General features: G+C 39.9%; 3 protein-coding genes across 4 annotated transcripts in view; 1 reads left to right on the forward strand and 2 right to left on the reverse strand.

The window, feature by feature from the left end:
- The window catches only part of MED21 (mediator complex subunit 21), a gene marked incomplete at both ends in the record, with an annotated part of 4783 nt that extends 1362 nt beyond the window's left edge, over positions 1 to 3421 (reverse strand). For both annotated transcript variants that reach the window (XM_084254574.1, XM_084254575.1), the window contains 2 exons: positions 1 to 106; positions 3380 to 3421. The exon at positions 1 to 106 is cut by the window's left edge and continues 9 nt beyond it. In XM_084254574.1, coding sequence (XP_084110700.1) covers positions 1 to 106; positions 3380 to 3421 — 148 coding nt within the window. The remainder of the gene's footprint in view (positions 107 to 3379) is intronic.
- Positions 3422 to 5644: 2223 nt separating this feature from the next.
- Positions 5645 to 35131, forward strand: TM7SF3 (transmembrane 7 superfamily member 3; the record flags this gene model as incomplete). Its single annotated transcript, XM_084254769.1, has 12 exons — positions 5645 to 5918; positions 10929 to 11083; positions 14843 to 14993; positions 16190 to 16310; positions 17001 to 17172; positions 22713 to 22890; positions 25557 to 25643; positions 27063 to 27143; positions 29453 to 29605; positions 32431 to 32528; positions 33062 to 33224; positions 34869 to 35131. Exons 1-12 carry the CDS (start codon positions 5837 to 5839, stop codon positions 35129 to 35131), a joined length of 1704 nt encoding a protein of 567 aa, XP_084110895.1. The 5' UTR covers positions 5645 to 5836.
- A 10635-nt stretch (positions 35132 to 45766) lies between these two features.
- FGFR1OP2 (FGFR1 oncogene partner 2) lies at positions 45767 to 51907 on the reverse strand (the record flags this gene model as incomplete). Its single annotated transcript, XM_084255813.1, has 4 exons — positions 45767 to 45889; positions 48196 to 48338; positions 49454 to 49571; positions 51773 to 51907. 4 exons carry the CDS (start codon positions 51905 to 51907, stop codon positions 45767 to 45769), a joined length of 519 nt encoding a protein of 172 aa, XP_084111939.1.
- Positions 51908 to 63543: the final 11636 nt, after the last annotated feature.

The raw sequence follows: 63543 nt of genomic DNA on the forward strand, positions 1-63543 counted from the left end.
GATTAGCTGGTTGATCTTTGTTAATTGCTGTCTGAATATTATTGAAAGAGGCAGGAGGACCACACTGCTGCAACACTCCAATAGCATTACAAAACTGATCTGCAAGCTTGAGGCCAAAAAAATGTATCAGAGTAAGAAAGGATTTAAGAATTTTAATGGCAAAAATCCAGTAAGTTTCTATAATAATATCTCTGAATAAGAGAATAAACAGAAAAGATTAATTTGGGATAAAATATGTAATTCATTATTAATGATTTAATGTTTTAACAATATAAAAGAAACCCAATAGGTTTGGTATCAGTCCAGTGAAACAATTTAAAATAAATACAAAATTATCTTTTTATTCCCAAGAATGATAAGAGAATATATGCTAGTATTTGCTGAAAGCACAAGTAAGTGGGGGGTGGAGGGCAATACAGGGAAGAGCATTTTTAGTGGTAATATATATCTAAGCATGACTCCAGGTTAAAAAAGGTGTGATTCTTGTAAAAAATACATGTTCCTTTTTTGAGAACAGAGTAGTTACAAGTAGAAAGAAACACTGGGTAAAAACTGAGACTACAGTGTTTAGAAATGGTTGAAGTTGCAGACTCCTGGTGCTCCCAATGCAATGCGGAAGCAGCTGAGAACACTGAGCAGATCAACTCCTCACCATCTCCAGTCTTGAACACACCCATTCTCCCCACCAACTTCTCTAGACAGTCCTGAGGTCTCTAAACCCAATTCCTTCTTTATCAGCGAATACATTTCTCTACCATTATTTGAATGACAGAACTCAAAGTCAACGGTTTCCTTTAACATCTAATTGTACTGAGAATCTTCTAACTAACCAGACTAACTTTAGACTCTCCTTTCATCTTCAAATCCTGTTAATCCTACACATCTTTCCCTTTTCCTCCCATTGTGACTGCAGTTGTCTTAGTTCAACCAATTACCTCACATTACAACAGTTACTAGAAGCTCCTCATGGTTTTCTAGTTCACTATATTATCTTACCCTGCTTAAAAAATATGAGCTCACCCTGACATGGTCTTCAAGATAAATTTCTAACTTTTCAGGCTGTTTCAAAGCTTTCTATAATCTAAGTCAACTCTACTTGTTTTTCTATTATGTCTTTCCATATATCTGACCAGTGATAAATTTCTGACTATACCTTTTTGTTCATTTTGCTACTTGTGATGGAGCAATAGCTAGCTGCACAAATATGTATTCTAATTCTGGTTCTAGCAATTTAAGGGTTTTTTTTTTCCTTTCTCATTTTTTTAAAATTTAATTTTTTTATTTATACAAGCACTGGATATAGTCAGAAAGAATTCACCAGAGCCAGAGTGGGGAACAGAACAGGCAGACTGACGAAATACACTGCTGAGGGGAGCAACAGGTGCGGCAGGAGAGGTCTGTCACACCATGTGGGACCCTTGCGACAGCGGGGATCCAACTTTGCAGCTCAGCGCTCAACCGCTGTGCCACCAGGGGAGGCCCCTTTTAATTTTTTAAAAAAGATTTATTTATGCATACAAAAACTGGGGTACAGGCCAGAGGTGTATGTGTGGGGGGTGAGAGGATTCACCAGAGACTGAGTGGGGAGCAGAATAGGTAGATTGACTAAAATACACTGCTGAAGGGAGTAGTGGGCGATTCAGGAGAGTCTGCTGCACCATGCGGTTGGCTCCCTGGCCCGGGATTGAACTCATGCTGCAGCGGCTGCGGTCAGCTTCATAGGTTGCGTCTTAACCCCTTGCACCACCAGGGAGGCCCTCTTTTCTCATTTTTAACTTGGGAACATTCTCACATTACAGCATTGTTAAGGAATAGAGAACATTTTTTAAAAATACGCAACAGAGTGGCTACGTGCTGTCCAAAAGCCCTCAAGATCCATTTATTTAACAAACATTTATTGAAAACCTACTCTAAGACAACTATTGTATGTAAGCCTTAGAGAGAAATAAAGAACAAGACATAGTTTCTGCCTTTATGGCGTTGTCAATGTTATATTAATAATTTCAAAAATAGTTACAATTCAGATAAAGGCTAAAAAGGTTCCTTTTAGATCACTCCACATTCCAATTTACTTCCGCACCAGTTCATTATAACTCCCTAACCACATACTGCTTCTGCAATCTTTAAATGTCTCTTGGGCATATGACACCTTTCTGGTACTCCTTATGGAGTACATCTCTTCTGTAAACATGACAGTATTTATGCACACAGCAGCCACTCTTACTAGTTAACCTATAGATTTCTCCTCCAAATCAATTATCAAAATGCCTAACTTAAGGCATGCTGTTATGTATGTTAAAGCTACACATATTCGTTTTGTCCTTACTATCCTGGCTACAAGATATGTGTGACTATGCAGCATTTCCCTTAACGAACATTTCTTTCCAGCAGCATATAATAATAAATTTGATTTTTCAAACCCCCAAAGATTATTTCCCTGAGGGAGCTGGCTGTCCACCCAGGCAAGTCACCATTGGGTAAAATTTATCTTGGTGAATTCATCAACATTGAGGGGCTGGCCCTCTCAGGCTGAAAGCCTCATTTTATGCACATGCCGAAATCAGTTTCTTACAAGTAGATTCACTCTCTTCAAGAACACCCAGACTGATTAATAAGTAGGTATGCCAACCGATTAGCCTCTAAAAGGGGGGGGAGGGATGAAAACAACTGGCAAGGGATCAGGTGCTTACATTTTCCTCATTTTCTGTAGCATCTTAACTAGGGCATCAAATTATAAGTAGAATGACAATGAAACTCTAACTACCAACGAAAACTAACTCTTAATAGTAACAAGTATAAGAACCCTTTGGTTGACATATTCTTCCACTTAGCCATCATTGGAAAAATAAATCTATAGGATTAAAGAAAGAGAAGCTCCTTAGAGGACCTGAACCTTCACAGAGAGTGGTCTCTTGGGGAGACATTAAAGACCCACGAGGATGAGAAGATTCACGATCATAACTGATTTATGAGGCGTGGCCAAGAGGCGGAAAGAGATTCTGCAGGAAACCAAGTAGGCTGAAACAATACTTCTCACATCTAAGGACAGGAATCCCATCACCAAGAGGGGAGAGTCACCTCCTGGATGTAAACTCACTGGGGGTGGGGACGTTCCCCTTTTCCCCTTCTCCAACAGAAGAGGGCCCGCAAGCACCACGGACACCATCGCCCCCGCGCAGAGAGGGCACAGGCCCGCGACGCCCAGGGGTGCAAATGGGGAGACCCCGCTTCTCAGGCTGCAGGCCGCGCTCCTCGGCACTTTCCGCCACATCCGGGTTCAGTCCGCTCCCCACTCCCGGGTTCTGTCTCTCAGCCCCCTTTCCGCCCTGTTTTGCCTCAGAGAAAAGGAAGACAGAGTCTGGCGAGAGAAACCGCTCACCGAGTTCACCGCATCCTGCAGCTGCGTGAGCCGATCCGCCATGTTCCTTCAACAAGGGGAGGGACGCCGGGGCAGCTGCTTGTGCGCGATTGGGCAGCGCTGGTGCACATCCCAGCCAATCCTAGGGCCATTTTCCTGGAAGGGGTGGAGCCAGGCGGAGCTCCCGCCCCTCGAGAAGGGGGTGGGCGGGCCTTTCCGAAGCGTCCTTTTGGACTAGCTCCACCTTGGGAACTGTCTCGGGAACCACTTGTTTTGGGGGCTAACGGTAGTGCTTTGAGGTTTTCAGGTGTTAAAGTCTATATAGAGACTGTTGGATTCTGCGGTATTTAAAATCATGCCCCTCCACTTGTATTCGTTTTTATTTTTTTAAAGATTGATTTATTTATGCATACAAGAACTGGGGTACAGGCCAGAGATGCGGGGGTAGGGGAGAGAGAGGATTCACCAGAGACAGAGCGGGGAGCAGAACAGGCCGACTGACCGAAATACACTGCTGAGGGGAGCAGCGAGGGAGACAGGAGAGGTCTGCTGCGCCATGTGGGTCACCTCCCTGGCCGGGAATCGAACTTGCGCTGCAGTGGCTGGGAGCAGCTTCTTAGGTTGCATGTCAACCCCTTGCACCACTAGGGATGCCCATGTATTCGTTTTTAAACTCGGTCTTGAAAACATCTTGTTTTGCTTCCCAGGTAGATGGTGCGGCACAGAAGTCTCAATACCAACTTTAACATCCACAGATTTAAATTAAAATTTAAGTGATGTAACAACGATAAATTGTAGCGATTCCATAGGTGTAAATCAATTGTATTTTTTTCAGAGACTATAGAGATTGATTTCATTCACTTAGTAAATGTCGCGTTAGCACATCTCACAACATAGTCCCTCACTCGGCGGATGTTGGGGGCGGGGAGGAGAGTGAATAAAATCGGAGAAAAAGGAAGAGGGAAAGTTTGAACGAAAAAAAGTCATTTTATTTCAAGCCAAATTTAAACACATATGTTATTATTCCTATATCAAAAAGAACTGCTAAGCAAATAAATCTTTCCTGTTTCCTACTAAAGAGTCTTGGTGCAATAAATAATTATTTACTTGTGCAGTAAATAATCCAATTGTAAATTGTAAATAACAAGTTTGCTTCCCTAATAAGCATACCTAAAGGAGGTGACATTCTAACATTGTAGGACCACTGGCCAGTTTGATTGATGTCCAACTGGCCAGGCTGATGATCTCCCAGGCCAACCTCGGATATCTACAATTTTCCCCCTTTTGTCAAGAACTTTTGTGATCACTGACCGATGTTATCAATGTAAGATGGTTATGTATAAAAGAGACCCTTTGTCTCTATGTGGGTGCTCAGACCTTACAGGACTGCCCAGGTCTGAGACCTCATGCCTGTGTAATAAAGCTTCTCCTGACCTCACCATTCCTGAAGTACTGCTTATTCTTCCCCTGCCAGGGTAAAAGGCTAGAACTAATTCTGCAACATCAGCATCATAAATATTAAAATAGGAAATTCCTGGTGAACAGAATATAGGTGAACAGAAAAAAATCAAACTCTAGAAAAAATTTTTTTAATTCACCAAGCAGCCCAGGACTACTGGGTTCTGTGCCTTCTGCGTTGCTTTGGTTTTGAAGGGGCAACTCCAATTGGACGCTGCTGTGTGCTCTAATTCTGAGTGTGGGCTTGCTGGTGAAGCTGAGAAAGGAGAGATGCAAGGGGAGCTTGGAGACGTTAGGCCGCAACAGACTCTAACCGTGGTTTTCGCAAAGGAGAAACAAAAAAGCGCAAGGGGTTGAGCACCACACTATGAAGCAATAGCAGCCTCTGCAGCAGGAGTTCGACCCCCTGCCACCCAGGGAGCAACCCACGTGGCTCAGCAGACCTCTCCTGTCTTGGCGCGGCTCCCCTCAGCAATGCATTTCAGTCAGTCTGCCTGTTCTGCTCCCCACTCTGTCTCTGGTGAATCCTCTCACCCCCTGCATCTCTGGCTTGTACCCCAGCTCTTGTGTGCATAAATAAATAAAATAATCCTTTTTTAAAAAAGGAAATAAAAAACCGAGAAGTACACGTTGCATCAGTGAACTAGCTAGAACGTCTAGGTGCCTGCGCTAGGGTGGGGCGGCGTAGGGAGGCCGGCCCCTCTGGACACGCCCGTCGCCCCGGCCACGCCCCTCGCTCCGACCACGCCCCTCGCCCCCGGCCACGCCTTCCGCTTACCTGGTCACGCCCCCACGACCCGCGTGCTGACGTCAAGGGGCGTGGCGTGGCGTGGCAGTCCTGACGCGAAAGGGGACCTGCCTTGGGGCTTGTTGAGCCGCTGGCTGGCTGGGGCGCGAGGCGTGCACCTGGTGGGCCATGGCGCGCGGGGCCGGGGCCCCAGGGTAGCGTTCTGGAGGTGGCGGGGTCCCGCGCGCACCCCTCCCGGGCTCTGCAGTCGGGCGTGCGGGATCCCGGCCGCCATGGGGCGGCTCGGGCTCCTCGTCCTAGCGGTGCTGGCGTCGGAGCTGGGCATGGCTGGTGCCGCCGGGAACTCCAGCGAAGGTAAGGTCGGGGGCGGCTTAGTGCCGCGGCCCGGAGCGGCTTTCGCATGTCTTGCAAGGGCAGAATCTACCCTGGGGTCTGTGCACTAGAGTTCAGAAGCTTCTAGAGTGCGTCAGGGTCCTTTCCTGCAGAAGGAAATTCCCATCTCTCCGTCTCCTAATTCAGCCGGGGAAATGGGAAGAGATTAGTAACTCCTGGGCACACCCGTTACGGGCTCCCTTCGGGAGCAGCCATGTTAGTGGGTTTGATTTAACGCCCAGAGCATCCCTTTGCTGCCAAGTGGTGTGTGTGAGCCCCTGCGCAGCGAGGCTCTGGGCAGAACCCGGGGCTTTGGGATTTAGGGCCTTCCAGGCTGCAGCGGATGTTCATACTCCGAAATCCAAATGCATTTCAAATTGTTACTGTTCTGCAGAGCTTGAGAGGAAAAGTGAACGTAGACTAGGACTTGACATCGTAGGTTATGAGCCTGGAGAATGGGTTTGAGCAATAGTTCGTGGTTTGTTACTGTCAAATTGTAAAAAGCATTAATTCTGTAGGCTGACGGTCATGTGTTTTTCCGTGAGCTTAAGCACATTCCTAGTTTTGTTTTACGCTTAAAAGACCAGATGCAGTTCTGAAACATAATATTTTCTGAATAATATGATTGTGCTCCTAAGTGCTTATCTTTGAAAAGCTCTGTGCAAACTGAACCGTAGAATCATTGATTTAAGACCAAAGCTGAAAGGGCAGTTTTATGTTTACAGAAAAAAAAAAAAAAAAAGGTCCTTGTTTATGGCCGGGCGCTTACAGTGGAGTTTGCCTGGTGCGTGCTTTCACAGCAGCGTTATCTAATCCTCTCTCTTATCAGATGGTTAGCTTCCTCATTTCACAGAGGAGGAAACTGAGGGCAAGATCATGCTTATTTCTAATTCTGTGTTTGAGCACTTAATATCTAGAAATTTTTACACAAAAGTCAATTTTTCCTAATAATTTGAGAACGCAACTCAAATTACTAGTTTTCAGATACTGTTTCTTGACTGTGATTGCAGCACTGCTATCTCCTCATTATTCTTTTTGCCTCGCTTTAGCAATCTTGTGCTGTATGGAAATGGCACTATATGTGGGAACTTAACTGCTCGTGATAGTAAAAGCTGACATTCTCAACGTTTGTCAGATTAAATGCATGAAGAAACTAAGAAAACCTTGGCTTAAGACTTGCAGGATCATCCTGCAAAATGGCTGAATTTCTATGGAAGGATTCTGATAACTACAAACGGAAGAAATCGAGCAACTGCTGTAATTTAGGAGGATTTACCCATCTTTAGCTAACTTGCATAATATTGAAGTGGTTTGAAAGCTCAGTGAATCTTGGAGGTTAGCTGACCCAGTTGCGGGAATGTCTGATGTGACCAGCAGGGATAGGAGAGAAATCTCACATGCAAACTGTTTTCCTTTGTCTTGGAGCCCCTGTTCTCTTTCCATCCTTGGCTATTTCAGATTTTTACCCACTAATTCACATGGAATTATATAGTTGAGTCCAGTGTCACTTAGGCCTGCTAAGGTGTGTGCCATTGATAGAGCTTTCAGTAAGAGAGCAGATCAAGAGTGTGTGAAGAAATATGAAACACCTGTTTGCATTTCCTTTCAGCTCTTAGGGTAAGGAAAATGAATAAAAGACACATGAGAAACTAGCCGGTTGTTGGCAGACCTGCCCAAGCAACTGAGCTCTTCTTGTTTTCCTATTCCATCATACAAGCAATGGAGGCCCAATAATAAAAAGGAAGAGTTAGAACAGTGTAAGGTTGCAAGTTTAGGAACTCATTGGGAAGGGGGTGGGCAAGTATAGGGTTGGGCAGCTCTTTTAATGGAATTACTAGAAAGAAAAAGTGACTGTGTGGAAATGGAAGAAGGGCATGCAAATTAGAAAAAGAGACCCCTACTGTGTGTCAGAGCACAAAAAATATTTGTGTCAGAAAAGAGGAGAGAAGAGCAATAGCTTGTGTAAGACCTGGCTCCCTGTTAGCCATTTGCCCTGTAATCTTTTTGTTTTGTTTTGTTTTGTTTTTTTAAGATTTATTTATTTATACAAGAACCGGGGTACAGGCCAGATGTGCGGGAGGGTGAGAGGATTCACCAGAGACAGAGCAGGGAACAGAACAGGCATACTGACGAAATACACTGCTGAGGGGAGCAGTGGGCGAGACAGGAGAGGTCTGCTTCACCATGTGGGATTCTTGCCGGCCGGCCAGCCGGGATTGAACCCGTACTGCAGAGGCTGCGGACAGCTTCACAGTGTGGCGCTCAACCTCCTGCGCCACCAGGGAGGCCCAAATTTTTTTTTTTTTAAGATTTATTTATTTATGTATACAAGAACTGGGGTACAGGCCAGAAGTGTGGGGAGTGAGAGGATTCACCAGAGAGCGTGGGGAACAGAACAGGCGGATTGATGAAGTACACTGCTGAGGGGAGCAGCGGGCCAGTCAGGAGAGGTCTGCTGTGTGCCATGTGGGTAGTTCCCTGGCTGGCCAGTGATCAAACTCGTGCTGCAGAGGCTGCAGACAGCTTCATAGGTTGCGTCTTAACCCCTTGTGCCACCAGGGAAGCCCTGCTCTGTAATCTCTTGATGTTCTTCCTGTTTCCCTCCTACTCCCCAAATCATAAGATCTCATTATGCCTCATAAAATATTTCTAAAGAATCCTTTTCCAAATGACTTAGAGGTGAAGTTAAGTTCCTGCTAACTTCAAGATATATTTTGGATACAAGTCTTCTTTTGCCAGGTCTGTTTTTAGGAGTAGAACTTTGAAATGCAATTTCTGTCAGGCTGGACTGTTAAAAGTTGTCTTTTTAACTTTCAGTATTTTTCCTTCTCATTCTATAGAAGTTTCTTTCCCACCTTGATACATACAGTGAATGTTCTGGGCATTTGTACTTGTTAGTCCTCTTCCTTCCTTCCACTCTTTTATTTGTAGGACTGTACTGAATATCTACCTGACTTCTTATTTTAATAAGAAGGTGAGACTGAAACCCTGGAAATTTCATGGAAGTTACTAGTGATACTTATTGTGTGTCATTGGACAGTTTACAGAGCTTTCCCCAGTTTGTTAGATACTTGGAGTACTTTGCAAACTAGTTCTTGCCACCCTACCAGGAAGGTACTAGGCCTAGAAGAAATCAGTGACTTGCCTGAAGACACAAAGTTCAACCGTCATTTGCTAAACATTCACCCTGAGTTAACTAGGTGACTGGCCCTGCGGTAGGAATGTCAGGGATCAGACCACAACTGGCTTGGTTGTAATCTTCTATGAATACTGTTCTATAAAAACTGTGAAATGGCGATTGGCCAGCCAGGGTATAACATTCACGAAGTATTGTCACACAGAAGTTAGGTTAATAGTAACTAAGAATGGCTCTCATTCATCTTCTTCATCAAGCGTTGTGTTAGGAATTCTTAAACCTGGATATTAGAATAATCTTTAGAATTTTTTTAAAAGGCTTATTGGTGAAGAAACAGCTAGAGCGTGAAATTTAAAAAGAAAAGGTAATTTTGCAGTAGCCCCAAGGAACATTAAATAGTGATGACTATAATGGGATATGTAAAGGCCTCTACCGAGCAAACTATACAATGTTTTTATGATAAATTGAGAAACAATGTGTTTCTATTTCTCTGGTCCTGTCTTTCCTGACTGTCTTTTTAAAGCCCGGAAAAGCTTTGGTTCTTCAAGTATATCTGATTGGTGGTTTATTTTCACTTCCATGTGGGAAGGTTAAGAAAACGGAAGGTTAAGCAAACTTTATGACCAAGAGTTAATGCGTTCATAACTTCCTTGTCTTCCAGGACTTTTTCATTCAAGACCCATGGGATGGGACATTGACAAAAGTTTAGTTTCTAAGATGTACTGCGGGGCAAATCTAAGTGGTAATTGTCTTGGATAACCTTAGAATTTGCTTGTGCCATTTTTGACACGATACCTGGTAGGCAGAGTGAGTAGTCCAATAACACTTAAACATTTACGGAGTAGGAAGAATGAGGGGAAAGGAAACAACTTAAAAACTGAACAGGTAGGGCCTCCCCGGTGGCACAGCGGTTGAGCGCTGGGTTGCGAAGCTGCCCGCAGCCTCTGGGGCATCGGTTCGATCCCCGGCTGCTCCCTGGCCACCGGAGAAGGGTTCCACATGGCGCGCAGACCTCTCCTGCCGCCCGCTGCTCCCCTCAGCAGCGTACTTCGGTCCTTCTGCCTGCTCTGCTTCCCGCTCTGGCTCTGGTGAATTCTCTCACCCTCCCGCGCTTCTGACTGTACCCAGTGCTTGTATAAACAAAAAACAAACAAACAAATAAATAAATAAATAACATGCCTCTATTAAAAAAAAAAAAACAAAACTGAACAGGTAAACTAGAAAAGGCAGGAAACAAACTGTGCGCTTTGGAAAGCGAAGTATGGAAACCCCCTTAATTCCTGGGAAAACAAACTAATATTGCTCTTTGGCAGACTTTGTGGATATTTTTAAGGCTTGATTGGTGGAGGATTGATGGCGCAAAGTAAGGGACAATTCATGAAATGTTTTTAGTGCCATTTATGGAGAACTAGCAATAGTTTTATATATAATGTGGTTTCCAGTTCAAGATAATCTTGATGGTGGGACAGTCTGAAAAATGAAAACGTGTTTTTCTTCAAAATTCCCCACATTTTCCAGCTTCACTACCTGGATTCTATTAGCAATGCCCTAATATTCTCACCTCCATTCAGCTGGAGCTTTATTCCATATAGAATTAAAATGTCTTTCTGCTTACATAAATAGGAATGACACCATTTTCATTTAGAACTATTAAAATTTTCTCCGGATTTTTAGAAATCAAATTGTAACTACCAATAACTTTTTTTCTATCAATTTTACAATAAAAAATATTAAATGAAGATTAGATAATATAACTGGGGTTCTTATGAGGATTGCATTAGTACCTTCATGTATGTGATGTCTACAAGTTGATATTAGAGGATAATGGTTTTAATGAAACATTTCTCCTTTTGTAGGTATTCTTGAGTTTTCTGTGGGAAGATTTAGCTACTTCGAGCTCAGCAGGCCCTTTCCAAAGGAAGCTATTCTGCGTCATATTTCCAGCAATGTGACTTTTCTTATTTTCCAAATACATTCACAGTATCAGAATACAACCATTTCTTTTTCTAAGGTAAGTACAAAAAATTCCATATTTCTGGGTCTTGTATTTAGTATAAACATTGCAATTTGATGTCCCTTTATGCTTGAATTTATATCTTAAAGGAAAATTTTGTCAAGGTAATGGAGAGTAGCTAAGAGACTAGTGTTTTCGAGCCTTTCTTGAGCATGGTGACTTCTGGTTGAAGAGGGGGTGATAGGCTGCTGAGCTGTAGGGGAGAGCAGGGCGTCCTCTGCCTCCTTTTCTTATACTAATAGGTTGTTAATGGTTTTTACCAATTTAATAGCACTCCATCCTTGTTCTGCCATTTAGATGTTCAAGTTTACTAAGACCACTGTGGGATCAGCTTTTTCTTTGGAGTCTTAGGGAAACAAACACTCAGGTCCTCCACCCCTGTGCTGGACTTTAGCAGCACATCATTGCTGGACCTCTTTCCCCACCCTCAGCTTGGGGAGATTTTGCAAATGCTCTCTGGATTAGCTTAAGCTAAGAATCTGCCATTTATCTTAACCTTTTACAAATCTATTTATATGTAGCCTATATGACCCCACCCCCAGGCTAATAAATGTATTTTGCTTTGTATGAAGTAGTGCTTCTTTTATTTGTCCTCAGATGATCTTATAATATTTTGGAATTTGCTGTATATTGTATAGGCATCGGTCATATTATTGTCAGACTAAGCATTTTGTATTTATTTCTGTCTCCTGTCCCTACCATGGTTTTAAAATTCTGTGTGTGTGTGTGTGTGTGTGTGTGTGTCCATATCCATTTCATAGACTAGAAGTGAAAAGTCTGACCTTTTTGTCTAGGCTCTTTGCAGGCAGAGCAAAAAGCAAAGCATGTTTAATCTCACAGCTATCTTCAAAGCAAGAAATATGCCCATTCCTCAGAGGAAGCCAAATATTTTCTGGCACAAAATTAAAAAAGAAACTTCCTTTTTAGGCTTTTACCCAGGAGACATGGGAAAATTGTGCATGGATTTCCTTGTTATTAATATCACAGCAAAGACGACATTCAAAGGAAGCGATAGAATGGAGAAAAAGTCGGGTATATTTATTGCTTTCCTATGCATAAGTCCAGTCATTCTTAAGCTCCTGGTGCCACAGACTTTGGGTCCACTGAAATCTCTGGACTCTATCCATGGATGCAGCTGTACTATTTCATGGGGACTTCTGGGGCCCCTGGACAGGAACTCCTATATTTAATTTTACATCTGGAGAAACGGAACTTGGAGGAAGTGAAGGCAATGTAACTTCCGTGACAAGTGGCCTAGACCATGTCTTAGGTCTAAATTTTCATGCAGAAAGAATCTTAGTTATTAAACGTGGCACTTTGGGTTTTCTGGATCATCGGGACAGTTGATTCTTTTTATTTTTTTTCTCATCCCTTATATCCACTTCTCCCTCTCCCCTCCCCCTTCCTCATAACCTCAGACCCCTCAAGGATGTTAATTGATGTTCACTGGTTTTTTGAAGTGTTCTACATTATTGAATTGTCTGCTATGTAAATGCATTTATCTTTATCATCCCAACTTACTTTGCTGCACATAAATTCTCTTATATTCTTTCCATTTTGTTGAAAATGTCTGCATTTCATCCTTTCTTATGGCTGTGTAATGTTCCATGGTGTGAGCAGACCACATTTTCTTGATCCAGTCCATTGCTGGACATTTAGGCTGTGTTCATGCCTTGGCTATTACAAGTAATGCTGCTGTGGACATTGAGGAACATATGGGGTTTTGTATTGATGATTTCATATTCTTTAGATAGATGCCCCAATATAGGATTGCTGGGTTATACAGTGTTTCCATTTTTAGTTTTTTTAAGGTAATTGCATATTGCTTTCTACAATGACTGCACCAGTTCACATTCAGTGTAATAGGGATCCTTTTTTCTAAATCCACAACACTTCTTGTGGGAGGCATTTTTAATATGGGCCCTTCTCAGGGGTGTGGGATGATATATCTCACTGTGACTTTAATCTGCATCTCTTATTAGAAGCAACGATGAACATATTTTTACACGTCTTTTGGCCTTCTGGTGAATTGTCTGTTCATTTCTGCTGCCTGTTTATTAATCTGATTTTTTTTAATTGTTGAATTGTATGGGTTTTTTTTTTTTTAAGATTTATTTATTTAGCCATACAAGAACTGGGGTACAGGTCAGCGGTGTGGGGGGGTGAGAGGATTCACCAGAGACAGAGTGGAGAGCAGAACAGGCAGATGTACTGAAATACACTGCTAAGGGGAGCAGCAGGTAAGACAGGAGAGGCCTGTTGTGTCATGTGGGTTAGCTCCCTGGCCGAGGATTGAACTTATGCTGCAGTGGCTGCGGATAGCTTCATAGTGCTGTGTCTTAAAACCTTGCGCCACCAACAAGGCCGCAGAATTGTATGTTTTTTAATCTATGTTGGATATTAATCCCTTATCAGTTATATATTGTGTAAATATTTTGTCCCTTTCAATAGAGTGTCATTTTAATCATCTTGCATTTTCTTTTGCTGTGTAGCTTTTTATTTTTTTATTTTTTTTTAAAGTGTTGAGGACTTTTTTTTTTTTTTAAAGATTTATTTATTTATTTATTTATACAAGCACTGGGTACAGTCAGAAGTGCGGGAGGGTGAGTGAGAGAATTCACCAGAGCCAGAGCGGGTTAGCAGAGCAGGCAGAAAGACCAAAGTACACTGCTGAGGGGAGCAGCGGGCGGCAGGAGAGGTCTGCGCACCATGTGGGACCCTCCTCCGGTGGCCGGGGAGCAGCTGGGGATCGAACCGGCGCTGCGGATGCCGCGGGCAGCTTGGCAACCCAGCACTCAACTGCTGCGCCACCGGGAGGCCCTGCTGTGTAGCTTTTTAACTTGAAATAATCCCAACTGTTTATTTTTGTTTTCAGTTCCCTTGCCATAGCGGTCTTGTCACCCAAAATACCTTTATCGCTAATATCATGGAATATATTGCCAATTTTTTTTCTATGTGTTTTATTTTTGCAAGTCTTATATCTATGTCTGTAATCCATATGGAGTTTATTTTTGTGTATGGGATTAGTGAGTGATCCAGCTTCATTCTTCTGTATGTGGCTTTACAATTTTCCCAGCACCCAGATAGAATGTGGGTCATTCTCCCTTATGTTTGTTGAATTGAAACCCATCTCGCCCTTTTTTTTTTTCCCATTTCCTTAGTTTAAAGAAGAAATTCTGAAACTTTAACTTTTTAAGCATTTCATTATTCCAAAATGTTTCCAAGTTTATGGGTTTAGGGATTGGGAGAGCAGAAGAGTATGAGAAAGGATTAGGAAGGGCAGGAAGTGGGGAGCAAGTGCCCGCAGTCTTGTTCATGGTGGTGGCTTCACAGGTCTCTCCATATAGCAAAACTTAGCACATGGCACACTTAACTTGTAGTGTAGAATATGCCAGGTAAGGCTCAGTTTTTAAAAATGATTTCTGAAAATTGAGCTCCTTGGGAGCAGGAACTAAGTGTTGGTCTGGGAGTCTTTATTATTTGACATAGGAAATGTTAATTTGGGGGGATTGAACAGTTTGGGAATCTCTTTGCACCCACCCACTATTCCTGATCAAAGAGCGTATATTTGAAATGTCCGTGTGTCGCGCACGCACCCACACACAGAGAGGTGACAGAAACTCCAGTATCTAAGGGAGGGCTGTGTTTATTCCTTTTTGTTTGGGGAGATCCTTTAGGACATAGCATACAAGGTAAGTTCTGGAATTTAAATATTTTGCTCCCTATTCATGATGACTCTCTTTTTCTTTACTACAGACTCTCCTTCCCAACACTTCCAGCACAGGCACTGACAAAGGACTGGTTTTCATTCTTAGACCAGAGCAGAGTATGTGCACTTGGCATTTGGAGACTCTCGATGCTGAGCCTGTCCACAATTTAGCCATTGCACTGTCCTACTCAAAGAGAGGTAACCTTTCTGTCTTCAACTCCTTGTTACTCTCCATACGTGGGGCTTGTTCATGAAAATTTAGGGAAAGCTATTATCCTATTGACAGTGTTTATTACAAGTATAGTTTATTGCATCAGAAAGGTTTTTACAGCAAGGAAGTCAGGGAATTGTTAGTATGGTAATTGAAAGTCCAGGTAGGAGCTAGGAGAATACATTTTTTGTTTGAAAAACATTGAAGGAGCCCATAGAGAAGCAGTAACAGAAAGGCAAGACACAGACCTTAATGCTTTAGTTGGTTACTCTAGGCAGAGGAGCAGTAAGGTTCAGTCAAGAAGGTATGGAAAAAGAATGGAGTTTGGGGGGAATGGTGAGCAGTGGGGGAGACTGGCGCCGGAGCCCAAGTGCCTGTGCACACTTGGAGGTTTGCACTCTGTTGTGAAGTCGGCTCAGAGGATGCATAGGGAGTTGGTAAGCAGAGATATGAGGCCATAGATTTCATGTCTTAGAAAAATAACTAGAAGCTGTAGGGTGAGTAGATTGGAGAAGGCATTGCTGAGTTGGGACTTGGGGGTGAAATGGGGATGGAGAAGAGGGGCTGGATTGGAACTGTTTTGAAACTGTTTTGACCAGTGTGTCCTGTGTGGGAAGCACAGGTTTCCATTAGGGGTCTTAGATCCCTGAATCCAATAAAAACCTCTCTCTCCTTAGAAAATACGCACACCCAGTATTTAGTATACAGTTTCAGGATGTACCTGGAGTTCCTCCTTGGAGCCCAGCTTATGAACCTCTGTCTCCTCTCACCTTTCTAAATCTAGAGCAGAGCTTGGCAAAGCACAGTCCCTGAGTCAAGCCCACTCACTGCCTGTCTTATACATCGAGTCTTATTAGAATCCAGCCATGCCTGTTCCTTTGTCTGTATTGTCATGTATTGTCCATGGCCTCCTCCCTGCCAGAGACCAGCAGGTCACCAGCCTGAAACATTCCCTAGCTTGCCCTTTATAGGAAGGCTTTGCTGACCCCTCTTCCAGAGCCCTTCACCTCAGGGAACTTGACCACTTTTAACCTCAGTCCATGAGGTAGTATAAAACTAGAAGCTGTATATTTATATTTGTTAAACTTCTGTATGGGAAGGTCTTACATATATTCTGTGTTTCTGCATGCGTTTTGAGTAGGTAAGAATTCTTTGCTGATTAACTTCCATATTTTTCATCCAGATCCTATCCCCGGAGGCTGCAATTTGGAGTTTGATTTAGATATTGATCCCAACATTTACCTGGAATATAATTTCTTTGAAACAACGATTAAATTTGCCCCAGCAAACCTAGGCTATGCGAGGTACGTCCATCTCCCACGCCCTCAACTTACTTTTAAGGCCAGCCTGACTAGCTGTTGTGCAGATTCAATGAACACTCTCGAAAACCTTAGTTCTTATTAGTAAAATTGAGTTCCCTTTTAAAAAAAAAAAAAAAAAGATTTGTCTTATTTATTTATGCATATAAGAGCTGGAGTCTAGGCCAGAGGTGTAGAGGGTGAGAGGATTCACCAGAGACTAAGTGGGGAGCAAAACAGGTATATCCACTGAAATACACTGCTGAGGGCGAGACAGTGAAATACACTGCTGAGGGTGAGCAGCGGGTGAGACAGGAGAGGTCTGCTGCGCCATGTGAGTTAGATCCCTGGCTGGGGATCGAGCTAAGGCCACAGCGGTGATAGTATGATAGCGCTGAGACTTAGCCCCTACGCCACCAGGTAGACCTCCTAATCATAATAGTCTTAGGAAGAAAAGGCATTCGTTCCTACCTTTAGGGAGGCTACCTGAAAGTTACCACAGTTAATGACTTGCCCATGTGCACCCAGCTAGCAATGGCAACACTGGTAGTGGACTTGAGGCCTGACTGACACAAGCACCTGGTTCTTTAACTATAGTGCCTCTCATTGGGTGACTTTTCTTGGCCGTGCATTAAGCTCTTGGTTCCTTTTGGACTTACTCCACCATTGATGCTTAGTTTTGTTGGTTGACTTTAGAGGCGCAGATCCTCCACTGTGTGACGTTGGGATGGGCCCGGACTCTCGGTGGAGGCTACGGTATGATGTCTTCCAATACTTTCTACCCGAGAAAGATCTCACACAGAAGGGCTTGCTACAACATCTGCAGAAGATGGCCACAGTGCCTGAGGTGACTGCCAGTGCTGTCAAGGTAAATCCAATTCTTGTGTGACCAGATTAGAGCCCCTTCTTAAGACCCGAGAAGGGGAGAAGCTCCCAGGAGCTAGTTCTTCACTGTACTCTTGTTCTTCCTGGGACTGTTAGGGGGAAAAGGATGTCCCAAAGCAAATTTCATATAGGCTTTGTGGACTCCACCCCCACCCCAGGTCAAAGCCAAAGACACTGGGAACTCCAAGTCCCATCACCACCAAAGGGAAGGTGGCTGGGACCTGAGGGTGGGGTTAAGCAGCCAGGTGGATACAAAAGGCAGACACGTGGGCTTTGGGGATCCCCCATTTTTGGCTCTCCGCCAGCTTGCAGCATCTGGCCAGCTCTGAGAGTGACTTTGGGTTTCCAGGTCGTCGGATCGGGTAGGACACATTAAAGACTTTATTTCCCTATTTTCTCCCTGAGTTGTACATTTTCCTTATTTCTTTTTCTCTTGTAAATAAACCTTTTATTAACCCTTTTGTGTGTGTCTGTAGTAGAGTATTCATAAGTCCCTTTAAAGCGCGCGGGTGAGGACCCACAGCCAAGAACCCGTTTAATATCGGGGTTGCTCTATAACAGCTCCATCACTTACTCCCTTTCATTTTATTTTCATCTTGGGAGTCTTTTCTAGTGATAACTCAAGATGCTGTTGACCTTTGAGGAAATGTATGTCAGGTTTGTTACATTTTAGTCATAGTCGCTTACGTGATCAGCTGCTCTTGAGGTATGGATGGAAGCAGTGGTCATCTTTTATCTATTTCCATAACTTGTTAGATACAAGTTTTTGCAAAGGTTATGTTTTCGTTTTTAAAGATTTATTTATTTATTTATACAAGCACTGGGTACAGTCAGAAGTGCGGGAGGGTGAGAGAATTCACCAGAGCCAGAGCGGGGAGCAGAGCAGGCAGAAGGACTGAAGTACACTGCTGAGGGGAGCAGCGGGCGGCAGGAGAGGTCTGCACGCCATGTGGGACCCTCCTCCGGTGGCTGGAGAGCAGCTGGGAATCAAACCGGCGCTGCAGAGGCTGCGGGCAGCTTGGCAACCCAGCGCTCAACCGCTGCGCCACTGGGGAGGCCCGCAAAGGTTATGTTTTGAGACAAGATAATGAGAAACTTTTTAAGGATAATCATATTGACATTAATATTTGTACTCTAACTCAAATTTTCTCTGAGCTTTTGAAACTGTAGAAATTCTTACTACTCTGCCTGTGGGCTCTGAGCCAGCAGCATTAGCATTGCCCGGGGCTTTGTCAGAGTTGCAGACTCTTAGGCGCCTCTCCAGACCTTCTGAATCAGAATTGGCATTTTATGAGATCCCCCAGGTGACTCCTATGCATGTTAAATTGTGACTCACTGCTACACATCCTTTTTTTGTGTGTGGAAGTAGGATGTTATCTTGTGTCTCAAAAGGCGCTGACAGCTATCTCATATGAGATGAAACTGTCCTGCAGGCAAGTGGTGGGGGAAAGGGTGGTGTGTCTGGACTGCTCTGACTCTTCTTGGGAGATCTCCAGATTATGTGGAAAGAAGCTGTCAGAGCAGGGTCTCTTGATGCTGCTAGGGGCATGGGCTGCCGCAGAGCAAGACATCTTTGTGTGGTGTCACCTAGCATGGCACTGTGGCGTGTAGCGAGGGACCTTGGACCAGAAAGCTCAGTCTGATTGTTCATAACTTAGGAGGCTGATGGAAATATCTGTTGGTTACTTTTGGGGTAGGAAATTTTCAAGACCATTTTGACACTTGATCTTAGCCAAAAGGCCGGGAAGCGATTCAAGACCATTTTTATTCTCAGGAAGAATGTAAGAACTCCCTTCACAGGGCCTTCTTAGTTTACTGTTCAGCTTTTAGTTAAGTGTCAGAATGTGCCAGCAAGGCAAGACTCAGTGACCAAGGAGGCCAGGCCAAGGCGACCCTCAAGCGGGTTTGAAGGGGCTCGTACTGTCCAACTTTGGGGGAGTTCAGTGATCAGAAAGACTAACGATCAATGACAGTGTTGACTAAGTAGAAACATGACTATCCTGATACTGAAAAAAGAAAGAAAAAGGAAATTTCTCAGTTGTTGCCATTTGGAGAAGATTTTTACACCAAGTTACTTATGAAAATTGATAATTAAGATTGGATTGATTCTGCCTTTTTGTAAAGGAGGTAGTGAGCCAAAATGTTTCTTTTTTTAATTAATTATTTTTAAAATATATATTTTACATCATTCTTCCTTTTTGTACAATATATGCTTCCTCCTCTTGATACCGGAATTGTCAGGTCTAGTCTCCTAGCCAGGAACAGATCCCAGGCTGCAGGGCAGCGCTGAGTCCCAGCCACTAGACCCCCACGGGTTGGTGTCTCACGAAGCCGCAGCAGGAACTTCGCAGACGCTCAGGCAAGCAAGCGAGAAGAGGCAGTTTGTTTATAAAAAGAAAAAGTTTATTGAGGAGAAAAAGAACAGAAATAAAGTGGGACTCCCAGGCCAGGGAACCAGGCCAGGGAACCAGGCCTGGGAGGGGCAAGGAAGCCAAAGTGGAGTCGTGTCTCAGGGAATATATACCTTTTTTCCCTCATTATTCTAAAGCTCCACCAGTCTCTTTGTGATTGGTTGCTCACTTAATTTGCTACTGAGTGGGGGATCTTCACATTCCTAATCCAACAGCTTTCTCTTTCCCCATTTGTTGCATCTTTAAATTTATGGCCCAGTCTTCTGGATGGGCATCCCTGCATTGAAGTTAAACAGCTGCCCTTCTAATGTGTCCATAAATTAAACCACTCTCCATTTCTCCAATCTCTGCCTCCCTTTACCACCTGAAGGAAACCAGGACTAGCATTAACAATGTTGTCCTTGGTCCTGGCATGTTTGTTTTTCCTAGTGGAATGGGTTACTTTCCCTTGGTTGTCCTTATCTCTGAAGCCTCCCTAAATTCTTCAGAGGTCCCCTCCTGCACTGTCCCTAAAACTGCATAATTCCTAGCTTGCCCTGTGTCTCATTCTCAGGTGGAGTCCCTGTAAAATTCCCCCACCAATTCACTGTGCACCATCACCATAGTCCCTTGTGCTGTTCCCTCCCTGTTTTGATCCCTTTCCTTCCTCCTCCCCTGCAGAATGTCTCTGATTTATAGTTGCCTGTTAATTTTGCCAAAACTCTTCTTTGCAAAGGAAAGCAAACTATTAACTCTAGAAAGAACAATAGAAAGTCACCTCTTTTGTTGCTGTCAGTGAAATAATTCAGCTGATTTCTTATTTATTTATTTATTTACTTATTTATTTATACAAGCACTGGGTACAGTCAGAAGTATGGGAGGGTGAGAGAATTCACCAGAGCCAGAGCGGGGAGCAGAGCAGGCAGAAGGACTAAAGTACACTGCTGAGGGGAGCAGCGGGCAGCAGGAGAGGTCTGTGCACCATGCGGGACCCTCCCCAGGTGGCCAGGGAGCATCTGGGGATTGAACCGGCCTTGCAGAGGCTGCGGACAGCTTCCCAACCCAGCGCTCAACCGCTGCGCCACCGGGGAGGCCCAATTCAGTTGATTTCAAGTAACTAAATCATGTGAAAAATAGTTGAGGTCAGGATAGTACCTGGATGCCTAAATAGTACCCTTGGAGTAATTCTTTTTTTTTTTCTTTTCTTTTTTTTTAAGATTTACTTACTTATGTATACAAGAGCTGGGGTGTAGGCCAGAGGGGTGGGGAGGTCAGTGGGGGAGATGAGAGGATTCAGCAGAGACAGTGGGGAGCAGAACAGGCAGATCCACTGAAATACACTGCTGAGGGGAGCAGTGGGTGAGATAGGAGAGGTCTGCTGTGCCATATGGGTCACCTCCTTGGCCAGCCAAAGTGCTGCAGTTGCTGGCGATAGCTTGATAGTGCTATCTTTAACCCCTGCGCCACCAGGGAGGCACCGTCTTGGAGTAATTCTAACTGCAAAAGTAAAACTGCTTTCAGAGTGGAGCTGTTCATGTTCTCCCCATTATACAGGTGATAAGTGAGTGTCTCCAATGGTGTGCAGGCCCATCATGCATGCCTGGGGATGCAGGCTGACCTGGTCATCATCACCTATGGGCTTTCATCTGAATTCAGTCCTCAGGAGTCCCTGTTCACAGGAAATACAGATTTAAATAGCATAATCTGACACGTTGTGAGATATTCTTATATTAAACAATTGCCCTTAGTCTCCTCTGAAGTGGGTGGGAGATCTTGCTGAGAAGGATTGTTCTGGAATACAGAGCTTGGAGATGAAGACCAGGATGGGACATGGTTGGACTTTAAGGGGGAGAAAGGCCATAAAAGACATTTGGAAGAATATGAATATGTGTATTGGGTAATAAGAAATTATTAACTTTCTTGGGTAAGCTAAGGTATCATGGGTAAGCAGAACATTCTACTCAGTGCCCTATGACTCAGTGTTATAGGTAGGCACTCAGCTTTGGCATCCCCAGAGAACTTGCTAGAAAAGCAGAATCTCAACTGCCCTTTGAGCAACAGAATCGGAGTCTGAATTTCACCCAACTCCACCAGTGACTCATATGCACATGAAGTTTGTGAGGCACTGTCTTAGGACACATACATTGCACTGTTCAGAAGGGAAATGTCATGATACCTGTAACTTATTTAAAATTGTTCATCAGGGGAAAAAAAAAAAACAGAGATGGGAGTGAAAAGGAGGAAGGGATAGAAAAGCAAGTATAGTAAAATATTAACTACTGTTAAATCTCAAGGGGTGGAATTTAGTCTACTTGTATTTTTATTTTGACATTTCTGTAAGGTTGACTGTTTGGTAATACAAACCTGGGAGAATAAGAGATAATGTTAGTATTTTATTGAACTTGGCCAATCCTTGGTCCAGAAAACATTTTTGAAGACTAAGTAATATATTTCTAGGTAGTCGAAGAGGCTTGTACTTATTTACTCTTGAAATGCTAATATTTAATTGAATTTTCTGTTAGTAAGAACACATCGATATATTAGGGCTATACAGGGCTTGTTTGTTCTGTTGTATGTATGACCCTTCTGAAAAATAATTTGGAAGAGGGAATTTTTGAAGTTAGGACTATTGCACAATACAACTTCATGTTTTCTTATTTTCTAAATAAGACAGAATGTGCAAGCACTCATGGGATGTTCCCAGTCTTGGTTGGCTAACCGTCCAGCTAGCAGTAACAGCTAATACTTGTTGGCCAGCTACTTTGGGACAGGCATGGTGCTAAGTACCAGAAAAGTAGTGATCCGTATAAATATTGCATCTGCTCTCATCTAGCAGATGAGAAAAGATGTTTCGCTTTGTCCTAACTAGCCTTTACACATTATTTTTAACAATCATTTCAGTTATTAATGTTTAATACTCTAAAAGAACTTTAGAAGCAATTTGTGTAAGAGCTTGTTGCACATACAAGCTGTAGGATGATCTTTTGACAAAGTCAAATGGGTTGGTGTATCTTTGAAGTAAGAATTATAATTTGAGTATTTCAATTTAAGACACATGGAGGTGGGATATGATAGAATAGCTTATTTGTTTCTTAAAATCTAAACACTAATTATCCATTATTTTTGGCTTCAGGTGGCTACCCTAACAGCTAATGACAAGACAAGTGTTTCCTTCTCTTCCCTGCGGGGCCAAGGTGTCATTTATAATGTCATAGTCTGGGACCCACTTCTCAATACATCTGCTGCTTACATTCCTGCACACACATATGCCTGCAGTTTTGTGACATCAGAGGGTAACTGTTCTTCCCTTGGTGAGTACGTGGATTTGAACTTTGAAAAATTCTTCTTTGGCTTTGCAGATCTACATCAACTAATACGAATTTAAGAGTATTAAAATATGCGTTAGTCCAGTCTGAATTCATTCATTCAACCAATGCCTTTGGAGCAGTTCCTGTTCCAGCACTGAGACAGTGAAAACTTACAGAGGAAATACCTGCCCTCCTGGAGCTTAGGTTTTAGTAGGGGAGATGAGACAGACAAGAAAAGCACATGTATCTAACTGACATGTCTTTCCCGGAACAGTTCCTCCTCCTGCTTTCTTTCAGTCTCCCCTTTGTCCTCACTGTCCCCCAAGTTACTGCATGTTTTGTCTCTGGGTTATGTGTCACGTGGACGCTGCCCTAGTCTCTGGTGTTCCTTGCAAAGTGTTTTCTCCTGAAGCTTCTTAATCCCTAGATAGGGGATTCTGTGTGGTTCTTCTATGCAGTGGCATGTCCTGCCCATGGTGACCTGCACATGTCACTTTGTATCGTGTTGGGTCACCTTGCTGTCTCTATGATGGTACTTGATAAAAGTTTACACTTGATCTTCTTTTGAAACAGTTATCATGGAACAGCAAGTTACCACAGGCCTAAACTCAGCAGAAAGTGGCATTTTATTTTTGGTTTCATCACTCTGTTGACTCCTCATTCTTACAAGCATTGATATGTTAGCCTGTATTATACCTTGCACATTCTGGCCTTCTGGCCTATGTTCCTTACTGAAAGGCAGGTTTTCCTGGACTCTGTATCTGAGAGCTGAAGTAACTTATGTATTTAGATGTATAGGTTTATAACTTTGCACATGAAATTATATAGGTTTTTTGTTTTTAGTTCACATATTATTTTGTGTTTATCTCGCATCAGTCGTGATGGTAGTGAATTCAGTGAGTATATTTTACTTTTCAGAATGCTGTATCTCTATATATTTAAGCTTGTGGCAAAACACAGGATTTGGATTCTTTGACTCATGAGGCATATTGTGCTTTATTGTTCATTGTAACACTGTACTTTTCCCCACAGCAATATATAATGGATAAGATATGTAGTAATTTGTTTGATTTATAGTGTAATACATTCTCTTTTACTTTAATATGTGTATGTATATTTAATTTTATCATGGAAAATTTTACTGACCCTCCATATACCAATTATTCAACCTTAATATTGATTCATAGTCATTGTCTTAAACATATACTTTGTTGTCTTTACCTCCTTGCCCTCCTTTTTCACTGTATTCTTTCAAAGCAAATCCCTGACAGTCATTTTGTTCCCAGAAATTCAATGTGTTTATCTTAAAGAGAAGCCCTGTTTTAAAAAACTTAAATAAAGGACCAGGAAAATGAATAATTATAAGAAAGTGAAAATCAAAATCAACAAAAAACTATGAACCAGAGACACTTTTTGGGGGTAGGGGGTGGGAGGGGAGGGATTGGGGTCAAAATGGGGGGGTTGCAATTGTATGGGGAATATAAAAATAAAATTTATTATTAAAAAAAATAAAATACAAAAAAAAAAATGTAACTGGGGCCTCCCTGGTGGTGCAGGGGTTAAAGTCTCAGTGCTATCAAGCTATCACCAGACACTGTGGGACGACTTTGAGCCCCAGCCAGGGAGCTGACCCACATGGGGCGGCAGACCTGTCCTATCTCGCCCGCTGCCCCCCTCAGCAGTGTATTTCAGTAGATCCACCTGTTCTGTTCCCCACTTGGTCTCTGGTGAATCCTCTCACTCTCTATACTTCTGTTCTTCACCTTAGTTCTTCTGTGCATAATAAATAAAATAAATATTAAAAATATATATATAACCATGGTATCATTAACACAGATTTCAATTAAAAATACTAGCATTCCTTACTGGCATCAGATCAAAATATGGTCTTACATTTCCCTGTCATCATCCCAATTGTTTTTCCTTTTCTTTTGGTTTCAGTCAGGCTTCAAATGAGGTTTGTATATATGGTTGTTAGTTGGTGTGTTTCTCCTCAATCTATTTTTTTGTTAAAATTCATTTTTTGTTTTGTTTTTTTTTTAAGATTTATTTATTTATTTATACAAGCACTGGGTACCGTCAGAAGTGCTGGAAGGTGAGAGAATTCACCAGAGCCAGAGCGGGGAATAGAACAGGCAGACTGAAACACACTGCTGAGTGGAGCAGCGGGCTAGACAAGAGAGGTCTGTCGCGCCATGGTGGAACCCTTGCCGGCGGCCGGGGATCGAACAGGTGCTGCAGAGGCTGCGGGCAGCTTCGCAGCCCAGCATTCAACTGCTGCGCCATCAGGGGAGGCCCGTTAAAATTTCTTAATCCATAGTTCCCCCTCCCTTTGCTCTCTTTTTTTTCTTGCAGTCTATTTTGTGAAGAAACAGAAAGGTTTTAGACATACACGCTCTCCTCTTTCCCACTTCCTCTCCCCAGTACCTGTCACAGCATAGCTTCTTATCTCTCTCAGGAAGCACATACCCTCTGTTTTCTGTTTTTGCTATAGCAGCAGCCAACGATATTCCTATTCCTATCGGTCAGGGTGTTTAAAAAATAAATTTGTGATGTCCTTGTGTGGAACAAATCAGTCAGTTCACTTTGCATTTGTCATGTAACTGTATTGTATTAAATATACAGCCTCAAGATGGATGTATTATCCACTGTCTTTTTGTTACTTTTAGGAAGAGTATCTACCAAAGTATTCTTCACTCTTTTTGCCCTCCTTGGTCTGTTCATCTGTTTCTTTGGACACAGATTCTGGAAAACAGGTAATATGTCTGGTGTGGTTGCTGGTCAATCACTTTGTGGTCTTCTTTCTTAAATGCTGCTGGGGAACTTCTTATCTGTAAGGAGTGTGTAAGGAATAAGCAGTTGCTTATTCCATTCTTTTTACAGATTTGTGGCTAGGTTCTTTCAGTAAAGATTCTGCTGAGTCTCTCTGCATTTTAATTTTTTCTTTTCTCTCCATAGGGTAAACTCTGCTTATTAAAAGGGAGTAAAGTTAGGTGGGTGCAGCAGATTCTTGATTGCTACATGTGCTAGTTGACTTAAGGTCACTCAGCTTAGAAATCAGAACATCTGTGTGACTAGCATGTAAATTTTGGTGATGGCGATTGGTGTGCTTTTACATAAACCAGGCTGCAGATGTCTGTACAGGCAGCTTGAAATGTCTGCTTAGTCCTAGGAGTTCCCACGTACAACAGGAACCCACAATCCCACTGTATGGAACTTGGGGAGCAGAGAATAAATTATGCTCTCTAAATTGATTTGATTTGTTTGTGCTGCCTTTTAGATTATTAATGTTTGCAATTACTAAAAATATCCTTTTTAATTCATTAACCAGAAGCATCAAGGAAGAGTGAACTAGTCCTCATCTCGCAAAACCCTGTAAACTTGCTTTAATAAAATGGTGTAGCAGCACCTTTCCTCCTTTCTCTTCATTACTACTCTTTTTTTCTTGGTTAATTGAGAAGGAAATATTGTAAAGAATATTTATTTCCTCAAAATCTAGAATGATTCTACAATAAAGGACTTAATTGCTAAACTGTGGGCAATGGATGAAGACAGTGGTGATTGTTTATCCCAAATAGGAAAGAATGAATTAAAAGAAGATTCTGTAGTCATGTCACATTTTGCTTGGAATATTATATACATAATTTTATATTTTATATATATCTGTGTATGTATTTGTGTATATGTATATATTTTAATCTTAAAGTTCCTTGGATTTTAACAAATGAATACACTAGTGGAAATACAACTCAGTTCAAAACACTTGAATTGCATTGTGGTATCTCTGCAACATTCTCTGTTGCAGAAGCCGTCCTCAATCTTGATACATGTTCAAAAGTCGTTTTACTCTAACAAATTGGAGTTTAGTTTGTAATTTCAGCTCACATGCAATGACAAAAGTACTAGTCTCCTTTTAAGTAGGAAGAATAAATGTATTAGGACGATTTTTGAAGTTAACAGTAACTTTTGTAACAATTGAAATTCACCCCATACAAGAAAATGTAGTCTATCAATCCTTTAATATTGTATTCTTTTAGATAATTCTCTTCTCCGAATGCCCTAATGTGTATAACCTGGGAGCTTAAGCATATAACTATTTAAATTGCATTGTAAAAAAGAATACCTGACTATGGCTTGTGTTTGCTTCCCTCCTGCTCCTGGTGGTTTGCTGCTAGAATTATTTTTTATGGGCTTTATCATCGTGGGAGTCTTCTTTTATATCCTGATTACAAGACTGACCCCTATTGAATATGATGGTAAGTGGAAACAGTGTTGTTTGGGTGTTCAGAAAGGAAGATGCACCTCTCTTTCTGTCCATTTGGGATCATGTAATGTCCTATCATGTGGGCAGAATAACAGGCCACCTATGAACTAAGCATCTTTTCTAAACTGCTTATTCAGACTGTTTGTGTTGTTGGCTGAGCACTAGCCAGATGACCAGACCAAGTGGGTAGAGTATTTAGTTACTTGAATAAGAGATGAAGGCATCTCTCCCACAGTAGTGTCCTCCCTTCCTAAAGGGATTCGCATTGATAGGAATCTTGGTATGTTGACAAAATCATGGCCATTCTAGTACAGTATAGCTTCATGGCCAGATTATTATCAGAATCTGTCTTCTTGAGTTCTCTGAAAACAGAAATAAAAGAGAACCTAATCCTGCATATACCAAGCAAGGATTTACTCAAGCTGGTGCAACTCAGCATATGGGAATCAGCATCAGGGAGGGTCTGCAGGCTGCTCCCAGAGAAAAGGTTGGAGGCTCCATCTAAGCAGTTTGAACCCAGCATCATTAAGGGGCTGGGTCCTTTCTTGACTCTTTTTTCCATGAGGTCATTCCATCTCTAAAGTCTGATCTCATGCCTGTGACCTCTTGCTGTGACATAATGGATCCTATATCATTAGCTTAGAGGATGGTTTACTTAGAGGGTTTATTAGTGGTGAAAACTTGATTTCATCTAGAGTGAGTGTGGGGGGTGGGGTGGGATTCCTTCCTAGAGACAGGGACAGTCACTATCAGCGTGTGGGTACATGACCTGCCTTGAATCTTCAGTGCAGAAGCTGTTGCTTTCTCCTTTATGGCCTTTTCTCCTTGGACGGCCTCAGCCTGAGTTCATGTTCATCATGGAGTTTCTCACAACTTGCAGGGACCCTGTCTCCTGCCTAACACAAGATCATGCCTAGACACGGGTCTTATGGCCGAGCACCCCCGTGGTGGGGATTTTATTATGTCAGTGTTGTTCATGGACTAGAGGTAAGGTTAGCTTAGGGTGCGTCCTCTCTCTGCATATTCGTTGGATTGAGAGTCTGACTGTTAATCAGATAACTCTGAACTAGCTCTCAGGGTCTCTCCTGGTGATGCAAGTTTGCTTTGTAAGCCTTCTGGGTAACAAGTCCTCCTCTGGGTTTTACTTTGCATGGTGAGTTGCTTGGTGCTTAGGGAAATGAGATGCCACTTTAATGATAAACCTGTGTTCCCCTAGGTGATAGATTGAAGATAGGACACTTACACAAATCAAAATGTTAAGATTTTTCTTTACCTTTAAAACAGTTGCTGCTTTGTCACTTTTTTATTTTTTTTTTAAGATTTATTTATTTATGCATACAAGAGCTGAGGTACAGGCCAGAGATGTGGAGGTGGAGGGTGAGAGTGTTCACCAGAGACAGAGCAGGGAGCAGAACAGGCAGACGGACTGAAAGCACTCTTGAGGGGAGCAGCGGGTAAGACAGGAGAGGTCTGCTGCACCATGCAGGTGTCTCCCTGGCTAGGCTAGGATCCAACTTATGCTGCAGAGGCTGCGGATTGCTTCATAGTGCAGTGCTTAACCCCTTGCGCCACCAGGGAGACCCCTGCTTTGTCACTTTTAACAGAATATTGTTACTTCTTCCTCATGCCCAGCTTAGAGGTCATGCCAAGTGTCAGGAAGCAAATAAAATCATCCTCATCCCATGCCTTTTGGATATAGCTAGGCTCACAGATAATCAAATGAGCATCAGACAGATTGATAAGAGAAAAAGCCATAGAGACGTTTAATAATAACTGGGGTGCCTCCTGTAGACACATGATACCCCGGGGGAATGAGTCCCTCTCCATGTGGCTTTAGGTGCCATCTTAAATAGCTTGGCTGAGATTGGGGAGGTTAGGGAAGGGGGGTTCATTCAGGGTGTATACTGGAGAAATCAAATGTACTCCTGCCTTTCCCTTGGCCAAGAGACAAGGATTTGGCCTTTCTGGTCTAGACTTCCAGAGAGCAGTGTTAGAGACAAGCTTCAAAAGCAGCCTCCACTCAACCTCGAGACGCCCTCCCTGAAATTTTCTCTTACCAGATAAGTTTTGGGGTGGCAGACTTTTGCTCCCTTCCTCAAGTCACGCCTTCACTAGTCCCAGGGTGGGTCTCTTGGTCTTCATGAGTCAGACATGGTCCCTCCCTGGAGCGGGCCTCTCCAGCATTTTCCCACCACCCCCATAGCCCATGCCTGGCCAGCAGCGAGGCCTGGCGGGCTGTGCTCACTGTGCTGTCTCTGGCTGCACCTAATGACAGGCCACCTTCTCTTCTCCCTCGTGCAGTTCGTCTGATCCTGACGGCAGTGGCTGGCAGCATTGGTGGGATTTGCCTGGTGGCTGCCTGGTGGCGATTTGGGATCCTCCTGCCCTGCATGCTATGTGTGGGCCTAGTGCTGGGCTCCCTGACGTCCTTGGTGACCTTCTTCACTCCACTGGGTATGGCCACTCCCATGTGTGTGTTGGGTTCGTTGTTTTAAAAAGACCTTGTTTGGGCTCTTTGGGTACAAAGGCTGCCTCGTAGGGATTTGGATGGTGGGGTGGTGCTGTGTCCCTGCCTTCTGTACAGAGTTGTGCACTGAGGATGTGGCCTTGTTGGGCAGGGCTATGCAGATAAGAGTCCCTGTGCCCCAAGATGGTAGACTGTCTCTAGAGGTAGCTTTCTGTTGTTTCTTGTGGTGTGGGGTGGGGGGGTGGGGGGTGGGGTGTGTGTGTGTGTGTGTGTGTGTGTGTGTGTGTGTGTGTACTGAAGGAAGAAAAGTGGATTCAGAATCATTCCAGAACAGGAGTTCTGTGTTCAGGTGGATCTTAAGCAGAAACTCATTACATCCCACAGATAATTCTGTCACTGCTGTGATGGCAACAGAGCTGGGGGACCTCTGCTTCATTCCTGGTCTCTCATGTACTCCTCATTTCTACTCCCAGCCCAGCCTGAACACCTGTGTCCCTCAGTACCTACAGTAGTACCCTCAGCCAGTACACGGGATGGTTCTGGGGATGTTTTAGTAAGCAATTCTGTTTCTTTCTTTTTTTTTTTTTTTAGCAGTTCTGTTTCTGATTAACTTGCTGTGCACTTACGAAGTTAACTTGCTGGTTGTTGCCAGAAATACAAAAAAAAAAAAAAGGAGTATCTGCATTTCAGGGCACTCTTCTGAGGTCTTATAGTGATATCATTAGTTCTTAAACTAGACTGTTAGATTAAATGGATGCAGGTGGTAGATACAGAAGAGCCTATCAGTGCCAGAATGCGCAGGATATAACAGTCACTGATGCTAAAAATTTGAGACCAGAGGATCACCCGTAGCTCACTGACCATGCCCAGACCCGTGGTTCTGACTTCAGCAAAGCTATGGCCAAGCTGGGTCCCACTGGCCCTGGGGTTGCCAAGCTATGTTAAGACTTGTTTAGACTCCTGGTCTTAGTCTGGAAGTGCTAAGTCAGATGTTACTCCTCTCATGTTAATACATAGAGAATAGAAAGATGACAGGTTAGAATTTTTAATAAAGGTGCCTTTGATGAATAGATTGTGCATAAATTATGAAGTGAGACAAAAAATAAAGAGATCTGTGTAATCTGGCTTTCACTAGTACCCTCATTAGCTTAGCACCTCAGACAAAGTACTGAAGCTGTTTCATCATCTGTAAAACTCATAGGGCGGAAGGTAGGAGAAAAAGAGATGAAGAGAAAGCCTTCGTAATTTCCACCTTCTTAAAAGCCTAGACCATTTGTCTAAATGTGACAAACTACTCCTGCTGGTAAGAATAACTTAGTATATTCCCTTTATATGTCCATGTTAACAAAAATTCAACTGAGTTAATGTTAGAGATCAGTTGTATTTTATGAAGCTATTTATGAATTGGGCCACCATCCCATCTAGGAAGTGGAAAGGTCTTTGTAGGTAGAAGGGCAAGAGAGGAAAGGGGGAGTTATTTTTAGCTTGGTTCACCTCCATGTGGGGGATGGAGAAGGGTCTTAAGGCATGTTACTGCCTTTGGGGAATGGAAAAGATGACCTAGTTGGTGCTGACCAGGTGGATTTCCTTGCTGGAGTAGGCTGAAACTACACGGGACTGAAGCTGCAGTTAGGTTAGGTGTTCCTGTTTGGTGGGTTTCACACAAGTGCCTCCATTTTGCATTATCCTATGAATCAGGATAGTCAGGGTGAGTGTCTCCTGAAGGATGGTGGATGCAAATCCTTGTTATTAAGCAGTAAAATAGGAAAAATATTTGACCGGTCTCCAATACAATTAAGTAAGTACTGTTTCACGCTATTATGTGGCTGGCAGAGAGCTTACATCCTAAAAGGGCCAGTCTCCCATGCCTGCACTGTAACTACTATTTCCAATCCTGGGTTCTTTAAAGTTATTTTTTAAAGCCACTGGTGTATTTTTGACAATATCATTAAAACTAGAGAATTTGCTCCATAAATCCCCTGACTGGCAGCTTGTTACAATTCACATTCAGAGAAAATGGGGTCATTCAGAAGATCCTCTGACGACAAACCTCCCACTGAGTCCAGGACTTAGGGGGTCTTAAGATAGAGGACTGAATGATGGTATCAATATTAAATAATTGTCAGGCTTTTGTTCTGCTATTTAAACTCAGTTTCTAAATTGGAGTTCTATTTGTCCTGGGCCACCCCAGAAAATGCCAAACTCAAGTGTCCAGCACCAGCAGAAAGGTTTGGTGTGAGCAGGTAAGAGCATTCTTGTCTTTCGTGGTGCAGGAGGCGGTCCTGTCCTTCCCATGGCCAGTGATGGGCTGAGGTCAACATCTACTAGATGATTCTCGCTGTTTATATTGGTGGGAGTTCAGAGGTTAACTGTGAATGCCATTTACTTGTGTGTTTTTCTTTGCAGTACAAAATCATAGAATTATGGAAATCTAGTGCTAGAAAGGGTAATGTGGAGCTTGCAGGGTTGTGGTTTCATCTCATTTATCGATTAAAAAACTCAACCAAGGGTTACAGACCTAGTGAATAATGGAAGCACCTGGATGAGTCCAGCTTCTTCCAAATTACCCTGGTAATAAATGAAAAGCACTTACTTACTGGATTTCCTTCCCAGCCCCACTAAATTCTATGACACACCGTTCAAAGGGGATCATATTGACAGGTGAAAAAAGTGAAAATTCATTTCTATTTGCCAGTATGTTCCCTGGTTGTTACCTTAAACCTTGGATGTGTGTCTGTGTTCAGATCTCGAGAAAATGAAACTTAGCTTTGTAAATCTGCTGTTTACTCTGGATTTCTTTTTGCTTTTCCAGGAAACCTGAAGATTTTTCACGATGACAGCGTCTTCTGGGTGACCTTCTCTTGTATAGCTGTCCTCATTCCTGTAGTTTTTATGGGCTGCCTGAGAGTAGTAAGTGTTCCTCAGCTTATTTAGATTTATTAATTCCTTTGCCCTGGCTTTTCAGTGGATCACTCATTACAAGTTTTATTCACTAGGGAAGGCTATACGATCATCTGTATCAATAACTGACTCAAGAGAAAATTTGCATTATGTTGATCACTCAGGTGTGACAGCTTTGTCAGTGTCCATGTGCCGGGAAGGCGGGGGCTTGCTTGCCGTGATGCAGCCTCCTAGGGGAGTATTCATTCCAGCCCGTCTAGAAAAATGGTTCTTCGGGTTATTAGACTTTATTGTTGGAGTTCTTTCACAAGGAAGGCACTGGCTACGACCTTATTATAATGCAGACTGTTTTCAGAATTCACTAGGGCCTTCAAAAGTGTTTCTCAGTTTATCTTCTCAGGTAAACATCGTTTACCCCTAAGCCTTGTTCCCCTTCCATGTGCCCAGAGGGGACAGAAGTGATTCCCAGTGATTGAGGCCAGAGTGAGGAGAGTGAGAAATTGTCCACCAGTGATGACGCCTGAACTCTTCACTCTCCACAGCTGAACATACTGGCCTGTGGGCTCATTGGTTCCCATTCTGTGATCTTGGCCTCTGACTGTTACGTGTACACCAGCTTTTCTTACATCACTTTGAATGTGCTCAGGAGAGCTCTCCATGCGGATTTCAGCAAAGCTTTCACAACTGTGCCTTTTCAAACCAATGGTAAGACTCAGAATGAGAGTGGGAGTCGGGCGGGAAGGTTTGACTCCAGGGCTGACAGAAGCACTGCAAAACGGTAGAGGATGTTCTCCATATGGATGCCATTATAGCCCTCTGCTAATGGTTGCTCATGATCGTAGGAATAAAGAATCTACACTCGAATAAGGTAGTTGTGTTATGGGCAAAGGTTCTAAAAAAAATTTGTCACTGGGTCAGAACCTTTCTCACTGGTTCTGGGTCCAGTCACCCATGGCTTCAAATACAAATACAAACAAAAGGGTCTTTGGTGCAGAAAAAGAAAAAAAAAAAATTAACAGTGGAGAGAGAGGGAGAAGGTTGAGTTACCAAATTGATGGTATGAGGTGGAGTTGGCAGCTACAGGAGGCAGCAGGGTGCAGCAGAAGCTGCTGCTGCTGAGGTGGAGAGGGCAGCCCCCCAACTTTGGGGGCTGGGGCAGATTCTGCAGTTGCTCCAAGGGAGCCTGTGTGCATTGTTCCCAAATTTTAAAGGCTTCCAAGATGGCTGTTTTCCTAGCAGCCTCCTCAGGATGGGGACAGTGGTGGGAGGGTGGGGGTGGGGCAGAGTTCAGACCAGTGTGCTGTGCAGGTGTTGTCCAGCCTGGGTGGTGTCTGGGAGTCAGAGTTGGGCCCGTGATCTACAACAGCCACTCCAACAGTTGGAGTTCATACTTGTAAAAATCTACTAAATTTCTAAACCAGGACCACTTCAGCTTACCTGGTTAATTCCCAGTTGTGAGAAAAATGTTGAAATTAAAACTGTTTGGCAGCCTATGGTTGAGAGTGGCATGAGGAATGAGAATGACAACCTGATTTTTAAATTACTCCTTTTTTTCCTCCTTGAATGAAGCATGCGCCTTAACTGAAAGGGAGAGTGGCTTTCAGTCAGTAAATGTTTTATTTCCTCAATTGTGAGATTCTACCATTAAAGATTTTGCATTAATTTTTTGAAGGAAAAAAAGACTAAACTAAATTAAGCATGACTCCAGGATGTGTTGTTTTCAGAAATGCTAGAATACAGGGGACAAGTGTATCTTAAGAGTTGAAGATGTAGAAGTAGTCTTGATTGTTAGGAACATTTAAGGGCAAGTCCTCCCCCTCCTGTCTTGAGACTTACCCCCTAGAGAAGCGGGTAATGCTGGACACCTTGAAATCCATGTTTCTGGTTGACAAGCCTTTTACTTGAAGTTGGGTACAGTTTGTTGACTCCCACCATGCACTTGTGTGCCCTGCTGTTGGAGTGGGTAGGCCCATTAAGAGTGGGCTGGGGAAGAAGGAGAGCTTTGTAGTATTGGATACTCCAGGATCTGTGTTCATGTGCAAGGTATGATTACATACTTCACTCCCCTTTGGAAAAACACAGCATATCAAGATTGTGAGCACCGGTCATGTAACATCAGACCGCCATAGACCCAAATGACCAAATGACATCTTTGGACTTTCAGATACTTGTGGTGAGATGTTCTTATTCTGAAATGTTAAGACTTCTTACTCTGGCTTGTAAGTGAGCAAACACGCATGTTTGGACAGACTCACCAGAAAGTCTATTACTGAGAAAGGATGACACAGGTGTAGGCTATGTGTTAGCTCTATGTGAGCCTTTAAAATTTTGCTTTTCTCCTGTTTTTAGATTGTATTATGCTGGCTGTGTGGGGGATGCTGGCTGTGAGCGGGATTACATTACAGATTCGCAGAGAACGGGGACAGCCTGATTTTCCTCCCCACCCATACAAGTTATGGAAGCGAGAAAGGGAGCGCAGGGTGACCAACATTCTGGATCCCAGCTACCATATCCCTCCTTTTCGAGAGAGGCTCTACAGCCGGTTAACCCAGATCAAAGAGCTCTTCCAGAAGGAGCAGCCCGCTGGAGAAAGAACACCTCTGCTTCTTTAGGTGCCACAGGGTGTGGTGAGCGTGATGTGGAAGAACACCCCAAGTGCTGCCTCCGTGGGTGTCATGCCCAGCTGCTTCAGTAACCCCCATTGCCAGTCTAAGAAGAAATCAGACTTGCGATCTGTGCTGTGCACACTAGTACTGGGTCTTGATGGACTTGTGGTAAGGGTCCACCAGGGTCATCAGGAGAATTCTAGGTGAGACTGAGGAAAATGGCCCAGAAGTTGATGGTAGAGAGGCTTTCTCTTTTTTGCAAACATCTGAGAAAGTTCCTTTTGGTTTACAAGTACATAACCAACTTATTCCATTAAATAGATACACTAAAAAAAAATAATAAATGATTTTCCTGTAAGGCCCTGGTGTTCTTTTTATAACTCTGTAAACAAGTCTTTTTTACCTAAGTTTGTCTAAACCTGGGGTACTGGGAGGCAGGGGGTGGTTTTAAGTGTTACTGTAGCTTTAGTTACCACTGTGTGTGGGTGTAGAAGTTTGATAACCAGGCCATTGAACTTAAGAGCACAAAAGGAGAACTAACATTGTCTTAACTAAAAAGCATCTGAGGACTTACATCTTTTTTAGTATCATTATCAAAAAGATAGTCTTTTATCCTTTGGTGGTTATTTTTAATTGTGGTATAATACACATAAAATTTGCCACATCAATAATTTTTAAGTGTGTAGTTCAGTAGGTACCCCGTTTTTTGGTTCTTTAAAATGGTAATTTAAATAGCTTATTCTAGTTATTTGAAAATAGGCCTCTTTTTACTGATAATAGAATTTGTCATGATTTATTTATGTTCCACACAATGACTTCTGTTCTTTGTCTATCAAGGCTTTTCAAAACAGTGTAGCCAGCTGGATGCTAAGCTAGAGTAGATCACATACGGATTATTCTGGTTTTGGAAAACAAATTGGTTCCTACTTTGTATTTGCATTAACAAGGAAGCCTTTTAAAAAATTTGCATTTCCTAGTTCTTTCTGCTAAATTTGTTATTAGCATTGATATACAGGTTTTTAAAAATGTCTTTGTAAAGCCTTTGTACCACCTGTTTTAAAATAGTAAGAAGGGGGTCACAAAGGATTCAGGTGCTCACGGAGCTCCTTTAATAGGAGTTTGGATTATAGGAGGTGTACACTCAGTTTTGACCTTCTTCCCTGGGCACCCTACTACGCCCTGTTCTCCCTTTGGAGCCCTCTGAATGGTCAGCTACTGCAGAGTCTCCCCTTGGACTTTCCAGCTGGTGAGGGACATGTCTGAGTGATGATACTGAAGTTGGTTCTGCTCGTTATACCCCCACTCATGAGTTAACCACTATTTTAATGATGCTGCTTTTAAGAATTTTTGCAAAGTATGGTCCATTTTCGAAGTTTTAAGTAACCGGAACTCTTTTAACTTGCTTATAAAAGTGTGGGTAGGGGAGCCTCCCGTGGTGGTGCAGGCGGTTGAGCACCACGCTGTGAAACTGTCCATAGCCTCTGCAGCGGCAGTTCGATCCCGGCCGGCCAGCAAAGGTCCCACATGGCGCGGCAGACCTCTCCTGTCTCGCCCGCTGCTCCCCTCAGCAGTGTATTTCGTCAGTCTGCCTGTTCTGTTCCCTGCTGTCTCTGGTGAATCATCTCACCCTCCTGTGCATCTGGCCTGTACCCCAGTTCTTGTATAAAATAAAAAAAAATCTTTAAAAAAAAAAAAAAAAAGCGTGGGTAGGGACTCCCTGGTGGCGTAGGGGTTAAAGTCTCAGCACTATCAAGCTATCAGCAGCCACTGCAGCATGAGTTCGATGCCCGGCCAGGGAGCTGACCCATGTGGTGCAGCAGACCTCTCCTGTCTCTCCTGCTGCTCCCCTTGGCAGTGTATTTTGGTAGATCAGCCTGTTCTGTTCCCCACTCTGTCTCTGGTGAATCTTCTCACCCCCTGCACTTCTTGCCTACACCCCAGCTCTTGTATGCATAAATAAATATTTTAAAAAATGGGCAGACTGAAACAAAAACTATCAGAGGAAATAACAATCATTTTTATTTTTAAAAATTACATGTAAGCGTTCATTTACTATTTATTTTGTAATTCTGTTTATATAACTTCAGTAACACTTAACCTTGAAGAAAAAAGTATTGGCTTTTTAAGAAAATAATTCACTAATAGGGATTCTGACTTCTGCCATAGTTTGGTATATTCTAACAGATGAAATGTTTGTGGGTTATTTTTTAAACTATTAAAAATGCACTGCCAGTCAAGTTTGTCAGGGGAAATATGGGTTGTTTTTTGGGAGGGGGGATATGATTTGTAAGTAGTAAAAAGATAGTTGTAAAAATTAATAAATTATCTATTTTGAAAAAATGCTAGTCTCAAATTTATTACCTCATATGCTCCATTGCCGTAAGACATGAGATATCAATTTTCATAGCTATGAAAACAATGACTTAATCTGGAAAATTCAGCTCATTAAAAAAATCAGTTTAAAAGGATGTGAAATAATGGGAAATGAAGGAAAACTGGGGTACTGTATTAAAATTTACATCAACTCTTGGAAGGAAAGGTGGTGGCTTCTAGTGGATTAGTATTGTTGTCATGACTTCAACTGTCACATTGAAGAAAAGTATTGTTATTACCAGAAAATTAAGTTATATTGGTCTTTAGATGCTTTGGTTCTGATTAACCTGATGGCTACCAGCTTGCTTCCTCTCTTCAGAAAAACAAGTCATCTTGCTTGCTATTATCTGAAGGTTTTTCAACAGGAGAATCTTCCACCCTACAAGTAGAGTTATTCAGCTTTTCTCCCCAAATAGTTATTTCCTGATTTCCTTCATCCTCTTGCATTCTGTATGTCTATAGTCTGCATGACACTAGCAATAAATACCTTACAAACCCAGAGATAAGTCTTTAAATAAACCTATTCTAGGTAAGTCAACATACAAGAAATTTCACTTACTACCCTACCAGATTTAACCTGAAAGGACTGACAGCTGACAAATCTGCAGCACTTTCAAGCAGCGAAGAGCTACCCCTACTCACCTTCAACTGTATATACAGACAAAGGTAATGTGCTCAGGCTGGGCATGCACAAGGCTGGGCTTGTCCCTGAGGGAAAAGATCTTAGTAAGTGCTGATGCAACCAATTTTCAACTTTGTGATTTTACACAAAATCCAAAAGTAGACTTTCTATCAATGTGATTCTGAAGTATAGGGCATAAACTATGTATAGATATTTAATGCAGCATTGATTTGGATGCACAAAAACTGTAAATTTGAATATCAACAGGGGAAGTGACTGAATAAATTGTCATATTTATACAATGACATATACAAAAGACTTTGGTTTCCTATAAAAGAAACCAATTGGCTTATGTATATAAACAAAGGAACTAGTTGAAAGTAAATGTGTCGTACCTTGTATGTAGATTTTCACAGTTGTGTGTGCAAGTTAACAAGCTTTTCATTATATAAATTTAATGTACTTAGGTATGTCTTTCCTTCCTGCTGCTAGACTCTTCAAGTCACAATATGTAATGAACTATATTGAGTAGTCATCAATGATTTAAGATTAATTAAATTTAATTAAACTGTTTGCTGTGGCCCACAGAAATGTCTTTGGAGAATTAACTCCAACAGCAAGGGCAACTAAAGCAACAATCAATAAATGGGATGATGTTAAACTAAAACGCTTCTGTAGTAAAAGAAACCACCACAAAATGAAACGAAAACTACTTATTAGAAGATAGTTGCTCATCATACGTCTCACAGATCACTAATAAGCACATGAAAAAATGCTCCAATTCACTAATTATTGATAAAATGCAAATCAAACCTACAATGAGTTATCAATTTACACCTGTGAAAATGTTCTATTGTAAAGAGAACCTAGAAGCAAGTACTCACTGTTGATAGAATGTAAATTGATGCAGCCTCTATGGCAATGGTATGGATACTCTTAAAAATCTAAAATGCAAATACCATATGACCCAGGAAAACTTCTCTGAGGTATTTATCCAGAATATGTAGAAGTGTGGGCTTCAAACAACAAAAACATCCTCAGAGCTGTGGAGGCCTGAAGTCTGAAATCCAGCAGGATTGGTCCCATCTGGAAGTTCTGAAGAAGAATCTACAGATTCTGGTGGCACCTCATAATCCTTAGGGTTCCATGGTTTGTAAAACTCTGAATTTTGCCTTCACTGGCTTTCCTGTGTGTGTTTCAAATCTCCTTTATAAAAGCACTAGACATTGGACTTAGAGCCTTCCCTAAGACACTCCTGACATCATTTCATCTGCAACAACCCTTGTTCCAAACATGGCCACATTAAGAGGTACAGTAGATTAGGATCTGTACATACTTTTGGTAGTAAACTATTCAATCCATTACAGATGATAAAAAGAGTTTCATGACCAGCAATAAGTTGCTGGTTAACTCCTGAGAGAAACAGACAGTAGCTGATCCAAGTGCTAGTTGCACTAAATACTTGTTACCACTTACCACTAACTGTTTTGTAAGATAGAAAACCCTAAAAATTAATGTAAGGAAAAAACATAAGTATTGTTTTCAACCTGGAAACCATACCAATTTTAACCACTCATCTTTATTGATAAAATAGGCTCCTTTGCAGTTCATATTATCTGACACAAATTTAAGGAAGGTTCTGCTAAAAAAAAAAAAAAAAGTATGGGATGGAAAACTTACACAACAGTGTCTTTAAATACCAAGACCTTAAAATCATATCGAAGCAAGAAGACCAACAATAAATTAACTGGTTACAAAAATAATTATTTATCAAGTAATGTTTTTATAATAAAGCTGCCTAAATGACTTGCCTCACACTTAAATCTCAATTGGTGTGGCTTATGTTTTTTAATTCTGACTTGGGATAGAAACTATATGAATGAATATGCCATCAAACTAAGGGATACATCTAACACCAATAGAAAAGCAAGAACTGTCATTTACTTATAAAATATCAATTAAGGCCTCTGAATGAGAAAAGAAATGTAATGTTTGGGCCTTTAGCCCTTTCTATTCAGTCAGCCCCATCAACCCCACTTACCCCAAACCTTAGAAAAATTCCTTAAGTGAAAAGTAGTTTTGAATTTTCCCAATATATGAAATTATACATAAAAGTTACCATATGAAGTAAGTTATTTAACAAATTATATACTCAAAAGTAAAGATTTCTATTGTGCTGATTTTTCTATGTATTTAATATAAGTGAATAAATTTTATTGTATTTGATATTCCTTTTATACTTTTCTTCTATACTCACCAGAAAATAAGAAAAATTTTAGGTTTCAATTGATGTTAAAAGCATATTTCTGTTATGGTGACTTTAAAAAATTGACATACAAGATGTGATATTTTACAAAAAACACAAATACTTCTAAATTCATATATTTTTTGCCCTATTGACTTAAAGGCCGAGAAAAATCCTACAGGTTATGAGGATCGGCTGGAGTGTAAGAATAGATCAAGAAAATTTTTTTTGAAATTTTAATTTACCTTTCCTGTATCTCCTAAGAGTAACTACTTTTTTTAAAAAGGGGGCCTATAAGCCAGAGGAATTACCAATTTACTTCAAAATTACCACACCTAACTTTCTATTTCAAACATTTCAACTCTGTTAGCTTAGCTACATACTGTCCTGACAGATCAACCAAAGATATAAAACCTCATTTTCATTATTAGAACTGAAACCTTTTCTTTCAAAGGAGTAGTTTAACCTACTACATGTCTGTTAAAAGATCTTTCTTAGAAAGTAGTATTCCTTCTCTTTCATTTCTGAAATCATATTTCATATATTTAAACAAGTTATGGACGATTGTTAACTGAGATATTTATGGCAAGTTAGCTCAAATTACTTCTTTTGTTTATGGTACATACAAAACATCCCTGCAGTCTTTAAAACTGAATTTTCTTTGACAAAAATTTAACGGGAAAGTAAACAGGCAATCATTAAAGCTTGAAGCCTCATGTATATCATGCTATTTGTTAACCTTGACACCAGACAGGGAGGGTAAAATTTAGTGAGCACCCTCCATCTACAAAATTGTAGCTAAACTTGTATTCTTTAACAGGAATAATCTTATGAATTCTCAAATGTTTACTAGGAATAGTCATTTATCCAAGTATTATCCAGGAAGCCAACAATACTGCTAAAAGTGCTTGATAGGTTCAGCAACCACCCACTGCAAAAACCTCAAATTGTTCGCCAGTTAACGAAGTAAGGCTTAGTTTTAACTTTTCAGTATGTTTAGGAATAAAGCCTGTGACCATTAACTATGCAGTTTTTTGTTGCTATCTCTTAAAAATGTGATTGCCAGTACACTACGTAATACAAAAAACTAAAAAGGGTAGCATGAGACGGAGTTTTCTGCTCATTCATTCAATTGGTCGGCCAGTCCCAGTGAAGCCTGGAGTCTTCCAGGAAGCTCTTCAGTTCTTCCTCAGACTCAGATCACTGCTGGTCACTAATGCTGACAAAGAAGTACTTTCTGACACGTCATCTTTTTTCAGATTCAAAAATGATTCTCGAGTTATTTGAAGGATCTCTCTCAAGCCTTTGTTTTCTTGCTGTAAAGAAGGTAAACAAAAACAAAGATGCAGTCACCAAGAGCTACAAAAGTACACATATATCCTAAGAAAGCCAAACACACGAAGATATGAGGCAGAAATGTGTTAGACAATACATGCAGTTGACAACTGGAATCCACAAATTCCTTAAGAAATCATGTTCAACATCTTCCATCAAAGCTTATTTAAGCAGGTGTGATTGTAGATGGAAATTCAGGAAGTACACTTTTTTTTAATTTTACAATCACGGTATAGATGAAGAAAGTAACATCTAGGATCATATACACTCAGAAAGCCTGTGAATAACCCTGGAACTAGAACCACAGTATTTTAGTACTCACTACTTTTCATGAAAACATGCAATGCAGACAAGCCATCTGGTTTGCTTGCCTCACTGGAATTTGAGACATAAAGGCTGGTTGAGTAGGCTGGTATTTTTCACAGGGAAAGTAAATGACAAACTCTAGCATTGGTAAACAATCTCTTTCCCATACCCCCCCCCCTTTAGTTATTGTAAAAAATTCAGACATTTAAAAATGACTTTTCATAAATTACTCTCTACAATCCTGTCTTCAAGTCTTACACTCTTAAGTTTCAGTGGCTTCAAGGAGGGATCATTAGTGGTTTGTTAGCGCACACTCAATGTTACCTGAATATACATGAGCCCAAACTTTTTTCTCTGTGTAGCGGCTCTGGTGTTACAGTGGCAGAGTAACTATTTTAGAGACTAAAATAGTATTACCTGCCCCTTTACTGAAAGTATGCGTACTCCTGGTAAAAAGAGCGTGAGCACTGTATTTTTCGAGGTAGGAATCTGTCTTGGTGATCTATAACTAATTTTCCCTTCATGGCTTCAAAGCAAAACTTCTAAAGTATAAAAATCATTTGTACTGATCTGGATTATTCATCAATGACTAATGTATGTGTAGTTAATGACTAATGACTAATGTAGTTAATGGTCACAACACATAATGGTCACTACAAGATAAAGGACAATGAGACAAAAGCTTTTATACTTCCCAGAAAAATACTGATGCCCAAGGAATATTAGTGGATTAAAATATTTTGCCTGCATCATGTTGAGCTCTAATGAATGAAGGTATTTTTTTAAATTACTAAATTGAAGATTTATCTAATAACAGAAGGAATATAAAACCAAATATCAGTTTTTGCAATTACTGGCATAAGTTACTACTGATCCTATACTCATGAGTACTATATATCAATGGGCTTGCATTATACAACCCTAAAACCAGTTCCCAGATTATGAATAAGAACATTACCAATAATCCAGAAAAGGGTATTTTCTGGCATAAATTTTAGTATAGACAGTTTTAAACTACACTTGCCATCTAAAACTTACCTCAAGTTGAAATATGCGCTCCTGTTCCTTGCAGCCCTGTTGTTCATCAATTTCAATGGCCTTCCTCATCACTGCTGCCATTTCTGTTATCTGGTCGACGTGAGCTTGCAGTTCCTGAAAAAGATAAGAGGAAAGCTGCAAATCAGTGAAATACTTTATTGTTTTTATTTTTGAATCCTCTCCTTTTAATAGATCCTGAGTGATCACTGAGTATGAATGTAACATTCTTACACTACCATTTAACACGCAGATAACATCTAGCAGATACTGATGAGGTGGTAGGCTGGCCACCAGCACACTTCTGAAATCAGAACAGGAACAAAGGACAAGTAGCACAATGTAACTGAACCTGCTAACAAGCAGAGCACTGTATTTCACATCCCTCTCACCACAAATGATCTGCAACTTTTCCTTTTTTGTACCCACATGTGCTATGGATCAGAGCAATGGGAAAAATAAAAACTGCTGACATGTTTCCCTCCCTGAAGTCTTCATGATGTACAAACTTCTTATGGGTTATCCACGCCTATGAATTGGTCTCAAACCAATCCAGAACTTTTCTAGACTAATAATCCCCCTTGTGAGCAGGAACTGTATCTTCTTTATATATATGCCTATTATTTAATGTCTGATACACAACAGCTAATATTGAATAAAATGAAGTGTTCTGCACCTAAGTATTAAAATATGGTCTTCTGGCAAATTGTTCAAATACAGTCTCAATAAAGAGACCCACATTTGTCTGGCATAGCTAACAGCATACATTTCTTCCAATCTCATCATCCTTTTTTGTACAATGTGCCAGACACTATGTAAGCTGGTAGGAAAATGAAGCCTGTTGACAGTTTCCCTGACTGCAAGGCGCTTACAGTCAAATGAAAGGCAGACAAAATGGCTTAAAATCAATAGCATTTTGAGAATAAGCACTTTTTCTATGAATAGCTCCTATAGTTCATTTTCTCTGGCCAAAACCTAAATATAAAAGCAAACATTAACTCTCTTAGTTTTAGGTACTTTATCTGTAAAAAGGATTTAAATAGGATCCCTAAAAACTCTACAAAACTACTAAGCTATGGGAAAATATGAAGAAAAAAATGGGAGTATCTCTAGTAAATAACACATTTAATATCTTCTTAAGCAACAAAAATGCAGCCCCTTATGTTAACGGGAAAACCTAACAATGATAGTACACAGGAAGGAGACAAAATAAAGACTAATCTGTGTTAACACAGGGCTATTTAAATTTCAACTAATTTAAATCAAATAATTTTTTAAAATATACATTTCAGCCCCTCGTTGTGCTAGTGACACTTCAGGTGACCCATAGGTGTGTGGCTGGTGGCTTTCATATTGGACAGCATAGATCAACATTTTCACCATTTTGGAAAACTCTACTGGATATCCCTGGATTAGACTGTGGTAGCAAGAATGCTATCAAGACAAAAATCATATTCTGCAATATTTAATGAAGGGAACATAATGTTTAAAAGCAAGTTAAGTATAGATAATTGCAGTAGCAAACTAAGGACAATGAGTAAGCTTTCAATGCTACCAGCTTCCCTAGTTTATGACATGGTGTCCTATGGCACTGACCTAGAAATCAAAAGACTACACACGGAGCAGATAATTTGTCTCTAAAAGGAAGAAAACAACATGTTTTCAGGACAGGGTCTATTTTAATAGTATCATCATGAGAAGAAATACCCAATACTTTGGACAAAACACTATCTTTATAGATCCCCAGTTCACAGACAGTTCACTCTTTACAATTAAATCTTTAGGATTTTATGTTTAGATCTTTTAATGGGTACTAGAGACCAAAACCTGAGCTTTCAAAACTGTTGTAAAGGAAAGAAGTGTCAGCAACATGATCCTTGAAGTGCCTTTCATCTGTAATTTCTGTTTAGGTTTATTTCAACTTTACTCAGTAAAGACCTACCACGCTTAAATTAAAAAAGACAGTTAAGACATAATGCAGGGGCCTCCCTGGTGGTGCAAGGCATTAAGACACAGTATTATGACGCTACCTGTAGCCAATGCAGCACAAATTCGATCCCCAGCCAGGGAGCTACCCAAATGATGCAGCAGACCTCTCCTGTAGTGCTGGCTGCTCCCCTCAGCAGTGTATTTCAGTCAATCTGTCTATTCTGTTCCCCACTCTATCTCTGGTGAATTCTCTCACCACCCCCCACACCTCTGACCAGTTCTTGTATGCATAAAATAAATAAATCTTATTTAAAAAAAAAAAAGACATAATGCAGAGTATGCTGTGATACTTAATCATAACACGAAAGGAAAGATTTCTTGGCAAAGTCAAAAATAGGAATTAAAACAGTATCAAAAATAGGAATTAAAACAGTACATTAAACAGTCGAACAAAATTTTTATGAAATTGGATTGAAATTACTGTCAAGAAAATATTTTTGAAGTCCAGAAAAGAGAATAATTGTTTAAAGCTAACTAAAATTTTGCAGTAACAATAGGAGTAATAAAATGAAAAGCTGGCCTCATCAATTTTTAAGCCCTGCAATTATCTATCAGGCTGTGTATGCTACAATAGAGAATTAACGACAGATAAATACACTGAATATTTTCTGCATGGCTCCCAAAAACATTATTTGAGCCATTTATTTGATTTACTTTGGGAGAAAACTTCAATGTGAAAGAACTTTTTATAATGGTGCCCCCCTTCCATCCACACCCCAAAAGTCGACTGTTTTATTTAGTGTACATTCTGATTTGCTTCCAAGTGCCTCCTCTCCAGTCCATGTTGAGGTGCTTCAAGGATGCGTCGAGATGCATCAAGGAAGAATCCTTCGGAGCTGTTACGATGTACCATGTCAATCTGTAGTACAGAGTCATTATAATGTTAATACGGACATTATCCGTAATTTAAAAACTGAATGAGTGTTAGTTCATGCGTGTTAGCCAACTGTTTGAAATGTTTGTTTTTTTAAGATTTCCAAAAAGGCATCTGTTCAAAAATAATGAAAATTAGTATTTAGATGAAAATGAGCTCTTATCAAGCTTTTCATTGTTTTTTTTAAATGTGTGTTCAAAAACTAGCTGAGGGCAACATTCTATGCCACAATAGTCTCAAAAGGGTCTCATCTCAAAAATGCTGTCATGTGTAACTCATTACCCTAAATGTGTTATCAAATGCTTGCTATGTTTTGGGCATATAAGAACACCAGTACCTAAACACTATGTGGAATCTCAGATTTCTGCACCTTATTCACACAAGTTTTTCTATTCAACCACTTCTGCTTACTAACCCCTCCCCACCAATAATTAAAAGCTGAATTTAGATAGATTTTCTTTCTTCCTTGAGTTGGGTTCCCAGACTCTCCTCATGAGAATTAATCACCTTTCCCTGGCAATATTTAATATTCTGCTAGTAATTCCGGTCTCTTGTTTTAGGATACACCACATCCTAACTTACATTATTAGCTTGGTTTGCATCACTATTTCCCATTGCATCGCAAGCTCCTATGGTGGAGTAATGGAACGTAATCATTGGTTCATCTTATTATTAATAACTAACCAGTGCAAGTATTAATGTTTATTGTGTTGAAATGTCTCCTTTTTGGGAAAAATCAAAACCACAAACATTAAATGTATTAGTTAGAATTAATAACAAGCAACTGAACAGTCATTTTATGGAAGGCAAGGATCAGCACTAAGATGAAGAATTCAATCTCATAATGAAAAAAGATGATTTACAGCTATTTTAAGACAAAGCTAATTAATAAAACAGCTCCACTGAATGGCAAAATTTAATGTGTTTTCAAAAACTTTTGCTTCTCTCATAGCTGCTACCAGTTGGGATTAGAAAGCTGCAGTATCTTTATTATAAGTATGTTTTTGTCATAGTATATTTCTCCTTATAGCTTAACAAATATATTTTTTAGGTTTTTAAACCTAAAGGGCCCTTGAAATTTCTCAAGATTACATTTATTTTACCAATATTTTTAAGTCAATTAATCATTGCACCTAAAAAACCCCACTCTTTGTTACATGCTTAAATTTAATGCTTTTTTAATGACTTATGAGTAGTAGATACATTTTATAGTTAAAAGATTGTCAATGAAATATTTACGGTTATCCTTTTGGTTAGATCAACAGCATAATTAGGTAAATTAAATCCATATATTTATTACATTATTATTTGGCACAGTTGTCATTACTAACTTCTTAATATGTAAATTGTTATAAGAAAAGCTCTATACTAGGTATTTAATTTTAAAAGAATAATTTAAAAATAGCTACAAGTACCAAGATAGAAGGAATATTTTAAAGAAACTAAAATTATTTTAAAAATTGAGAAAGAGAAAAACATCGTATAACAGTTTCTTAAATATTAGTTATAATGGTTCATGATTATTCTATGTATCAAATTATCCAATATAGATAATATAGGCTAGATAATAGCTTAATTATCAAAATCTTTTCTAATATTTTCACATCGGCAGTTAAAATAAACTCAGTTTAAAATAAAATATAAATGAGAAAAGACTGTCTTCACAGCAGTTGTAGCAAACACGGGACATACACAAAAGGAACATACATGGGGGTAACGATTAGTAGGATGGACAGCAGGAAAAATACTATTTCTAATGTTAACTGATGTTATTTGGTGGGAAAAGGGCAAAATTTTAATAGGTTGGTTCTTTTCTTCTCCCCTACCCCGTAGTTTTTCCATTCTATTCAGCATTATTTATAGTCTGAAAGAATTAGCCTCATTCAGAAAGTAAACTTAAAGACAAATCTAAATTTAGTTGCTTTCGTATTTTTATATAAGTTTTCAGCATTTCAACTCTTGTATTTGTAACAGATGTCAAAACACAGATCAAAAGAAGTATTTCCTAAAAGTAGATAACCTGATAAAATTAACTTTGAATTGAAGAGACTTACCTTCGCATCCCAAATAAACTTTATTTTTTGAAAGCATATTAAAACTACTAGGGAACAATGGGAGTTAGAAGAATAAACTAAATAGAAAATGATTTATAACAGGAAATTTTAAAAAAGAAACAGCCAAAAAGACATAAGATGAAGTATTCAGTATATGTTAGATATCTGTGCTTTTTTTTTTAAGTTTAACCAATTATCCCTCTTTTCATTTCAAATTATATTTACAGAATGGATTACCTTTGAGTGCTGCTCTTTTAACTTCAATATTATACCCGGATCATCTTTTTTGCTAGCCATTAGCAATCTAAACATTTGCTCTCGATATTTGCTCATTATAATTTCCAAGGCAGATTGGTGTTCTTCTAGAGATGTACGTAATTCTATCAAGAATAACAGTACATATTATTCAAATACATTAAAGATGAACAAAATAGTCTCTTCCACATTCATTTTTTAAAAAGCAACTTACAAAGAAGGTATTTTTAAAAGAAAACATGATGTGTAAAAATCTAGCCACCAGAAACAAAGGACACCAGGGGAAGGTCAATTTGGTAGTGGGAAAGCAGCTAGAACTTTGGTGGTGAGTATGGTGAGGTATATGCACATACCTAGGTACGTAGCCATATTATTGAAACTTACATAATATTGTAAATCAATAGTAAGTAAAACTTCACTAAAAGTAAAGCAAATAAATGACACCAAATAGATTCCTATATTAGTTTTTTAAATGACCATTTAAATCATTTTTTCAGAATCATTTAAACAAACACTGAACAACAATTAAGTATCACACAATGCTCTATATTAGCAATATTAAAAGACCATGGATCTGAAGAGTCAAGGAGAGAAAACAAATACAAAAAGGATTATAATACAACACATTAGTGAAGAGTGGTATTCTACTCAAATACATAGGAAGACAAGTCTGTGGAGAAAAGAAAATGGGAAAGCATCACAGAAGTATAGTACTGAGGTAAACTTTTATTTCTTGAGTTGAAAACTTAAGGAAAGGAAAATTTCTTGAAGCAGGAAGGTATGAAAGTGGATGGCAAGAGCCAAAGTTTCATGGAGAAGAAAACTATGGGAGGAAGATGGAAAAGGTGTGGAATTCACTTTGAAGGTCCATGAATAAGAAAATAAGAACACAACAGAAATTCTTAAACAAAAGAATAAAAATGTGACAGGATGTTTTTGAAAACTCAATATGATGCCTGTGTTGAACATGAATTGGAGGAGGAAAAGACACTGGGAAGAGGAGACCAGTTAGGAGATTTTAAGCAAGAGGCTAAGAATACCAAAGCAAGGAACGCAGAAGTAGACAGGATAAAGAACAAAAGTAGGATTTATGTTTATGGAGCAGAATGAAATTAATTTCAAAAATTAGCTTTAGTGGGCTATTTTCCCATTTTTGAAACTATTAATTGGTTTCTAGTCAATGGTACAGTAGTAGATTGAAGTTCTTTTGATGTGCTAGACATAGAATAGTATCTCTTGCCTTTGTTCTCCTGCTGTAATTCTCTGATTTGTCTGTTTTCTTGCTGGATTCCCATAACTAATGTGGATCGTGGTCGATGTCTTGCAACTTCATTAAGTTCTTGAATTTCTTCCTGATACTAATGAAAAGATTAAACAGAACATGTGGAAAGAAAATGTTTGAAAAGCATATCTCTCACTTGCTCGCTCGCTCGCTCTATCTGCATACATGCGTAACAAGGTTTCCAGAATAAAGAACAATTCAACAATATGAATAATATGAAAATTAACTTAAAAATGGGTAAACAAGTTCTGGGAATCTAATGTACAGCACAGTGGTAAATAATGGTAAATAATATTGTATTAGATGCATGAAAGTTGCTGAGGTGGTGGTGGTGTTAACTAATCTTACTGCGGTAATCATTTCATAATATGTACATGTTATCAAATCATCAGGTTGTACACACTAAACTTACAAAATGTTCTATGTCAATTTTGTCAATTTTTTCCTATCAATAAAATTGGGTGGGGGGAAACAGGCAAAAGGCTTTCAAGAGCCATTTTTCTAAAGAAGATACACAAATGGTCAATAAGCATATGAAGAAATGTTTAACTGTCTCAGGGAAATTCAATACAATAGTAAGATACAACTTCACAATCACTAGAATGAAGTTGTTTAAAAAAAAAAAAAAAACACCAAGTAATAGCAAGTGTTGAAGACATTGTAATCCTCACATATTGTGGATTGGAATATAAAATGGTATAGTTGTTTTGGAAAACAGTCTAGAGGTCTTCAATCATACCACCTAGCAAGTCCACTCCTAGGTATACTTCCAATGGAACTGAAAATATATATCCATACAGAAACTTGTACACAGATTTTGTAGTAGTATTATTCATAAAGCCAATAAGTAGAAACAATCCATTGTGCACCAACTGATGAATAGATAAATGTGCTGCATCCACACAATGAAATAACACTTATCAATAAAAATTAAAGCACTAATACATGCTACAACATATTGACGATTCCATTCACATGAAATGTCCAAAATACACAATTCTATATACAGGTAAGTGGTTTCCAAGGGCTGGGAGAAGGGAGAGCCAGGAGTGACAGCTATTGGAAGTGGGCTCTTGGGATGATGAAAATGTTGGAGAACTAGATAGTGGTTATGGCTGTACAACATGTCAATAAAAACTCAATGAACTATACATTTCAAAAAGGTAAATTTATGGCATGTGAATTACATTTCAATAACAAAAAGTACATGTGCAAAAGAAATACAAAATTATTATATTTCAAATAAATGGAATCTAACTTTACAATTGCACTCCTTTATTTTCAAGGCATTTTTGAAAGAGCCACTTAGTATAATGAATGTTATTCATTATAACATTCCTGGTTTGTTATTTAGTTGTCTAACTATGCTGGTAGGGGTACCGGGGGAGGGACTTTTTAACAACTCCGCATAAGATAGATGTTCTGAGTCAAGCTCTATAGTTAGGGAGGTATAAAATCTGCTCAGGGTAACAGTTGCAAAGCAAAGTAAGTACACTTGTTTCATTATTTCTGAATGTTAAAAGCAGTATTCCAGGGTTACTTCCTTTAAAAAGTTGAATTTCAAGAGACTAGAGTGAATATACATTTCCCCCTACCGATTTCCATCACAGTATCAGAGTGTTTATAACTCCTAGAATTGAAAATTTTTATCAGAAGAGGACTTAAAATGGCAGCTGAACTTCATGGTCCACTGGAAAAAAATATATATGCATATATCATTATATATAAGGGTATATATAAGGGTGAGGAGAACAAGTGAAGCCCTTTCATTTCTTCAAGTGGCAGCATTAAATGAAAAAAGCACAAACGCAAATGAAGTTAAGTACACAAGGTGTAAGCCACTTATTGTCCTGCATTGTTTTCAAAACTAATTTGATATTAAATAGCATCACCTAAGTAGCTCTGCAAAGAAAATATATAAATATTTTTACTCAATAAAATGAGAGCAAAATACATGTGAATATTGTAAAAGATACTACCTGAATCTAGACCTAATAAATTCATATACTTTCTAAACTCAAATGTGCATCTGTCAGAAAAATGTGATCAAGCTTTCAGGTTTTAGAAAATATATTTACATATCTATAACCCAAGCATGACAATATCACATTCTACTCTAAAATAAAACTGAAACAAGTGAAGCTACTTGAAAATTTTAGAGAACACTGAAAAAACAACCTGAACACCAACTAAGTAGGAGTATGCGATCAAGCAATACATAAATGTCAATGACCCCATTTTTAAATGGGATCAACAAAAAAAGGGAAAAGCTCAAACCTGCTTCATGGCTTCTACCCGTTTGTTCAGAGCTGTGGTTTGCTCGATCAGAGACTCTGCTGCCTCGTCATGGTCTTTCAATCTTTCCACAAGAGCTTTGGCATCAGCAAGTGCCTTTTCAATTGTGCAACTCATTTCTAAAGGAATACCTATAAATAACATTAAAATCAAGACTCAAAACAAAGCCAGCATATCATCTTATCTTAGTTTCCTCTTAACGCAGATACACTTTGTAAGTTATATTTACTACAGGATTGGTCACTGTCTGGAGGGAGGAAACATCTAAGAACAGTTTTGTTTCAGTAAGGATGGCACAAACCTAAAAGTGAATTTATAATATTAAAAAAAAATAGAACACATATAAATTATTTGCAGACATAATCAGAGTATATTCAAAACACCCTGAATTTATGGTGGGAAACAGTATATATCCATTTAATACAATTAATATTGTATAGGAGCTATGCTCTTTTTGAGAGCACTCCCTATTTTATATTGTGGGAAAGGTCACCTGATTACTCTGTACTCTGAGGTCAATGACTGCAGGTCTCTGATCATGGGACCCCATTCACAGACTCACCGTATGACCAGCCAAGAGGTCTCTATGTGTCATGCTATTTCAAGGTGTCTACCTTCTGGAGGAAGGTCTGCTTTTTACTTAAGGTTCCATTATGATCCTAATTCTTACACTTTCTCCTTAGTAAGTGGCAAAAAAAGCTTTGGTTTAGAATGACATTGAGTATTATGAGAATCTTTTAATATGTTAAAAATCAATAAATAAAATATTTAAAAGGTGCTCATAAAACTAGGAGACAACATATGAAACAGTTAACAGCTCTTTTAGTTCAAATGTCAGAGCTATTAAAATAAAACATTTTTAAATAATCTCAGAAAAATTAACTTTCTGATACTTACCATCCTTGAATTTTTCTTTCTTCTATTTTTCTTTCTTCTGAAAAACCTCTCCCTCAGGGTTTTTCAAAAATTAAAATCACTCTAAAGTTACAAGGCTAGAAGCCATGTCTATGGAAGTTAAATTAAAATTCTGGTATAAACCAAGTTAAGGGGTATAGTTAAGAATTTTCATCAGCTTGAGGAAGACATAAGTTTGCTACCAAATGGCAGACTTTGCTAGATACAACTGCACTGGGCTACAGATCTGTACCAATTATTTCAATTACTAGTCCTTCAGATACAGAAAAAAGCAGCAAGTTGATTTAAATAACCCAACTGTGTAACACTAAAAGAAAACTAAAAGTACAACACATCAGTTTTAGCAGGTTTGCATTCAAGGTTATATTTAACAAAGATTCAAAATTACAACTAAACAAAGATGAAAAACATAGACTTCAGAAAACAATGAAACAGTATTCTTGTTTCTATCCAACAGTTGAAGCAAAGAGTCAATTAGTCTATTATTAGATACTGGCTCAAACCTGAATATTAAATGAAAATAAATTAAGCCATAAAACTGGCAATTAAGAAAATATTTGCCATAATGATCAGACATTACCAAGAAGCTGTAAGAATTAAACAAGCTGGAAATGAATATAATTTCTGGCTGTCTAGATAAAACCACCACAAGAGTTATCTTCTAAGATTTCAGAGGTTTAGATAAGGGTACTTGAAAATATGATAAGCATTAATGGAGCCAATGTCCCACACTGGCTTAAAACACCAAAGGCCCCAGATGCTCCAAGGCGACCACAGAATCCACTGCCTGTCCTTCCTCTAAACTTCCAAGGGGAACTATCTAAAAATTGCACATGGACAATAACACAGTGTTCTTATTTAAATGGATGTCACTATGCTCTCATGAATTCTAATTCCATAGAACAGCAGATCCTTTAGAATAAAATTTTAAAGTCATCCATAAAGCAAAAATAAGGGGTGGGGGAAGGAGTTGGGGGTGAGAGAAGGGAGACAAAATGACTTGTAAAAAATAAAAATGAAAAAAATCTGTCTTAGAGCAAAACTGACAGGTTGTAACAGATGGTAAAAGGAAGAAAAAAAATTGAAAGCCAAGTGAAAATTGTTAAAGACTTGAGAGAAAAAGTTTATCTTGGTTAGTAGAATAGATTACAAGTACTAGGAATCTCTAACAGTACTAGGTCCCAAGCTATAAATGATATTGTTAGGACCACTATCAGAAGAATATTTTTTTATACTTTATAACATCTACAAATTTAGTAGTTAGGATATTTCCAACTAGAATGCACTAAGACTCCTACATATGATGAGACGTTGGTGATCTACATATGAGAATACAGACACTGTGTAGAATTCAAGAAGTTACCCACACCCCCATGGGAAAAAAAAAAAAAAAAAAGCTATGCTCCCATAACCCTCTGGACAAAAAAATCTGCAGACACCGACCAATTAACTGTTTAACAGAATCCTAAATCCAGATGGCATCTTTATAGATAATCACAAACCTTTCTTTTTGAAATATGAAAAGGTTAAACATTGTTCTGCAGATATTAACTTGACAACATGGCATAAAAAACACACTGGTGATTAAATCCTATGTCTTAATTCAATAGCCAAGGCTTAGCCTACTTACTTGAGCAATCACAGGCCTCAACTAAATTAGTTAAACCATCTCCAGAGTTTATACTATGTCTATATGGTAAATCTCCATTACTAAAAAGGCATTCCAATAAGCATAACTGAAAAATTGTGAGATCTTATTACTTTATCCTTTTTCTATTACCACCCACTGATTTAACACTTTTACTTGAGACAACACCATACCTGCTGAAAGAAAATCTCATGATTTTATTTCCCTAATCTCATGATTTTATTTCCCTAACTTGTTCAAGCTAAAAACAAAACTTTTGAACTTTCTAGTACCAAAGTGGACTATACCATTTGTTAATGAGTTTTACAAGAAACCTAAATATGATAAAACCAGGTTTGATATATGATAGATACTTCAGTCATGCTGGTAAAATTCAACTTCTTACCAAAGCCAAATTGATGAAATGACTTAAATGTGGTCTTCTAACATAAAAAATTTGCTAAAATAAAAGAGTAAACGTACACTAATAACTGCACTGTTTTTGGAATAATTCATGTCCTTGAAATGCGCTAAAGAAGTTCCTCAGATATTCCTTAATAAAACAATAAAATTTGAAGTATAGTTTCTACAAAATGTGTACCACTTTCATACCACTGTAATAGCAAAAAAAAATCATAAGACAAACTATACTTTTAAGTATACTATAAACAGATGGCTTGGACCAAATGCCCTCATTTATGCAAGGGCTTCACATAAAACAACAATAAAATTTTAACAAATCCATGGATAAGCATAGATCACATCACAGATACAAAATCTAGCCTGCCAAATTCTGAAAAGAATGATGGGATGATTAAATTGTAAAATCCATGAGGGTAGAGCCTCCCTAGTGGCACAAGCGGTTAAGACTCAATGCTATCAGGCCACTGCAGCATGAATTCCATCCCTGGCCAGTAAGTTAACCCAAATGGCGAAGCAGACCTCTTCTGTCTTGCCTACTGCTCCCCTCCGCAGTGTATTTCACTAGATCAGTCTGTTCTGCTCTCCACTCTGTGTCTGGTAAATCCGCTCACCCCCTGTACCTGTGGCTGACAACCCAGTTTTTCTATGCATAACTAAAAATAAATCTTCAAAAAAAAAATCCATGAGGGTAAGAGCTGACACAATCAGAGTGGCTTCCAGATAGCAGCAGGTAAAACCTCAAGTGAACACTAACAACTCTATGGAAACATCTCACTCCAGTAGGAAAAGATCAACAATAATATTAAACACAGATGGGAAATTTTCTCGGATAGCAGGAAGCATAGCCCAGTGCATGCCTTATTTGTAAATAAGTTAACCTGGAAAAATTATAAAGGTGAAGTAAGGAATAAAACCATTCCTAAAATTTAAAAGAACTGCAACCACACAAATTATATTCTTTGACGATAATGGAATCAAACCAAATAAAAAAGAAATTGTTCAAACATTAATAATAATAATCCATTAACCAACACATTAATAATAATAATAATAATCCATGAGTCAAAAAAGAAGTCCTTTTTGGAAATTAGGAAATATTTTGATAAAAGTAAGAAAATTCAAGAATCAAAATTTTGCCATGCATGTAATACAGTTCTTTGAAGGAAACTTCTATCACTAAATGCTTATATATAGGAAATTAGAAAGATCTCAAATCAATTATCTAAGCCTTAATTTTATGAACAGCAAAATAAATCCAAAGTAAATAAATATAGCAGCACTAAAAGAGCAGAAAATCATTGACACTGAAATAAGGAAGCAACACAGAATAAATTTTAAATCAAACATTAGTTCTTTGAAAAAAACAGATAAAACTGACAGATCTCCAGCAAACCTGACCACCACCACCAACAACAACCAAAGAAGGACATCAAGAAGACCTAAATTACCAATGTCAGGAATGAAAAAAGGGATACCAAAAAATCTATATCATTGTCAATTTTAAATTCATTAAAATTCAATAAAATCAACTCAAAATCTACCATTTTAATGGTAGATTCTGCCAAACTTTTAAAGAAAAAAAATAGCAATCTACATTACCTCTTTGAGACAACAGAATACTTCTAACTCATAAAATGATGTCAACAGTACTGACACCAAAAGCAGAAAAACAGCCCAAAAGAAAAAAAGAAAAACCACAGCTATCCCTCATGAACATAAATACAAAAACACTCAAGAAAACACTAGTGACTGAAATTCAGTGACATAATATGACTATACCATAGCCAAGTAGGTTTTATCTCAGAATTGAAGGCTGTTTCAATTTAAAATTAATTGATCACGTGAAAAAACTCAACATCCTTTCATAACAAAAACTTCTGTAAACCAGAAATAGAAGATGTTCCTCACTGAGAAAGGGCATTTCCAAAATACCTACAGGGAACATCATATTTAGACTGAATGCTTTCTCTCTAAAAAAGGAACAAGGCAAGGAGGTCCCCAATCATCACTCATTTAACTAACACCATACTGGTACAATCAAGCAAAAAATAGAAATAAAAGGCATTCAGATTGGAAAAGAAAGAAAACAGATCTTATTCACAGTCAACAAGCTGTCTATGTAGAAATTCTCTAAGCATCCACAAAAGAGCTCCTGTAACTAATATGTGACTTCACAATGTCATAGGATACAAGGTGAATATACAAAAGTCAATGCTTTTCATATATTCATCTAGCTATGAACAAATGGAACCAAAAATTTTAAAAATATGTTTGTGATAGTTAAAAATATATGTTCAGGATACATACACCAATAATTACAAAATGCTAATATAAGAATCGGAAGTGAGCCTGAATCAATGGAGAAACGTACCATGCTAATAGATTAGAAGTTTCACCACAGTAGGGATGTCAGTTATCCACAAATGATCTACAGATTTTAATGTAATTTCCAATCAAGCATAGCATGATTTTTTGTAGAAACTGTAAAATTAATTCTAAAATTTCCATAGAAATACAAACAAATTAGGATAGCTAATACAATTCTAAAACAAAGTTGGGAAACCAGACTACCAAATTTTAAGACTTCCTATAAAGGTACAGCAACCTAGACAGTGTGGATTTGGCAGACAATCAGATAGGGTGGATGAGTGTGGTATGGCCACAGAACCATGGTTAACTGATTTTTGAACAAAATGCAAAGGCAAATCAAAGGAGGAAAGTCAATCTTTTCAACAAAAAGTATCAGCTACATGTCAAAAAATTAACCAGTATTAATCTCATGCTTACATAAAAACCAACTCAAAATGGATGTAGACCTAAATGTAAATGAAAATTAACAAACATTTCTGCAACAAAAAAAAAAGGAGAAAATCCTGTGATCTGGGTTGGGCAAAGATGTTTCAGGCATTTCTCAAAAGCTTGATTCATAGGAGAAAAATAAATTGGACTTCATCAAATTAGAAACTTTTGCCCTTGGAAAGACGCTATTCAGACAGTCTGAAAAGAGACTGGGAGAAAATACTTGCAATCAATATCTGACAAAGGACTTGTATTTATAATACATAACAAAACTCTTTAACAGTAAGGAAATAATTCACTTCAAAAACTGAACAGAGGACTTTAATACTTAACCATAAAGATATATAAATGGCAAATAAGCCCATGACAAATCCAGTATCAATATCCAATAAAGAAATGCAATTAAAACCATGATGATATATATATTACACCTCTATTAAAATGTCTAAAATGATAAACGAAGAGTTAGCAAGGATAGAGAGCAACTTAAATTCAACAATGCTGATAAGAATGCAAAAGGTTATGGCTACTTTGGAAATGGTTTGGCAGTTTCCTACTAAGTTAAAGACACAGGTACCATATGACCCAGTAATACCACTGCTGGGCACTTACCATAAAGAAGTAGATAAAAGAAGTGCAGTTCCTACAACAGTGGGAAAATTAGTATTGGTACAAGCAACAACACAGATGACTCTCAAAGGCATTTTGCTGAGTGAAAGAAGAGAGTATAAAGAAGTTACATAAAGTTTCCATTTACCTGGCACTATCAAAGGACAAAACTATACTGACAGGTAAGAGATCAGGGGCTGTCCAGAGTTAGGAGTGGGATAAGTGTACGCCATAAAAAGGTCAGTTTTATAATGTATTACTTTACAATGACAAAAAAATCATTCCCTGTCGCCAAGGTTTTCCCTTTGTCTTTAATTCACCTGATGTTTATTTGCATGGATGGTGTAAGGAAAGTATCTAATTATATTTTCTCATGAGGATGTCTTATTAACTCATTCTCTGCCCACTGAATTTTAATGCCACATTTGCTGTGCTTTTTCAATAAATGAATGGGTGTGTTTCTATGCTATTACATCTCCGGATCCACTTATCTATGTCTACATCAATACCACCTGCCTCAACAGCTACAGCTATTAAAAACAAAAAACAAAACAAAACAAAAAACACTCTTGCTATCTGACAGAGCAAGCCATATTTTTCTTCTTTTTCAAAACTGCCTTTCCTATTCTTAACCTTCTCTCCAACCTAATTCAATCTTAAATGGCCTTTAGAACACTCTGGAGTAAAAACAAACTTCCAGGTAATAATTTAAATTCCCTCAAACTGTTGGTAGTTACTGAACTTGAGGAGTGAATATTACTTTACTTCATCTTTTGGGCAACAGGACAAGTAAAACTCCCATTTTATCAGTAAGGAAACAGACCAAGGTAAGGAATTTAATGACAGCACCACTCACCAAGGAAGGAGCCAAGCTAGTACCAGAAATAGAACTTCTGATCCCCAGTCTAATGTTCTACTCAGGAGCCAAGAAGGCCCTGATCCCCACGGCCCTATTTGCTTTTGCTTATTATATAAAAGCCATCTCAGGCTCTGTGTCCCCGGGTGGAAAAACAGCAAATCTCCTGACTCTACTCCACCAGGACTTCCAATCACATTTCTAATCAGCAATAGAAAATAAATGGAAGAGTAAATGAAGAATGGAAAAATAACATCTCAAATATTAATAAAAGACTCTGCATCCATTTTAAACAGGCCTTACAGTTAATTACAAGATCAATGAATACCAACTGACAGGTTTTTTGAGAGAGCGCATCAAACCCTAACCACTAGACAACCAGCAAAAGCTTTTTGAAATTACAATTAGCATTCCCTTTTAAAAAACACTCTCTAGATTGCATAATTACATACTAGTCTCAAAATGAACTGTATTTAAAATGTTTTGTAACTATATATAAAAGCATACCTATTCAGAGAAAGGAATTATAAGCAGCAGGTAATTCAAAGTTAGTAATTTTATTAGCACTTCAGAAAAAGCGTGGCCTAGTTTCTGAGACTCTGCATGTTCATTTCCTGTATGTGAAACCACAGAAAAGTTTAAAATATTTTATAAAATACATTTTATCTTGCCACTTTTTTGAAAAAAACATTGTGCTTTTCACTTTTTTTGGCTGGTAAATGGAGTGGGAGGAAGATTATTTCCCACACTCTGTTAGCAAGTTTTAAATTTAAAAAAATAGACTTCAGTAAAAAAATTAAATTCATCTTGGTTATCTGCCCATTTTTATAGTTTTTATTTTACTGTTCATTTTGTGTTAGCAAGTGACAGTGCACTTACATTATGTTCTATAGGTAGGTCTAAATTACAGGTGAAAAATTATAAAAGTAGGTTTCCCCACTCCTTTCCCCACCTCGTGCATTAGCCACATTCTCGCCCACTTTACCATCCAAAGACATTCACAGTCAGACTCCTGGCAGAAGGTTCAGAACATTGTGCTGCTGAAAAAAGAGAAACCACCACCCACCCAAGACAGCAAATGCCAGCTGTTTTAGTTTGAGAGCTGAGTGAAGGAAAATGTAAAGAAATTCAGTAATTCTTCCTTCTCTGAGTTAGCCACAAAGCCACTAACCCATAGTTCAATCTATACAGAGATGTTGTGACCCTTGATATACAATGGATGTTTCTTTAAATACTAACATTTAATTAAAAAATTGTATTGGACTGTTGAGGCAGGTGCCTCTGATGTTAACTATATTAACTGACATACGAGGAAATAGAAAATAGAAAGCATAGACATGGCTTTCTTAGAAACAATCTAAAGCGATTAAGAAAGAATGCATGTAAATTATATAGAAAATTAAATGCCTTGTACAGACAGAGCGCAAAATCTGAAAGCATATAACATTTTCACTGTCTTTAAAAATGAAAGAATAAGAAGTCACCTATGGGGAAAAAATGAATTTTTTTTAATTGTACGGAAGAGCACTGCAAAGTAAGAACATAAAAGTTGTTTTTTTTTAATTACACACTTTATTTTAGGATTGTGACTAAATAAAAGTCGCACATACATCTATGGTCAAAAAGGTATGGCAAATCAAGTAGAAACTAAGCTCATTTAAACCAGTTATTTCTAAACTATGGGTCAAGAAGCTGTTGAAAGAGTGGCACATATGTACATTCACCAACCATGGTACACAGTCTAAAACATTCCTAACAATCATGTATCCCACTGCTGGGTTTTTTATTTGTTTTTGCTGTTTTGCATAATCTTACCAAATACTAAGAGTACAATAACTTCTGTGATAGAGTATAAACAGGTCAGGAGTCTCTTAGCTAATAATATGAAATTCTATGATTTTAAAGATACTAAGGAGTTCTATGGAGAATCTTCAGAATTACATATGTGTGTACACACACGAGTCTGAATTAGCTATGTTACGCTGCACTAGCTTTTGTTACAAAGATGAGTAAGACATGATTGCAGACTCAAGTTCAAATTGGCTGGAGACATAGCATGAACAAATAACACAACCAACCAATAAATACAGCAGAACTGTTTCGACTGCTTTGGAAGGACAGTGAAAATATAAGCGTCACCTGGGGAGTCTGAGAAGACAATGATCTATGAAGAGAATCTTAAGGAGTAAAAAAAAAAAAAGTATTCCAGACAGATGGTACAGCACATACAAAGGCACACAGCTGTGAAAGTTTCAAATGTTTTGGGGAAAAAAAAACAGTAGTCTGAATGAGAGAATATTAAGATATTTGGAGGAAAGGCAAGATGAGACGAAAAGGGTAGACTGGATTGGAGCAGTGAGAAAAAGATCCTGAATGATATGCTTAAGAAAGAGGACTTAATGCTGTCAGCCTTCCGGTTCTTGAACATTTTTAAGAAAAGGAGTGATATCAACATGCCTGTATTTCAGAGTAACTGTATGGAAAGAAGATGGTGGAGAAACCAGCTGGGAAGAGTGGGCAGATGCCATCATTCCAGGGAAAGAAGAAAAGCTGCAGTGAGAGTGGAAAAAGGCAGAATCAAGAATGACCCGGAGGTTTCCAGTTTGGAAGGGAGGGTGGACAGAGGCACCGGAGTCGGGGCAGGGCTACGCAAAGTCGGAGCCGCGCTACGGAGAGAAGAAAGGCAGCAAGGAAACCTCCTCCGAGGGCAGTTACAGAGAGCAAGGGCCTCCGTCAAGACCCCGTGGAGAGAGCAGCAATGCTCGGGGGGGGCAGTTTCAGAAAACAGGGGATGCCCGTCCAGGTCCCCAAGTCAAAGGGTCCATCTTCCTCCCGGCTGAGCTCCGGGTGGGTCAGGCTGGAAGAAAACAGGTGCTGAAGGCGGGTCCCCGGGGATGGGGGTTTTCTATGAAACTTTCGGCACTCGCGTCCCGGGAAGAGCAGCCCGGGCCGGGTCGGGGGACGGCCTAGGGGGGGGAAAGCCCCCGACGCGCCCAGGGCGCGGGTCCCGGGTCGGTCACTTACTCTGGCCTCCGTCCCTCGCAGCCGTCAGCCGTGGCCTCCGCGAACGGGACCTCGCTACGCAAGGGAGGAGACGCCCCTCAGCTCTTCAGCGGGCAGAAGCAGAGACCGGCAGCGGCAGCGGCAGCGGCGACACGGCTGGGGGAACCAGCGCGGGGCAGCCCCATCCCGGGCCCGGGGAGCGCCTCCTCTACAGCCTCCGAGCCGACCGCCCCTAGCGCCCCAGCCTCGCGAGACTTCCGTCCTCTGGTTCCCGTGGGGGCGGGCCTCTCCGAGCGACCGGCCGCCCGTAGCTGACATGCGCGAGCGGTAGGGGCGTGTCCCTCCTCAGCCCCTCCCATTGAGGCACGCTCATGCTCTCGCCAGTCTCTCAAATCTCGCGATTTTTGCCAGGGGGAACCGACTAGTGTGGAGAGCTCGAGAACGGGAGCGCGGGTGGGAGGGCCTGGCGCTAGGGGACCGCGGCTGGCTTAGCCCGTGCTGTGGTTGGTACTTCGCCCTCGGGTCGCCCGGATCAATCTTGCCAATGGGTGACTGGGACAATTCAGCGGGTAGAAAATCTTGAGGGCCTGAGGATTTTCCTAGGCTCCGCCCTCTTCCTGTTCGGCGACCAGGGCGTCTGGACCACCGAGGGGGAAGGGCAGCTTGCGCTGCCGTGGGGAGCGCTCTGCGCATGCGCGCGCGCGCTTCTGCATTTAGGAAGCCTGGGGAGCAGCGGTGTGCAGGGAGATGAGCGGGGCAGGCGCAGTGCTCTGTCTCTGCTACCTGACATTCCTGGCTGTACGCTGACCCTCCCCGCCCAGCCAGCAGCCCCTTCCCGAGAGGCTGTGGTCTATAGCCTCTGTTGGTTTTCACGGCAGGACCAGGCACGAAAGTAAGCGAACCTCGATCCTGAGATCTTCCCTCTCCACTCACCTTGTACTCTCCACCCCCACCCTCCAGCAGAGTGTGTCTGGGTTTCTCAGAGAAGTTTTGCATGAAGGGAAAATGCGTTTGAAAGCTGGAATATCCGGATCGTTAAAAGTCAGTTCCTTCGATGATCACTTTTACTCTGCTAACCTTACGGTTTTCGAATGTGGGTTGTTTTTTCAGTAGAGGATTTTATTAGCGAGGCGAGGGAGTTTTGATGGAAAAAAGTTCTAAAAGTTCCTTCTTTCCAGCTGTGTGATGACAGCGACTATGTTTTTGTGTTCTAAAGCATAAATGACTGTGATGTTTCTAAAGCTGAGGGAGAGAATGAAGTTGGGGTCCTTATCCTAATGCGGTTAGCCTTAATTAAGTTGTGGGCTTTTCCTTTTGCAGTCACTCTTTACTGTGAATTCTTTCCCATCCCCACCTTTTCTGAAGCCTCTAAGGCTTTGGGAGGAGGAAGCCGGAAAATGGTAGCTTAGCTTCATTTGGGGGTTGATTTATATGTGATTGATGTCTATTAGTGTGCACTATTAAAGTATTTGGAGTATTGTTGCTTATTATGTAAGAGAGTCAAATACATTTATATGTAAA

The sequence above is a fragment of the Talpa europaea genome, assembly GCF_964194135.1.
Source record: "Talpa europaea genome assembly, chromosome: 15".
Lineage (NCBI taxonomy): Eukaryota > Metazoa > Chordata > Mammalia > Eulipotyphla > Talpidae > Talpa > Talpa europaea.